Below are 72,089 nucleotides of genomic sequence, written 5' to 3'. Positions count from 1 at the left end.
TCTCATGTTTCTCCTTGATGGTGTACACGCGGATTGTGAGAAACCGACGAGTTTTTGGTTGATGTGAGCTCTGGGAGAGCTGGTTACTATTATTTGGATCGGGTTGCACGCTGCAACATGCCTTATTGGCTTATTGTTATTTGGATCGGGTTGCGCGCTACAACGAGATGGTATTTCATTATTGCATTTCATGTTTACTTGAAATTTTCTTGATTGTTTACCTGATTTACTTGTATATCTTCCTTATATGCTAGATTTTTGACTAAGCAGAACATTTTAAAATAAATAATTATGAGCACTAAGGTGGTATTACCTGCGATTTCCTGATTTGATCATATATTTGTTCTATACATGTTGAAATTATGAACTGTACAGGTGATAACGAGTATCATTTATGATTCTTGCTTCTATTACTTCGTAGAGGTTAGTTAGGATACTTATTGAGTACATGGGGTCGGTTGTACTCACACTACACTTCTGCACCTTGCGTGCAGATCTTGGAGTTGATGTTTCTATGAATGGGGGGAGCTGGCATTGAAGATGTGCCCGCGTTTCAGTTTTCGCTACCACTAGTTCTTGGTAGTTATAGATTTGAGATTCTGTTCATAAACATTTCAAACAGATGTTGTATCATTTTCATTTCGGTTTGTAAATCTAAGTCTTAGTAGCTCATGACTTGTACTAGCAGTCCTTGGGTTGTTGTATAAATGTTCAGTTATTTCATGATTTATTACTCATTAATTTCATTTGGATTGTGTTATTGTTAATTGACTTACCTAACAGGTTGGGTTAGGTGTCATCACGACTAGTTGGATTTTAGGTCACGACTGGCGACAAAGGGAAAGTTCCAAACCTACAAAGAGAAACAAAAAAGAGAAGAGGGCTCTAGAACATGCTGCCAAGCATCACAATGTACAAATTTCAGAGTTAATTTACAAAAGAATTTGTTTCGATCAATCCATGATGAATACAATGCCCATACTTGGTGTGAGTGTAGCACTTGAAGTTTGATTTCAGTAGAATCAAGATGTTTTATATTTTTTTCGCTCATACCTCGAGATATGATTTTTTTCATCAAGAGCGCGCAAACCTGGAAAGCAAGCTTTATGGATGTCTACAGTAAATTCAAAAAGATTTTGTGGTCCATATAGTGGTGTTGAGGAGAAAGGAGTGACTTGATTATGAGAGTAGTTTAGCCTATTTATGTATGGTTGATTAGTTAGGAAGTTAGTGAGGTTAATGAAGTACTTACTCGGTTAGTTTGTTACAGTAGTGGTTGCGTCACACGTGTATATATATGTGTAAATGTAAGAGATGTAAATGTGTGTGGTGAATACAAGTTTTTCACTGTTCCATTCATTCTCTTTCTAAGATAACTTCTTCTTCTTTCTTTCCTTCTCCTCTCCCTCTTAGCTAGGGTTTCTACTGGTGGTTAATCACGAAACTTCAGCATGGTATCAGAGCTTCGAGCTCATAATAGAAGCTCGGAAATCGATCCTCGCCTTCTTCTCATTCTAATTTCTGCTCCAAAATTATTACCTCATTTTTTCTAGTTTTCAAACTAGGATTTGCTCGACAATGGCGGTTGATGATTTGTCTAACGAAAATGCAACTATTACTGTTGAAAATGCTTCGTATGCATCATCAGATGATGAATTTAAGGAAGGAGTGACAGTAGCAGTCACTCATCCTTTGTACTTAGCTCCCAGCGATACAAGTGGAATCTCCTTGATCTCGTTTCAGTTAACTGGCACGGACAATTACTCCCTATGGCATTGATCTATGCGAATTGCCCTACTTGGACATAATAAGCTTGGGATTATGGATGGAAGGTGTCCTAAGGAGCATTTTCGTGAGAATTACTTGTATCAATGGGAGAAGTACAATGCAATTGTGTTGTCATGGTTGATAAATCCAGTGGCTCCAACCTTAATTAGTAGCATTGCATGTGCTACCAGTGCACAGGTAGTGTGGATGGATCTTCAGGAACGATTTGATAAGGTGAATGATACACGTTGCTGCAATTTTTACAAGGAAATTGCCACCTTAAACCAAGTGAATCAAGCTTATGCTATGCTCATGAGTGATGAGAGTCAAAGATCTGGAGCAGCTTCTGCTAGAGTGTTAGGATCTGCTCCTAATGTAAACACAAATGCATATGACTCCACTTCTTTGTACATTGCTAAAGTCTAACTTCAATCCAAAGTTTAGGAAGAATTACAATGTTCAGTGTGAGTTTTGCAAAATGAAAGGCCACAGTAAGGAAAACTGCTACAAAATAATAAGATATCCACAAGACTATAAGTTCAAAAAGAAAATGGGAGCTGGAGCATACAATGCTATGGTAGAACCTAGTCATGTTGTGCCTATGCGTACAAATCATGTCTCTCAGAACATGTCAATGACACCTATGCTAATGCAACCCTTGACTATGTATTATTGTTTTCAGTATAATGTGAGCCAAGCTGCTGAAGGATTGCAGGGTCAAGGAAACTCTGGCACTCAGACTCCAGTAGGTTCTTCATCCTCACAGCCTCAGGGATTAGCAAGTACTCCTTCACAAGGAGGTGGTTTTCTTTTCACCAAGGAACAATATGATCAAATAATGTAGATTTTGAACAATAGACCCACTTTCCCTACGCAAGAAAATACAGCAGGTATTGATACTACTCTTTTAGCATCCACTAACTCATAAGAATGGATCATGGATACAGGTGCCACCAACCATATGGTGTCAGATGTTAATTTACTGACCAAAACCTCCCTAATCACACCTTCTAAGTCTAAAAGAGTCCTACTACCTAATGGAGATGTTACTCAAGTTACTTATATTGGATATAGTCATATTTCAAAAATAAACACTATTAAAGAAGTGCTCTATGTACCTTAATTCAAATTCAACTTATTGTCAGTTCCCAAAGTGACAAGATATCTAAGATGCTTTGCTTCCTTTTATCCTGTTTTCTGTGTATTTCAGGATCTCTTCAGCGGCAAGACGAGAGAGATTGGTAGGGAAAGAGATGGTCTGTATTTCCTACAGAAACATGGTGCCAAGAAGCTTACTACAGTTGTTTTAATTGCAGCTGGAATAAAGTCAAGAAATACTGATATTACTCTGTGGCATAAACGATTAGGTCATATCTCTAGTATGGTACTCGGAAAACTGTTTCCTACTAAACTAGCAAGTATTACTGACATTATAAATAAATGCATTGTATGTTCATATGCTAAGCAAACCAGGTTGCCATTCCCTACTAGTTGTATTAAGACCACTGATGCATTTGATCTAATTCATGTGGATGTTTGGGGTCCTTATAAATATGCAACTTTTGATGGAAACAAGTATTTCTTGACTGTTGTTGATGATTTCACCAGAATGACTTGGTTATTTCTTCTAAAACTAAAATCTGATGTATGTGTTGTACTTGCACAGTTTATTATGTTTGTTCAAACTCAATTTAACAAAACCGTGAAGGCAGTCAGATCTGACAATGGCTATGAATTTGTCTATTATGTATGCAATACTTTGTTCCAGAAATATGGCATTGTCCATCAAAAGACATGTTCTTACATTCCTCAGCAAAATGGAGTTTCTGAGAGGAAACACAAGCATATCATGGAGGTAACTAGATCCTTAAGGTTTTAGGACAACATTCCTATTAAGTACTGAGGTCATTGTGTTCTTGCAGCAGTATATATTATCAATAGAATGCCATCTACTGTCCTCAATAACATGTCTCCTTTTGAACTGTTGTATGGTAGAGCACCCACCTTGGAGCATCTGAGAGTTATTGGCTGCTTGTGTTATGCCAAACATGTTCATGAAACAAACAAACTTCTTCCCAGAGCTAAGCCTACTGTCCTTATGGGTTTTTCTGATACCCAAAAGGGATATATCCTGTTGGATTTAGACACTCATTGCTTTCTCATTAATAGAGATGTTTCCTTTAGGGAAGAAGTCTTCCCTTTCAAGCACTCTCCAGCATGTGTACCACCTGTGTTCTTGCTCCTGAATCATCTACCTATGATGCGGAATGCACCTCACCTCATCCTTCTATCAATTCTGACCATGCAGCTAGCAAACCAAGACAAGACTCATCTCTTCAACACCACTCAATATCAGAAGTGGTGCCAGCTTCCTTGCCTCCTCAGGATCAGAGCTTCACTGGTCTGAGAAGATCCTTAAGAACCAAACAGGCTCCTATTTGGATGAAAGACCTTATGTCTTTGCCAAGACACAAGTATGTGCCATATTCTATTACCAACTATGTGTCATATGCTGGACTCTCCCCCAAGTATCAGGCCTATCTAGCTGCCTTCTCCACTATGGTGGAACCTACCTCCTTTGAGGAAGCTGTTAAAGATCCTAGGTGGGTGGATGCTATGCAGGCTGAGATTGCTGCCTTATAATCTAACCATACTTGGGATGTGGTCTCCTTGCCTGCTGGCAAAGTTCCTATTGGGTTCAAGTGGATCTACAAAGTAAAGTACAAGGCCTCAGGAGATGTAGAAAGGTTCAAGGCCAGGCTTGTGGCCAAGGGGTATAGTCAACAAGAGGGCATTGATTATCAGGAAACATTTAGTCCAGTGGTTAAAATAGTTACAGTCAGAACAGTCCTGACTGTTGCTGTATCTGAGCATTGGAACATTCATCAAATTGATGTATACAATGCTTTTCTCCAAGGAGACTTGCATGATGAGATATATATGACTCTGGCATAAGACTTTCAGATTCAGGGGAGAGTAGACCAACATGCAGACTCTTGAAAACCTTGTATGGACTTAAACATGCACCAAGACAGTGGAATGCTAAGCTATCTGAAGCACTGGTGCACCTAGGCTTCATGCAGAGTCAACATGATCACTCCTTGTTTGTAAGAGGGACAAGCAAGCACACTGTCATTATTTTGGTCTATGTAGATGACATGCTTCTCACTGGACCTAACTTGACGCTAATAGATGAAGTCAAAGCTAAGCTACAACTGATTTTTAAGATGAAGGACTTAGGAGAGTTGAAATATTTTCTTGGCATTGAATTTGCCATATCACAACAAGGCATGCATCAAAGGAAATACACACAGGAGCTCATCTCTAAACTTGGATTGGGAGCTGCAAAGCCTGCACTTACACCAATTGAAGCCAATGTCAAACTGACTACTAAGGAATATGATGAACACACTAGCTGTCACGCCCCGAACCTAGGAGCGAGACAAGCACCCCGTGCCTCACCTAACCTGGCGTACCAAATTGCGACTAAGGGACTCTGAACACATAATGTCATACTTTGGCCATGGGGCCACCTTGCAAGACAATTTGCGAAGCAAAATATAAAACTGAATGGAAACTAGCACTAACTAAATATCAATATAAAGCTAGGCCGACAAGGCCGTCATAGCTACTACAGCTGACAAACCACCAATTTATACAAACCCAACATACTGCACTAACCAACAGGATATGCCTACAAGCCTCTACTGATAGATGTACTATGATCGGAACAGGGCCCCGACCTACCCATAACATATATACAGATATACATAAGATGTACACAAAACTCTAGTCCTGGCAACTCCGAAAGACGTGGAGCTTACCGATCAGGCAGAACTCGAAAAACACCTACTGAGGAGATCTACTCGTCTGTCTGTCTGAACCTGCACGCATGAAATGCAGCGCCCCCAAAAAAGGGACGTCAGTACGAAATAATGTACCGAGTATGTAAGGCAATAAAATAACTGAAATCTGAAACTGAACTGATAATATGATAACTGAAATTAACTGGGAGTCAAAGATGATCTGGAGATATACTTACCTGCTGATACTGACTCAACTCCTTCAATATAGTAAGTAAAATAATTGTACGGCCTTATAAGGCTCGGTATATATATAACTGCTCTGCCATAGTAGGCTCGCTCATAGGCGCTCGGCCATACTAGGCTATGTATCTCGGCCATGCTAGGCTCGCTCATAGGCGCTCGGCCACAGTAGGCTCGGTATATAACTTTCCATCTGATCAGAGGTTGCCCAATAGGGGCCTGCCCATCGATTATAGCTCGATGGTAATGAAAATACTGTAATACTGTATATATAGGCTTGCTGCTCTCTTGACTGAAAGAAGACAATACTAAAATTGAATATAGAGTCTCGATAAGGAATAATATTGTAACTTATGAGACTAGAATAGTGTGAATAAATTCATGAATATGAACTTCTCTTTTTGTCTCATTACTAACACATGTAGCTACGAGATCATGCCAAAATGAAGGAAGGCTTAGCCTTAACATACCTTATCACAATCTTTTCAATCACCAAGTTGAACTCACCTCTTTGCACCTTAATCTACAAGAATGATAATAATACTATCGTTAAGTTACAAAAGGTACAACTATCGCACAACGAATGACAAACCTATTTTGTATTAAAACGGGCAGCATCTCCCCTATAATATGCCCTTCCTCCAACTTCAAGATAACACCAACAATACAAGAACAGAACAATAACAACATATATACATCATTTTCCAGCCCTATATACACCATCAAATACTACAAAACAGCCCAACACACCCCAATCTCTTCGTGCACAAAACGATCACCGTAGTAGTGTCAAATGACCCGAAAATGTTATGACGAACGACCAGCCAACCACCCTACATTTATATGGTGTTTATAAACCCCCTTCCTCCTCCAAAACTCCACAAAATAGTAATAAAACACGCAGCCCAACAGCAACACAAAACAGTCCACAAAACAGTCCGCTACAAGTGAATAACTCGAACTCACGGCTTCCGATCACCATCCCGTGAGTTCTTACAAGTATAGAACGACTTACCATGAATTTACAGAAGAAAAAATGGATGAAAGAGAGCAGTAAACTCACCTTATTTGTTGGATAACTCAGCTCCTATCTTGGTTCTTCAAACTCTAAGTTTTACCTCCAATTGGAACTTGAAAGGGAGAGAAAATCAATTAGGGTTTGTGGGAAATTTTTGGGAGGATTCTTTGCAGAGCTTATGTCTGGTTATTATGCTCTATTTTGAGTCTAATATATGAAGAAAATAGGCCCTTAAAAGGCCTCTTTGGACGACCCGAAATGGCCCATTTTTGGGCTTTCATTTAAGCAAGTAGGTGACACACCTACTTGTCACCTAGCAGCTTGCGCAGTATCGCAAAAATGCACATATCTCTCTACTCCGATGTCGTATTGACAAATGGTTTAATGCGTTGGAAAATAGACTCATAGATCTTTAATTTGATAGGTGGAACACACCATAACTCTAAGTATATTGGGAGAAAATTGCAGTTACATTTGACCCAAAGTTTCAGTAAAACTTATGAATGTAACTTGTGATGACTTTCATCGACTTTTGTTCCACAACTCGCTTGACTTAAAAACATAACACACGGATGTAATACGACTAATATAAATCATAACATAATCTCTTTATCATGTTAATCACCCTAGTCTCACCCCAAAGGTACATGTTATAACATTCCCAACTTGTCGACTTTCGATGAAACATTGTTTTATTTAATTGCTTTAGCTTCTGAACTGTCCAACCCTCTTTGTACTTGTTGTTCATGATCTTCAATATTTGTAACCTCAGAGGTAACATGATTAACTTACTTTATATACTTTTAAATATTATCTCTTTTTTGGTCCTACATTAGTCTGCTTACGACGCATTTTTACGTACGAAAATATAGGGTGTAACATCACTCCCCCTTGGGAACATTCGTCCTCGAATGTTTACTCTTAGAGACTTTGGAAAATTTTGCCAAAGTATCCTTCGTACACTAGGTTAAAACCAACCTGCACGTAGCCAGAAACATACTATGCATGCCACACATGGCCAATCTTTATAAATAGCAGCAATTTGCCTCTGACATAATCCTGTCTCGTAGCCCTGCTACATCTGGAACACACAAACGACCCTTGTATCTGAGAACCCCATCTCCCTTGAGCTCTAACAATGGCTTCTTCTGCTGCGGAACTCGCTCTCTCAACTCGACCAACTCTGGGTCCTCGTACTGCCTTTCCTTGACTTCAGCTATGAGGGATGATTTTGCAGTGTTTTGGATTACAACTCCACCATCCTCAGAATCTACTAACCGAACCCCCAACGAAGCCAATTGATGAATCTCTCTAGCTAATTGTCTTTTCTCGGGCTCTACATGTGCTAAGCTACCCATAGATCGGCGACTTAAGGCATCTGCTACAACATTAGCTTTCCCTGGATGGTAGAGAATGTTAACATCGTAATCTTTCAATAACTCAAGCCATCGCCTCTGTCGCAAATTCAACTCTTTCTGCTTGAAAATATATTGTAGGCTTTTATGATCAGTAAATATATCAACATGAACACCATATAAATAATGCCGCCATATCTTAAGTGCATGGACAACCACAGCTAACTCGAGGTCGTGGGTCGGATAATTCCTCTCGTGCTTCCTCAACTGCCTTGAAGCATATGCAATTACCTTCCCATGTTGCATCAGGACACATCCTAACCCGACACCTGATGCATCACAATACACGGCATAACCCTCTAGACCCTCTGGAAGTGTTAGAACTGGAGCTGAGGTCAACTTGTTCTTAAGCTCTTGGAAACTCCGCTCACAAGCCTCTGTCCATTGAAACTTAGTTTCTTTCTGTGTCAACTTCGTCAATGGTGCCGAAAGGGAAGAAAAACCCTCTACGAACCTCCGATAGTATCCTGCTAAGCCTAGAAAGCTACGAACCTCTGTCGGAGTGGTAGGTCTAGGCCAAGATTTCACGGCCTCAATCTTCTGAGTGTCCACCTTTATCCCTTCATCTGATACAATATGCCCCAAGAATGCTACAGACTTCAACCAGAACTCACATTTAGAAAACTTAGCATACAACTTACGATCACGGAGGGTTTGGAGTACCGCTCGCAGGTGGTCCGCATGCTCATCCTCTGAACGGGAATAAACCAGAATATCATCAATAAATACTATCACGAACAGATCTAAAAATGGCCGGAATAGGCTATTCATCAAGTCCATAAATACAGCGGGTGCATTAGTCAACCCGAAGGACATGACAAGGAACTCGAAGTGGCCATATCGAGTCCTGAAGGCTATCTTCGGAATATCTTTTTCCCGAACTCTGACCTGGTGGTACCCCGACCTCAAATCAATCTTGGAAAAGCATCTAGCTCCCTGCAACTGATCAAACAAGTCATCGATCCTTGGAAGTGGATACTTATTCTTAATAGTTACCTTGTTCAACTGCCTATAATCGATACACATCCTCAGCGAGCCGTCTTTCTTCCGCACAAATAGTACCGGTGCACCCCAAGGTGAGGTACTGGGCCTAATGTAACCTTTCTCCAGCAAATCTTTTAACTGCTCCTTCAACTCCTTCAATTCGGCAGGTGCCATTCTATACGGAGGGACGGATATTGGTTGAGTTCCTGGAAGCAAATCGATGCTAAAATCAATCTCTCGCTCTGGAGGAATACCTGGAAGCTCATCTGGAAACACATATGCATACTCTTTGACTATGGGAATAGACTGAAGTGTAGGTATCTCAGCATCTGCATCTCTAACTCGCACAATATGATAAATGCACCCTTTTGCGATCATTTTCCTCGCCTTCAGATAGGAAATAAACCTACCTCTGGGTGTTGGTGTATTACCTACCCATTCAAGGACTGGCTCACCCGAAAAATGAAATTTGGCTACCTTTGCTCGGCAATCAACTGTGGCATATCAAGCTGCCAACCAGTCCATGCCCATGATAGCATCAAAGTCCATCATCTCTAGCTCAACTAGGTCAGCTGAGGTCTGACGACTACAAATTATCACCGTACAACCTCGGTAAACCCGTCTAGCAATAATCGATTCTCCGACCGGTGTAGATACCGCAAAAGAATCACTTAGTATTTCAGGCACTATACCAAACTTCCTCGCGACAAATGGGGTAATATACGATAAAGTAGATCCTGGGTCTATCAAAGCATAAGCATCGTGAGAGCAAATGGTTAATATACCTGTCACAACGTCTGGTGAAGACTCCTGGTCCTGTCGACCCGCTAAAGCATAGATACGGTTCTGATTACCACTTGAACTGGAACCTCTACCTCTGCCTCGACCTCTACCAGCCGAAGACTGAGACTCACGCCTTGAAGGATGCACGGACATAGACGATCCTGTTGCTGAACTCGCTGGTTGTGCCATTCCCCCAGAATCTCTATTTGGGCAATCTCGCATCATATGCCCCGGACGCCCACATGTATAACAAGCATCAGAACCTGCTCGGCATTGACCCAAGTGTCCTCTACCACAGATGTCACACCGCGGAGGAAATGACCATGTCTGCGCAGAACCTCATTGTCGCTGCAAACCCGACGCCCGTGAGCTCTCACCTGGTCCTGACTGAGTATAGCGGTCATACCCGTAACCCTGTAACTGAGGTGGCGGAGGCCTAGGTGGCCGTCCGAAGTACTGGGTCCTATAACTACCCTGAGATTGCTCCTGAGACCTGGGAAATCTCATCCTCTTACGTTGCCCTTGCTCAGCCCTCTCTGTACCCTGCTGCCGACGCCTACCCCTTTCTATATTCTGGGCGAATGCCTGAATCCGGGAGATATCCATACTATCCTGCAATGCAGCGGTGGCACATGCCTCGGTTAACTCTGGGGCTAACCCTGCTATAAACCTGTGAATCCTGTCCCGCATAGTAGAAACTATGGATGGTGCATATCTGGCCAATGAGTCAAAATGGAGACTATACTCTCGAACACTCATATTACCCTGCTTGAGGGCTAGAAACTGATCGACTCGAGCCTGTCGGATCTCCCGCGGTAAGTACTGGTCAAGGAAAGCATCTGAAAAATTCTCCCAAATAGCTGGAGGTGTATCACGTCCCCTGGACCTCTCCCATCCCTCATACCAAAGGATGGCTATATCTCGGAGTCGAAAAGCTGCTAGCTCAACTGCCTCTTTCTCCGTGGCATGCATAACACGAAAGATCCTGTGAAGCTGATCTATGAAATCCTGCGGGTCCTCCCTCTGATCTGTCCCCGTGAACTCTGGGGGACTCAAAGCAATAAACTCTCGGACCCTTGAACTCCCAGACCCCTCAGAAGTTCCTGCACTAGCTGATGCCCTAGCATGTTGCTGGGTAGCTACCAACTGTGTCAACAAATGCACCGCACTCCTTAAGTCCTGATCTGATGGAAGTGGAGGGGGAACTGGATGTGCGGTTTCCCTAGGAATCTCCGTAGTTGGTGGAGGAGCCGGTAATGGCTGAGTAGGGGTCTCCCCTTGAGCCTCAGACTGGGCCCCATCTACTGGGGGTACCCTGTTGGTCCCCTCACCTACTACTGTATCTCTCCTCTGGCTAGCCGTAGTCTTCCTAGTCACCGTCATCTGTGCATGCAAACACCAACATATAAGTTTAATTCAAATTTCCTATAACTCAGTTCTATAGCACGATTTAGATTTCAAAGAAGTGTAACCAACTCCTAAATGCCCTGTAGTTCCTTGCTTATATAATGTGGTGCACAACACATCTATAAACAAGACCCTACTAGACACGGCTTGTAGACTCCCTAGGACAGAACTGCTCTGATACCAAGTTTGTCACGCCCCGAACCTAGGAGCGAGACAAGCACCCCGTGCCTCACCTAACCTGGCGTACCAAATTGCGACTAAGGGACTCTGAACACATAATGTCATACTTTGGCCATGGGGCCACCTTGCAAGACAATTTGCGAAGCAAAATATAAAACTGAATGGAAACTAGCACTAACTAAATATCAATATAAAGCTAGGCCGACAAGGCCGTCATAGCTACTACAGCTGACAAACCACCAATTTATACAAACCCAACATACTGCACTAACCAACAGGATATGCCTACAAGCCTCTACTGATAGATGTACTATGATCGGAACAGGGCCCCGACCTACCCATAACATATATACAGATATACATAAGATGTACACAAAACTCTAGTCCTGGCAACTCCGAAAGACGTGGAGCTTACCGATCAGGCAGAACTCGGAAAACACCTACTGAGGAGATCTACTCGTCCGTCTATCTGAACCTGCATGCATGAAATGCAGCGTCCCCGAAAAAGGGACGTCAGTACGAAATAATGTACCGAGTATGTAAGGCAATAAAATAACTGAAATCTGAAACTGAACTGATAATATGATAACTGAAATTAACTGGGAGTCAAAGATGATCTGGAGATATACTTACCTGCTGATACTGACTCAACTCCTTCAATATAGTAAGTAAAATAATTGTACGGCCTTATAAGGCTCGGTATATATATAACTGCTCTGCCATAGTAGGCTCGCTCATAGGCGCTCGGCCATACTAGGCTATGTATCTCGGCCATGCTAGGCTCGCTCATAGGCGCTCGGCCACAGTAGGCTCGGTATATAACTTTCCATCTGATCAGAGGTTGCCCAATAGGGGCCTGCCCATCGATTATAGCTCGATGGTAATGAAAATACTGTAATACTGTATATATAGGCTTGCTGCTCTCTTGACTGAAAGAAGACAATACTAAAATTGAATATAGAGTCTCGATAAGGAATAATATTGTAACTTATGAGACTAGAATAGTGTGAATAAATTCATGAATATGAACTTCTCTTTTTGTCTCATTACTAACACATGTAGCTACGAGATCATGCCAAAATGAAGGAAGGCTTAGCCTTAACATACCTTATCACAATCTTTTCAATCACCAAGTTGAACTCACCTCTTCGCACCTTAATCTACAAGAATGATAATAATACTATCGTTAAGTTACGAAAGGTACAACTATCGCACAACGAATGACAAACCTATTTTGTATTAAAACGGGCAGCATCTCCCCTATAATATGCCCTTCCTCCAACTTCAAGATAACACCAACAATACAAGAACAGAACAATAACAACATATATACATCATTTTCCAGCCCTATATACACCATCAAATACTACAAAACAGCCCAACACACCCCAATCTCTTCGTGCACAAAACGATCACCGTAGTAGTGTCAAATGACCCGAAAATGTTATGACGAACGACCAGCCAACCACCCTACATTTATATGGTGTTTATAAACCCCCTTCCTCCTCCAAAACTCCACAAAATAGTAATAAAACACGCAGCCCAACAGCAACACAAAACAGTCCACAAAACAGTCCGCTACAAGTGAATAACTCGAACTCACGGCTTCCGATCACCATCCCGTGAGTTCTTACAAGTATAGAACGACTTACCATGAATTTACAGAAGAAAAAATGGATGAAAGAGAGCAGTAAACTCACCTTATTTGTTGGATAACTCAGCTCCTATCTTGGTTCTTCAAACTCTAAGTTTTACCTCCAATTGGAACTTGAAAGGGAGAGAAAATCAATTAGGGTTTGTGGGAAATTTTTGGGAGGATTCTTTGCAGAGCTTATGTCTGGTTATTATGCTCTATTTTGAGTCTAATATATGAAGAAAATAGGCCCTTAAAAGGCCTCTTTGGACGACCCGAAATGGCCCATTTTTGGGCTTTCATTTAAGCAAGTAGGTGACACACCTACTTGTCACCTAGCAGCTTGCGCAGTATCGCAAAAATGCACATATCTCTCTACTCCGATGTCGTATTGACAAATGGTTTAATGCGTTGGAAAATAGACTCATAGATCTTTAATTTGATAGGTGGAACACACCATAACTCTAAGTATATTGGGAGAAAATTGCAGTTACATTTGACCCAAAGTTTCAGTAAAACTTATGAATGTAACTTGTGATGACTTTCATCGACTTTTGTTCCACAACTCGCTTGACTTAAAAACATAACACACGGATGTAATACGACTAATATAAATCATAACATAATCTCTTTATCATGTTAATCACCCTAGTCTCACCCCAAAGGTACATGTTATAACATTCCCAACTTGTCGACTTTCGATGAAACATTGTTTTATTTAATTGCTTTAGCTTCTGAACTGTCCAACCCTCTTTGTACTTGTTGTTCATGATCTTCAATATTTGTAACCTCAGAGGTAACATGATTAACTTACTTTATATACTTTTAAATATTATCTCTTTTTTGGTCCTACATTAGTCTGCTTACGACGCATTTTTACGTACGAAAATATACCCGAAAATGTTATGACGAACGACCAGCCAACCACCCTACATTTATATGGTGTTTATAAACCCCCTTCCTCCTCCAAAACTCCACAAAATAGTAATAAAACACGCAGCCCAACAGCAACACAAAACAGTCCACAAAACAGTCCGCTACAAGTGAATAACTCGAACTCACGGCTTCCGATCACCATCCCGTGAGTTCTTACAAGTATAGAACGACTTACCATGAATTTACAGAAGAAAAAATGGATGAAAGAGAGCAGTAAACTCACCTTATTTGTTGGATAACTCAGCTCCTATCTTGGTTCTTCAAACTCTAAGTTTTACCTCCAATTGGAACTTGAAAGGAAGAGAAAATCAATTAGGGTTTGTGGGAAATTTTTGGGAGGATTCTTTGCAGAGCTTATGTCTGGTTATTATGCTCTATTTTAAGTCTAATATATGAAGAAAATAGGCCCTTAAAAGTCCTCTTTGGACGACCCGAAATGGCCCATTTTTGGGCTTTCATTTAAGCAAGTAGGTGACACACCTACTTGTCACCTAGCAGCTTGCGCAGTATCGCAAAAATGCACATATCTCTCTACTCCGATGTCGTATTGACAAATGGTTTAATGCGTTGGAAAATAGACTCATAGATCTTTAATTTGATAGGTGGAACACACCATAACTCTAAGTATATTGGGAGAAAATTGCAGTTACATTTGACCCAAAGTTTCAGTAAAACTTATGAATGTAACTTGTGATGACTTTCATCGACTTTTGTTCCACAACTCGCTTGACTTAAAAACATAACACACGGATGTAATACGACTAATATAAATCATAACATAATCTCTTTATCATGTTAATCACCCTAGTCTCACCCCAAAGGTACATGTTATAACATTCCCAACTTGTCGACTTTCGATGAAACATTGTTTTATTTAATTGCTTTAGCTTCTGAACTGTCCAACCCTCTTTGTACTTGTTGTTCATGATCTTCAATATTTGTAACCTCAGAGGTAACATGATTAACTTACTTTATATACTTTTAAATATTATCTCTTTTTTGGTCCTACATTAGTCTGCTTACGACGCATTTTTACGTACGAAAATATAGGGTGTAACACTAGCATCCTCGACGGCACAACAAATGAAACCTTGACAGACCCCAGCAAGTACCAGAGGTTACTAAGAAAGTTGTTCTACTTGACAGTCACAAGACCAGATATAGCGTTCAGTGTTCAAACACTAAGTCCATTTATGCAGAAACCAAAGAGGTCTCATATGGAAGCTGCACAAAGAGTGGTCAGATATCTGAAGGGGCATCCTGTTCAAGGCATACTACTGTTTAGCATAAAGAAGAACATTATCACAACATACTGTGATGCTGACTGGGCAGCCTGCGCTCTCACTACGAAATCAGTAAATGGGTTCTTTATCAAGTATGGTGAGTCATTAGTGTCCTGGAAGTCAAAGAAGCAAAGTACTATCTCCAGGAGCTCTGTAGAATCAGAGTACAAGACCATTGCATCAACAGTGGCTGAGTTGATTTGGATACTTGGATTATTCAAGGATATTGGGGTAGCAGTTGATCTCCCTATGAACATACTCACAGACAGTAAAGCAACAATTCAAATAGCTGCCAACCCAGTGTTCCATGATTGCACCAAATACATTGAGATCGACTGTCATTTTATAAGAGAGAAGATACAGAATGGACTAGTGAAAATGGAATATGTAGCAATTAAGGAACAACTAGCAGACATTCTAACCAAAGGCTTGACCAGAGTTCAACATAATTATCTGCTGTCCAAGCTAGGGGTACTTAATGTCTTCATACCACCTAGCTTGAGGGGGAGTGTTGAGGAGAAAGGAGTGACTTAATTATGAGAGTAGTTTAGCCTATTTATGTATGGTTGATTAGTTAGGAAGTTAGTGAGGTTAATGAAGTACTTATTCGGTTAGTTTATTACAATAGTGTTTGAGTCACGCGTGTATATATATGTGTAAATGTAATAGATGTAAAGGTGTGTGGTGAATACAACTTTTTCACTGTTCCATTCATTCTCTTTCTCAGATAACTGCTTCTTCCTTTCCTTCTCTTCTCCCTCTTAGCTAGGATTTCTACTGGTGGTTAATGTCACGACCCAAAATCCCACCACAGGCGTCGTGATAGTACTTAGTCTCTAAGACTAGGTAAGCCGATTATAACAACAATACAAGCCATTGTTTTTAAACATATATTTTAATACAAGTGTCAAAACCAACAGCGGAAATATTCAAACAACATCCCAAGACTGGTAATACTGAGTCACGAACTCTAACTGAATACATGGAATGATCTCGAAGACCGAATAAACAATACTGTTCGAATAAGAAATTAACAGTATAATAAAAATAAAAAAACTCCAAGGGACTGCGAGGACCAAGTAGCTCTACCTTAAATCCTTGCGATCACACTCTAACTTTGTCCGAGTCCAATATCTTCAATACCTGGCTCTGCACAAAAATGTGCAGAAGTGTAGTATGAGTACACCACAGTCGGTACCTAGTAAGTATCAAGACTTACCTCGGTGGAGTAAGGACGAGGTACAGTCAACACACTCACTAGTCTAATAACCTGTGCAATATAGTATACAAAAGTAATAGAAAACAAATAGCAGTGATAGTAACAATAATCAACTAGTGATGTAAACGGCAAAGCAGCAAGAACTCCATAAATATTGCTCTAACAGATAATGAACACAAGTACAACCAATAATCAAGCCCTTCAAAATATACACCTTTCATCTATAAGTTTTTCAATAAAAATCTCTAGAATATAATCCTTTCCAATAAATATATTTCGAATATACTTCCTTCAAATAAATATCTTTCAAATATAATTGTTTCAAATGGATATTTTTAGAATATAATTCTTTCGAATAAATATCTTTCGAATATAATATTATTTCAAATAAAAGTCACCTTGTGACACCACATTTCATAATCATAAAATACGGGTTTCAGCCCACTTTCATATTTTTCGTAACACGGGTCTTATCGCGCTTTCATATTTCCATGGCACCTCGTGCCCATATTTAAATCATCATCTGCACGGACAGTTCACGTGTCAATAATAAAAATTATTATATTTTTCCCCGACACCTGGTGCCTACATTTTATATTTATTGCGGCGTGCAACCCGATCCCATGTAACATTAATCATATCTGTTGCGACGTGCAACCCGATCCCATATAACATTAATCATATCTGTTGTGGCGTGCAACCCGATCCCATATAATATTAATCATATACGGTGCGGCGTGCAACCCGATCCCATATAACATTATCTGCCTGGCAATAGCCACATGCTCACGATTTCAACATAGATCAGACTATTATCAAGTTTACCAAAACAACAAGACAAGTTGCACAAGATATAAGGATAAACACAAGGAAAATCACATCACATAAAAATTACCAACACAATAATCCCGCATCATCCCTGACAATAGCCACCCTTATCTCTCCTATAGCCACCCTTATCGCTCCTATAGCCGCCCTTATCGCTCCGTATAATAGCCACCCTTATCACTTCGCCCAGACAATATCCCAGCACACATAACCACAGTGAAATTCCACCCTTATACCCACATAATATCAACAGTAGAATGCCACCCTTATATCATCATAATAATAACTCAAATCACATAACATATACATGAACTATTATCATGACAACACAATACAATCAATTCATATCATAATTTGCTCAATGACCACAACTAATTCTAAAGATATAGCAAATCAATAAATTTCTAAACAAATAGCCCAAGGCTCCACACAATGTATACAAAATCTCAAAATAACAACAGAGATGAAAAAGTAACTTAGCATAGGACTATGCCTTCATTAATCCAAATTTTAATAAATATAAATTAATGCCTCATTTTAAACTTATTTAATAATTATTTGTAGATAATGATTCTATAATGAATTTAATTCCAAGAAAACTATCAAATCAACAACACACGGAATTCACATAAAAATACATGTGACAATAACACCAAATTATCATATAAAATACAAATTCGACAAACAAGGAATGTGGCATGACAATTCAAGGACTTACTAAGTTCCAACAATTTTTTAATTTAATACATAAGGGCATCTACAAATTTCAACCGATATAATTTGCACATATAAACCAAGTACGTACTCGCCACCTCACGTACACGGCTTCCAATCACACAATATCCACATAAGACTCAATGCCTAAGGAGTAATTCTCCTACTCGAGGTTAGGCAAGATACTAACTTTTTTGAAGTTAGGCTTATATTCCAAAATAGCCTCCTTGCTTGAATTAATCTCCGGACAGCTCGAATCTATCAAAATTAATGGTATAACTTCATTAAAATTCATCGGAAATAATTTCGGATACTAAAACATCGACTTAGAATTTCACATTTAAAAAGTCAACCAAAGTCAACACGGGACCCGCATCTCGGAACCCGGCAGAATTTTCACGAAATCCGAACACCCATTCCGCTACGAGTTCAACCATACCAATTTTATCAAATTCCGATAACAACTCAGCCTCCAAATCTAAATTTTCCATTTTTGAAAGATTTTGCAAAAATCCCAATTTCTTCCATTTAAATCCGAATTAAATAATGAATATAACCATGGATTTATGAAATATAATCACTTTTGGATATAGGACACTTACCCAAGTTGAAGTCTTGAAGAAATCCTCAAAATCGCCCAAGAACCGTGTTCCAAAAATCCAAAACGAAATGAAGGAAATGACCATTTTTGGTCCTTAAGTTTTTTCCCAATAAAAATACATTATTGTCGCTAAAAGTCCAATTCCTGTCGCTAAAAGTGCCAAATCTGGTCGCTAAAGGTGCGCACCAAAACTGTTTACACTAGCAATTTATGTTTCACTAAAAAGGCTCTAACTCCTTCATACGAACTTGGAATTCAACGATTCTTGTTCCTATAAGTCACAAATAATAATACTAACCTACTCATTCAATCGAAACTCAATTCGGAGCTCATTTTCTCAATGAGACACCAATTTTGCTCGTTAAATAATTAATTCATGTTTCGCGCTAAAAACCTAATCGCGACTTGATGAAATTAGACCAAACATTCCAGATCATTCCTATAATTTATTAGCAAACTCCCAGAAGTCTCGAAATAGATTTTCAATCTCTAGAACTAAAAATGGACCTTTAGATCATTACATGCTTATGCTCAAAACACCAAACTCTTCCAAAAACTCTTTTCAGACAGTCTGTAGTGTATCAACCATAAATATTTGTACCCAACTCCAACTGCCAAATGATTTAAATTTATGAATACTATATACAAAGGGCTACAACTTTTATTTTTGGATCATTACCAAATTCCTTATAGATTACGAGATATAAACTTCCAAAGTCAGCCATGTGCAGCAGAAATTTCCGCGATGCACACTGTCAGGCAAAACAACTTCAGTACCAGGCTTCGGTTAATCGATCATAACTTTCTGTACAAATATTTAAATAATAAATGGTTTACATTTCTAGAAATTAGACTTAAAGGGCTACAGCTTTCATTTTTAGATCATCTCCGAATTCCTTACAAATTACGAGATATAAGCTTTCAAAGTCAGCCCTTTGCAACAGAAATTTCTGCGATGCACACTGCTATAGCCAGAAACCAACAATTAAAAATGGCCTAAAAATGGTTCGAAACCACTTCGAAACTCACCCGAACCCCTCGGGACCCTGTCCAAACATATCAACAAGTCTCAAAATATATTACGCACTTAGTCGAGGCCTCAAATCATATCAAACAACGCTAAAAACATGAATCATATCCCAATTCAAGCCTAATGAAACTAAAAAATTCTAACTTCTACATTCGATGCCGAAACCTATCAAACCGAGTCCGATTGACCTCAAATTTTGCACACTAGTCATAAATGACATAACGGAACTATGAAAATTTTCAGAACTAGATTCCGACCCCGATAATGAAAAGTCAAATCCCCGGTCAAACTTTCTAAAAATCTTTCATTTTCCAACTTTCGCCAAAAATGCGTCAAATTGTCCTACGGACTTCCAAATCTAAATCCAGACATATGCCTAAGTCCTAAATCACCTTACGAAGCTATTGACATCATCAAATTTCCATTCCGGAGTCGTTTTGCTCAAAAGTCAAACTCCGGTCAACACTTTTCATTGAAGCTTCAAAAATAAGAATTGTTCTTTCAATTAAATTCTGAATCTCCCGAAAACCAAACTCGACCACATACGCAATTCATAATTCACATTACAAAGCTGCTCGGGACCTTAAGTCATTGAACGGAACGTAAATTCTCAAAATGATAAGTTGGGTCGTTACAGTTAATCACCAAACTTCAGCAGATTTCTGCCCTGAAATTTGAGCTTGACGAAGCTCTAGTTTTCCAAGTTCCAAGAGTGCAAACCGTTCATCATTTAGAGGCTTCTAACTCAAGTTATTAATTTTTTTTAAGGGCATGCACAACTAGAAAACAAGCTTGAGAGATAGCTGTACCAATTTCAAGAAATAATTGCAGCTTAACTAAAAAGCATTCAGTCATAAAATTCATATATGTGGAAAGCCTCTGAGTTTCTTTCTAATGGAGCAGACGGATTGTAATTCCGACATTTCTAGCGCAAGATATGATTATTTCCATAGAAAGCATGCAAACCTAAAAGGTTACTGCTGTTAGATTGTTTACCCGAAAAACAGATGGAGTTGAATTTGTACGTAGTTCTAAGGATATGTGATATAGATTAATAAAAATCGTAAGGATAAATAGAAGTATCAAATATGGATTGCAAAGAATGCAAAATAAACAAGGTTGTAAAGAAGATAATTTTTAGGACTAAGCAAGATAAATCAATTTATGAAGCTTAAAAGAGTAACTCTTGAATATAGAAGAATATGGTGCTTGAATTACAATGCAAGCCAAAAAACTACTCTCTAAAGAAGTGTAACCATCCTCTTTATAGTGGAGGATCCTACTTTAGATATAATTAAAAATATATAGTGGAGAACCCATGATAAATAAGCTTTTCCCTAATTTTCGTCGAGATTCTCTCCCTTAGTGTGTTTGCAACAGCTCTTGTCTGTGAGCTTGAGCTCGATCGACCTCGATGCTGGTCGGTTTTGCTTCTAGAACTCGATATAGACTCGGGATCAGGTTGATGATTCGGACTCGATCCAGGTTGGCCTCTACTCCTTAAGCTCGAAATCATCTCATCATAGTTCGATTCGGACCCGAGCTCGATAATGACTTCGAACTCGGTGTTTGATCTATACCCAAAATTTGAAGCTTGTTTGTACCACCTTCGGAACCCATCTCGATATTACGAAGTCTTTCTTTGATCCATTATGTTTCAACCTCGATCAATCGTATGAAGGCCGAAATCTATTTCCACAGTATACAGATAGTCCCCTCGTTTCTCGGAAAGGATGTAGTGAGAAACGATATGATTCTTCAATGGCTCGATTGGATTATAAGCTGACATTCACATTGGGCTCGATCATGACGCATGTGATAGCTGTCCCGTCGATTTAGTTTTTCAAGACATTTAATGTATGTCAGACGGTGGTCGGCCACCGCTGACACTGAACCGCCATTGCTTTAATCTATAAATAGCCCTTCCTTTCACTATTTACCACTTTTACATCTTCAATCTTCCAAATTTCCCAAGTTTTTTTTTGTATCCTCTGAGTTTATTCGCAAATCATTGATTCCTCTTTGCAAAGACTTTCTTCAAAATTACCATTCCTCAGAAAGAGAAAGCTTCATCTTCACAGTTTGCCACCGATGAAACACTGGTAGAGCCACGACCTGAGGAGTGCGTACTTGGGGCGTGTGTTCTTACCTCTGATTTTAAGGTCGATAAAGGCTCATCGGTTCCCGGCCGATGTGAGCCAGTATCGAGGTACATGTATTCGATAACTGAGAGGCACCTTAAACAGCTAAAGAAAGATTGCAATTGGGAGAATAAAGAAATAATAATCCATTCTTCTGACGAAGATATCACCACTTACGTGAAAGGGTTTTTAAGTGTGTATACTTACCTTTCACGTTAGGTCCCCTCGACTCTATTATTATTGACTTCTGCCGTCAATACCAAATAACCCTAGGCCAGATCCATCATTCTTTTTGGCGGATCGTTATTTTGATTCGATATTTTGTGAACAAAATCAAGGGGATGTCGTTCACCCTCGAACATCTCATCCGATTGTACCGTCCTCGCCTTTTTCGAGGAGGGTTAATAAAACTTCAGCGTCGGGCTACCAAGGCTCTATTCTCGAGCATTGACGAGGACATGGATCGAGGCTGGATGGGCATGTTCGTTCGAGTAAGGACTTTGGACCTGATTCTGACTAAAAAGATTCCTTTTCCCGGGGAGTGGAATATGAAATGTAAGTATAATTCTACTGTTACTTCCTTCTGTTTTGCCATTTCAGTTCTCTTGTCACCGATATTCCTCTTTTTGTGATGCATCGGTTCCCTGGATGCCTGGAGCAATTCCCGATCTCAAGAACTGGGTATGAGCTCTGGCTTCGATCTCCACATACGCCGAGCACTCATGGAGTGATTTGTCAAAGGGTCGATGGGAGGCCAAAAATCATGGTAAGCCCTTTTCTCGTACTTTTTGGTAGTTCGGACGAGATGCTTTTCATAAACTTTAATAAAATTACCCGTATATAGGTGTGGGCAAAGATGCAATTTTGAGGCCCTCGTCTGTCCAGGAAGAGGCTTCGTCCTCTGTCCCAAAGCCGGTGAAAGATAATAAGAGGAAAAGAGCCCCCGTCCTCGAAGATTAAAAACCGAAGAAGAGGACAGCTTGTAAGCCGAACAAGAATATCATTTCTTTGACCGTAGAATCAGTTCTGCGTCTGAGGGATGAAGAAGAAAAAGAAGAAGAAGAAGAAGAAGAAGAAGAAGAAGAAGAAGAAGAAGAAGAAGAAGAAGAAGAAAATGATGGGTCCGCACTGGCGGCCCGAACGAAGAAGACCACCGACGTTCCACAAGCAGCTGGATCGATGGTGGTTCATAAGGCTCCGCCTCGAACTGAGGATATAGCGGAGAAAGATTCGGGCAGAGTCCCCGAGTTGTTGGAGATCGAAGATGCTTCCCATCAAAGCCAACGGATGGGGGATATGTCTGAAGGGGCTCTCCCCGAATCTCTTCGAACCGAAGAGAATGCTCCAAGTGATTCACTTGGGGCAGTAGCAATCGAAGACTCGCCCACCTTCCCTGCTTTTTCCTCAGGGGAGATTTGGGAAGCCCAAGATTTGGGGGCCCTCGAATTAGACATGCCTCATGATGGAGAGGATCATTTTCGTGACCTGTTAACCGGTGTCGAGGACACTACCGGTACAAGTGACGCATCAGATCTCTTTCACGGAGTGAAGTAGGCTTTGAATTAGGTAAGCCTTAAATTATATGGCATTACCTTTATATTTGCTTCTCTTTTCTAACTTCGTTTCTTCTTTCTTTACAGGCCGCGGCAGTTCATCGAGAAGCATGTTCTCGGTCCCGAACCGAGCTGCGTCGATATGAGGCTGACCTTCAATGGGTTACGGAGGAGAGGAACTCCCTTAAGCTTCTCTTAGGGCAAAGGGGAGAGGAAATAAAAGACCTCTGAGCTGAGTTGGCCAAGGCTTACCAAGATCAGACCGATTTGTCCGAGCAGGTAATGATACTTTAAAAAGCCTATGGACTCGATACCGGAACGATGGCTAATTTTTCGGTCTCACAGATGCAGCAGAAAATTATGATGATCGGGAAACTCCGGGAGGAGGTCGATGAGATAAAAATGGAGTTTTTGAAGTGGAAAAAAGGTATGGATCGCTTTGCTGTAGAAAAAGAAGTTGCTCGAACCCAATTATCATCGACCGAAAACCAACTTCAAAGTATGAAGGAGAAAAACTCGGTTCAAGCAAGAAGAATAGAAGAGCTCGAGGCTTGGTAGGCCTCTGAACTTGCCAAGGCCGAATCTAACGCCGAAAAGGCAAAGGCTGATGCGAATGCACTCGTGGCCGCCTATCGCGCCAACGCTGAAGCTGCCCAGATCCAAGAAAGAGAGGAAACCGAGACCACCGATACTCGAGCACATTGGGTTGCTGAACTTGATAAGTGCCGATCTCGGAGGGAGACCCTCGAGGAGATCCATGCTCGAGGTTTCGTTCTCGTTGAAGAGATAAAAAGTGCTAAAGAACTCGAAGCCGATGCTAAAGCCTTAGTTTTCGATAATGATGATGATGACAATGATGACGATGATGGGAGTAAGAGCGGGGGGAGCCCGATGGAGAAGAAACTGCTCCCGGAGATAACCAATAACTTAGCCCTTAGTTTCTATGTTGTAATCAATCATGTAAACAATCTTGTATATATAAAAATATCTTTTTCTTTTGCCGACTTGCTTCTGTTTTGTTTCTTGCCTTGCGAAGATTTATTCATGCCTTATAAATCTGTTCACAAGGATTTAGGCAATTTGATCGAATTTGGACTTTGTAGCCTTTATAACCGAGTGAGCGCTTACTCAAACTTGAAATATAGCCCGTAGGCATAATGGTCGAGTGACTGTTTTGGACTTGAAGTAATATGGCCCGTAGGCATAATGGTCGAGTGAGTGCTTGCTCGAACTTGAAATAAAAGTAGCTCGTAGGCTTATTAGTCGAGTGAATGTTTCGAACTCGAAGTAATATAGCCCGTAGGCTTAGTGGTCGTGTGAATGATTCGAACTTGAAGTAATGTAGCCCGTAGGCGTAATGGTTGAGTGAATAATTCGAACTCCAAGTAATGTAGCCCGTAGGCTTAATGGTCAATTGAATGATTCGAATTCGAAGTAATGTAGCCTGTAGGCTTAATGGTCGAGTGAATGATTCGAACTTGAAGTAATGTAGCCCGTACGCTTAATGGTCGAGTGAATTTTTTCGAACTCGAAGAAATGTAGACCGTAGGCTTAATAGTCGAGTGAATGATTCGAACTCGAAGTAATGTAGCCCGTAGGCATAATGGTCGAGTGAATGATTCGAACTCGAAGTACTGTAGCCCATGGGCTTGATGGTCGAGTGAATGATTCGAACTCAAAGTAATGTAGCTCGTAGGCTTAATGGTCGAGTGAATTTTTTGGAACTCGAATAAATATAGCCCGTAGGCTTAATGGTCGAGTGAATGATTCGAACTCGAAGTAATGTAGCCCATAGGCATAATGGTCGAGTGAATTTTTTTGAACTCGAAGAAACATAGCCCGTAGGCTTAATGGTCGAGTGAATGATTCGAACTCGAAGTAATGTAGCCCGTAGGCATAATGGTCAAGTGAATTTTTTTGAACTCGAAGAAACATAGCCCGTAGGCTTAATGGTCGAGTGAATGATTTGAACTCAAAGTAATGTAGCCCGTAGGCATAATGGTCAAGTGAATTTTTTTGAACTCGAAGAAGCATAGCCCGTAGGCTTAATGGTCGAGTGAATGATTCGAACTCGAAGTAATGTAGCCCGTAGGCTTAATGGTCGAGTGAATGATTCAAACTCGAAGTAATGTAGCCCGTAGGCTTAATGGTCGAGTGAATGTTTTCGAACTCAAAGAAATATAGCCCGTAGGCTTTATGGTCGAGTGAATAATTCGAACTCGAAGTAATGTAGCCCGTAGGCTTAATGGTTGAGTGAATGCCTGCTCGGACTCAGAGATTTATCTCAATCCTGTTTGCATAATAAATCTCGAAATAGAGGAATGTTTCTTGGATATAAGATATCGGTAAAGAAGAGAACGTTCTTTGCAAGTCTTTATACATGTGTTCATGTTTTGCGTTAGGGCTCGGGCCAACTACATGAGCATGGTTTGTTTTGACCATTTGGCTCGTACAACTTTTCCTATTGGAACCCTGTTGTTACGAAATAACTTTCTTGCATCGGAACTTGATATATTTGAGGGCTAATGCCCCCCAGTATTCGAGGTCGATTGTAAAGAAGCCTCGAATACTGTCGAATTGTTTCTAAGTTTAGCACGATTATTGGTTGCCTCATTAAAAACCTTATCGAAAAACCCATTTGGGATAAAACCGGTCGAAGGGAAAAAGAGTGCAACGCGTGCTTCCAGACCTATGGCTTCGTATTGAAGGATCTATCCTAGCTCCTGATCGGACTCCTGCAGGGGTTAGTTTCAAAATGTAAACAAATATGGGAGGGTCGTACCTTAGCAGTAGTATCCTTTTAGGTGCGACACATTCCAATTGCTTGATAGTTATTTGCCATTTACAATACCGAGCTTGTATGATCCTTTTCCGACATTTTCGAGAACCTGATACGGTCCTTCCCAGTTCGGTCCTAGTTTTCCTTCGTTCGGATTTCGGGTACCGAGGGTGACTTTCCTTAGCACTAAGACCCCGAGTTTAAAATGGCGAAGCTTGGTTCTTCGATTATAGTATCTTTTGATTCGTTGCTTTTGGGCGGCCAATTGGACGAGAGCAGCTTCTTGTTTTTCATCTGATAATTCGAGGCTAGTGTTCATAGCCTCGTTATTTGACTTTTCTGTTGTATATCAAAACCTGGCACTGGGTTCCCCGACTTTGACAGGAATCAAGGCTTTGGAGCCATATACTAAGGAGAACGGGGTTGCCCCCATACTAGATTTTGATGTTGTTCGGTATGCCCAAAATACTTCGGGTAGGATTTCTCTCCATGTTCCTTTAGCGCCGTTCAACCTCTTCTTTAGGTTTTGAATGATAGTTTTTTCATTGATTCGGCCTGTCCGTTCCTACTGGGGTGATATGGTGTTGACAATATCCTTTTTATTTTGTAGTCTTAGAATAATTTCGTCACTTTGCTGCCGACAAATAGTTTCCTATTGTCACATACTATTTCGGTGGGTATCCCGAATCAACATACGATATGATCCCAGATAAAGTCTATAACCTCTTTCTCTCTTACTTTTATGAATGCTTGTGCTTCAACCCACTTAGAGAAATAGTCAGTCATAAATAAAATGAACTTAGCTTTACCCGGGGCTGATGGCAGAGGGCCGATGATATCCATTCCCCATTTCATGAATGGCCATGGGGATAGGACTGAATGAAGTTGCTCTGCGGGCTGATGGATCATTGGTGCAAACCTTTGACATTTGTCACATTTTCGAACAAACTCCTTTGCAACTTTGCCCATATCGATCCAATAATACTCTGCCCTAATTATTTTTCGGACTAATGAATCGGCACCGGAGTGATTTCCACAAGTGCCCTCATGCACCTCACGTAGGATGTAGTCAGTGTCTCCTGGACCTAAGCATACTACCAATGGTCCATCAAATGTCTTTTGGTATAGCGTTCTATCTGCAGTTAATGTGAATTGAGCAGCTTTGGTTCGTAGGGCCCTCGAATATTTAGGGTCCGATGGGAGCTTTCCATTTTTTAAGTATTCAATATACTTATTCCTCCAATCATAGGTTAGGCTCGTAGAATTTATCTCGGCATGACCTTCTTTGATCACGAATCTCGAGAGTTGAACGACAGTCCCTGAGCTTATTTTGTCTTCCTCGATCGATGATCCCAAATTTGCAAGTGCATCAGCCTCACTGTTATGCTCTCGTTGAACATGCTGTAAAGTCCATTCTTTAAAATGGTACAAAGTGAGCTGCAGTTTGTCCAAATACCTTTGCATTCTATCTTCTCGAACATCGAAGGTTTTGTTTACTTGGTTTACCACTAGCAAAGAGTCACACTTGGCCTCAATGACTTTTTCTCCCAAGCTTTTAGCTAGCTCGAGACCTACAATCATGGCCTCATACTCGGCCTCGTTGTTAGTCAACCTAGTAGTTTTGATAGATTGCCTAATAGTGTTAGCCGTGGGTGGCTTTAAAATGATGCCTAGCCCGGACCCCTTCACGTTCGAAGCCCTGTCCGTAAAAAGGGTCCATACCCCCGATGACGTACCCGACTTTAATAAGAGTTCTTTTTCGACTTCAGGTACGAGGATCGGCGTGAAATCGGCCACGAAGTCTGCTAAAATTTGAGACTTGATGGTCATATGGGGTTGATACTCGATATCGTACCCGCTGAGTTTGACGGCCCATTTGGCCAATCGGCCTGATAGTTCGGGCTTGTGCAAAATATTACGAAGTGGGTAAGTGGTTAATACGCATATGGGGTGACATTAAAAGTATGGTCTTAACTTTCTAGAGGCGCTTATCAGTGCAAGTGCCAATTTTTCTAGGTGCGAATATCTAGTTTCTGCTTCTCCTAAGGTTCGACTTATATAATAAACGAAAAATTACGTACCTTGCTCTTCTCAAACTAGGACACCGCTTACCGCGATTTCCGATACTGCCAAGTACAAGCAAAGTTTTTCGTTTGTTTTTGGAGTATGAAGCAATGGCGGGCTCGATAGATATCGTTTTAATTCCTCTAATGCATGTTGGCATTCCGGGGTCTAAGCGAAATCGTTCTTTTTTTTGAGTAGAGAAAAATATTGGTGACTTTGATCTGACGACCTTGAAATGAATCGGCCTAAGGCTGCAATACATCCCGTTAGCCTCTGTACGGCTTTTACGCTGTCCACAATAGTGATGTCTTTGATGGCCTTGATTTTATCGTGGTTAATTTCGATCCCTCGATTTGACACCATGAAGCCGAGGAACATGCCTGAACCGACCCCGAAAGCACACTTCTCTGGGTTGAGCTTCATGTTGTATTTTCTTAAAATCTCGAATGTTTCCTACAAATAGATCAACTGGTCCTCTGCGCGCAGGGACTTAACTAGCATGTCATCAATATAAACTTTCATTGATTTACCTATTTGTTCCTCAAACATTTTATTTACTAGGCGTTGGTAAGTAGCTCCTGCATTTTTTAGCCCGAAGGGCATCACATTATAACAATATGATCCATACTTGGTGACAAATGAAGTCTTTTCCTGGTCTTTCGGGTTCATTTGGATTTGATTATACCCGGAATAGGCATCGAGAAAAGTAAGGATCTCGTGGCCGGCTGTGGCATCGATCATGCGATTGATGTTGGGCAGCGGAAAGGAATCTTTGGGGAATGCTTTGTTCAAATCCTTATAATCTACACACATTTTAAGTTTGTTCCCCTTTTTTAGGCACTACAACTACATTGGCTAACCATTCAGGATATTTCACCTCCCGAATGGACCCTATTTTGAGAAGTTTGGTTACCTCATCCTTTATGAATGCGTGTTTTACCTCGGACTGGGGTCTTCTCTTTTGCTTCACCGGTTTGAACCTAGGGTCCAAGCTTAGCTGATGTGTCATTATATCTGGTGGGATTCCTATTATATCTAAATGGGACCAAGCAAAACAATCCATGTTATTGATAAGAAATTGAATAAGTTTGTTCCTGAGTTCAGGGATTAATCCTGTTCCCAGGTATACCTTTCGTTCGGGCAAACACTCGATTAATATTACTTGCTCCAATTCTTCGATCGTTGATTGGGTAGCATCGAAATCATCGGTAAGCACGAAGGATAGAGGATTCCTATGATCATCATCTTCATCGATCTTCTGATTTTCTGGTTGGGTTAAAGTTGGTGTCTGTGATTGCAATTTGGCATCTTATTCCCCTTTTGAGCTCGATCCCTTTATTGGCGAAGGCGGGGATATCAGATTCGCTTCCTTGACGGCAAACATTTCTCTTGCGGCCGATTGTTCTCCATACATTATTTTGACTCCCCTTGATGTTGGGAATTTAAGGACCTGGTGTAGGGTCGAAGGTACATCTCTCATGTTGTGGATCCATGGCCTTCCAAAAAGGGCGTTGTACCTCATGCCGCCTTCGATTACGTGAAATTTCATTTCTTGGATGGTCCCGGCCACATTTATCAGTAGAATTATCTCGCCTTTGGTGGTTTCATATGCCATATTGAATCCTTTTAGGACCAGGGTCGCGGGTGCGATCTGGTCCTGTAGACCGAGTTGTTGTACGACCTTCAATCTAATGATGTTGGCTGAGCTCCCCGGATCAATTAACACACGCTTAACTTTAGTTTTATTCATAAGTATGGATATTACCAGTGCATCGTTATGAGGTTGTATGACTCCTTCTGCATCTTCATTATTGAAGGACAAAGTTCCTATGGGTGCGTAATCCTGAGTTCGAAATCGTTTTTCTCTCACAATCGATGTCTTAGTGCGTTTAAGCACCGACCCTTGAGGGGTATCGACGCCGCCGATGATCATGTGAATGACGTGTTGTGGTTCTTCTTGTTCGTTCTGCTTGCCGAAATCCCTATTTTTGAAATGGTTCTTCTCCCTGTCGCTTAAAAATTCTCGAAGGTGCCCTTTATTGGATAACCGGGCTACCTTCTCTCTTAGTTGCCTGCAATCTTCCGTTCTGTGGCCATGGGTGCCATGATATTTGCACATTTGATTGGGATTTCTCTGGGCAGGATCGGTCTGCATGGGTCGAGGCCATTTAGTGTCTTTGATGCGTCCGATAACCGACATGATGGTAGATGCATCAATGCTAAAGTTATACTCAGATAATCGAGGCGCTTCCTTAGATCCGGTAGGCCTGTCGAACCCACTTCAGTTCATCAGTCCCCAAGACCCTTGGCCTCGATCACTTCTTTTGTTGATTTGTCCGGGGTTACGTCTCGATTCATTGATTCTGTGATTTTCGTTATACGGTTGATATCAATCCTTGATCGGACCTTGTTCTCGATTGATATCCCTTCGAGCAGCGGGTTCAGCCCTTAACTAATCATTTTCGACTCTAATTTTTGATTGTTACCGATTGTGCACATCGGCCCAAGTGATTGCTGGGTACTCGATCAGGTTATGCTTCAGTCGCCGTGATGTCGTCGAACTTCGTTCGTTCAAACCTTGAGTGAAAGCCTGAACAGCCCAATGGTCTGTGACGGGTGGAAGATCCATTCGTTCCATTTGAAAACGAGATACGAACTCCCTTAGCATCTCGTTATCCTTTTGTCTTACCTTGAAAAGATATGATTTCCTCGTTGCGACCTTTATGGCCCCGACCCATGACTTTACAAAAGAATCTGCTAACATGGAAAATGAGTCGATCGAATTCGGTAGTAGGTTGTGATACCAAATCATTGCTCCCTTCGAGAGGGTCTCTCCGAACTTTTTCAACAACACAGATCCGATTTCATCGTCCTCCAAGTCATTACCCTTGATGGTGCACATGTAAGAGGTGACGTGTTCGTTGGGATCGGTCGTTCCATTATATTTGGGAATTTCGGGCATACAAAATATTTTGGGGATTGGTTTTGGGGTTGTGCTCGAGGGGAAAGGCTTTTGCACAAATTTTTTGGAATCCAACACTTTTATCATTGGTGGAGCCCCCAGGATCTGATCGACCCTGGAATTATATGTTTCTACTTTTTTATCGTTGGGTTCCACTCGCTTTGTGAGCTCCTCAAGTATTTTAGCGATTTTGGGAGTAGTCCCCGATTCTTGCTCATTTGATCTCACTATGGCTGGCTCCGTTCTGTGGGCAATTTCTCGGGGTGGACTGGGATCCGGCCTGCTTGGTAGCTGGGTTTGGCTGTGCAAATGAGCTATCGCTACCTGTTGGGCTTGCAACATTTCAAAAATCATACGCAAGCTGACGCCGTTTTCCTCAATTTTATGGGTGTTTCGAGCTGCAGACCGAGTGCCACCATGAATGCTATTTTCAGGTTCAGAATGTATGTTCGCCTCAATGGCCAAATGCAAATTGATATTTATCGGCACTCTAATCCGAGATCTAATGGCGTTGACAAGTGGTCTTTCGGTACTGGGTGTCAAGTTATTGTTCTCATCTTTTAGACCAACTTCGTTATCGAGGTAGGACCATTCGATTGGTAGTTAGTCGCTGCTAATCTGAAATCTGAGATACTTTCGGAAACAAGCGCAAAATGGTGTGTCTTTGGAGATTCATATCAAATAACCACTGTTATCCATAGCCCCACGGTAGGCGCCAAACTGTTTACCCGAAAAACGGATGGAGTTGAATTTGTACGTAGTTCTAAGGATATGTGATATAGATTAATACAAATCGTAAGGATAAATAGAAGTATCACATACGGATTGCAAAGAATGCAAAATAAACAAGGTTGTAAAGAAGATGATATTTAGGACTAAGCAAGATAAATCAATTTATGAAGCTTAAAAGAGTAACTCTTGAATATAGGAGAATATGGTGCTTGAATTACAATGTAAGCCAAAACGTTACCCTCTACGGAAATGTAACCATCCTCTTTATAGTGGAGGATCCTACTTTAGATATAATTAAAAATACATAGTGGAGAACCCATGATAAATATGTTTTTCCCTAATTTCTACCGAGATTCTCTCCCTTAGTGTGTTTGCAACGGCTCTTGTCTGTGAGCTCGAGCTCGATCGGCCTCGGTATTGGTCGGTATTGCTTCTAGAACTCGATATGGACTCGGAATCAGGTGATGATTCGGACTCGATCCCGGTTGGCCTCTACCCCTTAAGCTCGAAATCATCTCATCATAGTTTTATTCAGACCCGAGCTCGATAATAGTTTTATTCGGATCCGAACTCGGTGTTTGATCTATACCCGAAATCTGAAGCTTGTTTGTACCACCTTCGGAACCCATCTCGATATTACGAAGTCTTTGTTTGATCCATTATGTTTCAACCCCGATCAATCGTACGAAGGCCGAAATCTATTTTGACCCGTATACACAGATCAATTTCAAGAATTTATTGCAGTCAACCTGAAAAGAGTTCTGCTATGAAATCCTTATATATTCAGATCTCTAAATTTGCTTTCTAACATCACAGACGGATCGTGATTTCGATACTCCTAGTTCGAGATATGGTATTTTTGGCGAGAGCGCATGAAGTATTAAAGCCAACACACAAAACTAACACCTCTAAGTTAAAAAATTAATTACAGCCAGCATAAAAGTCATTTTGCTCTAGTTTTCTGGTATGTTGCAGCACTTGGTTCCTAGTTCTATTGAACTAAGCAGCTCCTGATTTGAACACTTACGTGTAAAGCTGCAAAGTGAATAGACGAGGCTTAGATATCAATTTCGAAAATTAATTTTGATCAATGTGGAAGGAATTCCAAGCTGAAATCACCCCTTGAAGTCTAGTTTCTGCGGAATCATGCAGCTTGCAGTGAAAAAAATATTTTCGTGAAGGTGCGTAGAGTGTAAGGCCAATAAAGCTTGAAGTTTAGAACACTCCATGTGCTTCTCCGCCTAATCTTGAAAGATGAAACACTTCACATGCTTCTTTTCCCAAGTCGCAAGGATAAGATATGCCACGTGCATGGTTGCTCACCGAGGATGAAATACAGTCGCTTCAAACCTCTTTTTCATCAAGCCGCAAGGAGGAGACATGCTATGTACTTCTTCAAGGGTGGTGGAAATACCAACTAATCTCTCGCTAAATCTTGTGGCTATCTTTACATCCTCTTTGTCTTATATCAAAGTCGTTTGTGTGCCCTCAAAAACCTAATTCGGCATTGATGTAAATTTGTCCAAACTGATGGGTCCATCTCATTCAAAAGCCAAAGTAATAGGCATGTGCCTAAGGAAAATATTTGGCTGAGAATTGTTTTGGTTTGGTAGCCAACTTTGTTGAATTTCTTTGGTTTGGTAGCCAACTTTGTTGAATTGTCAACATTGAAGAAAAAGAAGGAAAAATGTGTGCAAATTATCAAATATATTAAGCTTTAGAGAGTGAGGCTTCGGCTATAAAAGGAGAGCTTCGGCTCTCATTTCTACACACCAACAAAGAGAGAAAGAAAGAGTAAGGTTTCACAAACAAGGTATAAGAAAGTAGTATTTGAGAAAAATAGAGAGTGAGCGATATTGTAGTGAGGTGGGAATATCAAAAGAGTGTTATTTCTTTTGAGTGTTGTAGTGGTATTTGGAGTATTTTACTCGGACCTACAAAGTGTAAAATTCCTTGCTATAGTAATATCAGTTGCTCGTCTCGGGGCCGTGGTTTTTCCCTTATTCAAAAGGGTTTTCCACGTAAATATCTTGGTGTCGTTGTCACTCTTTTATTCTTATTAATTACCGTATCTCGGCGCTACGTTATTATTCCGCTTTTATTACTATGAATATTATTTATGTAGGAGATTTATTTCCAACAACTAGTATCAGAGCACATATTCTGCTCGTTCACAGAAATACTATTCACTGTTGGTAGTACTATACTTGGTGAAAACCCAAAATGTCTGGAGTAAAGTACGAGGTAGCAAAATTCAACGGAGATAACAGTTTCTCAACATGGCAAAGAAGGATGAGGGATCTGCTCATTCAACAAGGATTACACAAGGTACTTGATGTTGATGCCAAAAAGCCTAATACTATGAAAGCTGAGGATTAGACTGACTTGGATGAAAGGGCTGCTAGTGCAATCAGGTTGCACTTATCAGATGATGTGGTAAATAACATCACTAATGAAGACACCACACATGGCATTTGGACAAGATTGGAAAGCCTATACACATCTAAAATGCTGACAAATAAATTATACCTGAAGAAGCACCTATAAGCCCTATATATGGGTGAAGGTACGAATTTTTTGTCATATTTAAATATGTTTAACGGACTAATCACACAACTAGCTAACCTCGGAGTGAAAATCGAGGAAAAGATAAAGCCATCTCTCTATTGAACTCGTTTCCATCTTCGTACGATAATTTGGCAACAACCATCCTGCACGATAAGACTACCATTGAGTTAAAAGACGTCACATCGACTCTTCTACTCAATGAGAAGATGAGAAAGAAGCATGAAAATTAAGGACATGCTTTCATCACAGAAGGTAGAGGCAGGAGTTATCAAAGGAGTTCGAGCAACTATGGTAGATCCGGAGCTCGTGGGAAGTCTAAGAACCAATCCAAATCAAGAGCTAGAAATTACTAGAATTGTGATCACCAGGTCACTTCAAAAGAGATTGCCCAAATCCAAAGAAGGGCAAAGGTGAAACTAGTGGCCACAAAATGATGACAACACAACCACCATGGTGCAAAACAATTATAATGTTTTCCTCTTTATAAATGAGGAAAAGGAATGCCCACACTTATCAGGTCCAGAGTCGGAATGGGTGGTTGATACAGCAGCATCTTACCATGCCACACCGGTAAGAGATCTTTTTTACAGATATGTAGCAGGTGATTTCGGCACTATGAGAATGGGTAACACAAGTTACTCAAAGATTACGGGGATTGGTGACATTTGTATCAAGACAAATGTCGGATGCACATTGGTTCTAAAGGACGTGCGACATGTACCTGATTTGCGGATGAACTTGATCTCGGAAATTGCTTTAGACCGAGATGGATACGAGAACTATTTTGCAAATCAAAAGCGGAGACTCACCAAGGGATCATTGGTGATTGCAAAGGGAGTTGCTCGTGGCACGTTGTACAGGACAAATGCAGAAATATGCCAAGGTAAATTGAACGCGGCACAAGATGAGATTTCTGCAGATTTGTGGCACAAAAGGATGAGTCATATGAGCGAGAAGGGATTGTATATTCTTGCCAGGAAATCACTCATTTTTTATGAAAAAGGTACAACGGTAAAACCTTGTGGCTACTGTTTATTTGGTAAGCAGCATAGAGATATCAGACATCGTCTGAAAGAAAATTGAATATACTTGATTTGGTATATTCTGATATTTGTGGTCCAATGAAAATTGAATTGATGGGAGGTAACAAATATTTTGTTACTTTTATTGATGATGCTTAACGAAAATTATGGGTTTATATTTTGAAAACCATAGATCATGTGTTTCAAGTTTTCCAGAAGTTTCATGCTATGGTGGAAAGATGCATATTTTTCATGTGGATGTCATATTCTTTTTCAAGAAGCTGGCCCAAACTCAAAATATTACTTTTTAATTTTGGCACATAATAAACATCTTGAATTAGCTTATGACTACCATCTTTACAGGAGATCAAAATCGTACCTATCCCTTCGATTTGAATCTTTGAGGCATCTCCAAAGGACACATTATCTCTCACCGTGTTATTGATCTCTACAAATTTCTCTTTGCATCCACACATATGATTGCTTGCTCCATTGTCCAAATATCACGAGCTGCAATCATCCATCTCTTCTTCCTTGAGTGCCATCAACAACGTTGACTCATATTTTTCTTTCTTGTCGTCAGCATGGTTAGATTTTTCTTCAAAATTGCTATGACATTCCCAAGAGTAATGGCCAAATTTATGACAATTATAACGCTCAATTTTTGATTTGTCATACCTTTGTCTATTATTTTTTTGGTAATAGCCACGTCCTCTTCCTCCTCTATGTCCACGACCACGACCTCTGAATGTTTGATGGATTTTAACTTCATTGTTGAAGTTGTTACCGTTACTTCTTCCTCTTCCATGACTGCCACAGCCTCATCTCCATCTATTCTCTCAATAGCTTTTTTCACCTCCATAATCCTTGAAAGATGCCTGAGTTTTAAGAAGTTTCTCCAATGATACTTCTTGTCTCCTTTTGATCTTTTCTTCGTGGGCCTGTAAAGAGCCCTCCAATTGCTCTACCATCATAGAGTCTAAATCTTTAGAATCCTATTGCACACACCACAAAATCAAAATTAGGTGTTAAAGTGTGAAGGATCTTTTCTACCATACGGACATCTTCTATGTACTCCCTGTATCTTTTTAGTTGATTTACAACAACCTTCACTTTTGAACAATAATCCGAAATGCATTCGGATTCTTTTACTTTTAAAACTTCAAAATCAGCCCTTAGAGTTTTAATTTTTACCTTCCTCACCTTGTCAACTCCTTGAAGAGAATTTTATAAAATTCCACAAGCTTCCTTTGAGGTGGTAGCAGCTGCCACCTTCTCAAACATGGCATCATCCAAACATTGGTGGATAAGCGTGAGGGCTTGTTGATCCTTCTTCCTCGTCTTTGCCACGACCTCTTTTTTATTTTGAGCCAGAGCTTCCTCATTATCGGGTTTTACATATCCTCTGTCTACGATTTTCCATACATCCTCAGAGCTTAGAATGGCTTTCATACGTAGAAATAATTTCTCATAATTATCTTTTATGACTGAAAAGATAGCTGACCATTATTCGCCAGGGCTCTGATACCATGTTATTGGGAAAAATAATAATCCCGCCCAGAAATAATATCCACATAAAATAATAATAACACAAGAGAGTAATAACGACACCAACTCTTTTAACGAGGTAAATACAATACCCGAACGAAGCAATATTACCACTATAATATTATAACTTAGTCAAGAGACTACTACAATTTGGAAAGAAATAACACTCTTTATTTAAAATATCTCACTATAATAATACTGCCACTCACTATTTATCTCACAGACAGCAATCTATGGATTACTCTCACTGCTTTGCTTTCTGCTTTGCTTCTCTTTGTTTTGGTGTATTAAACAGATAGGGAAGCATCTCTATTTATAGGCAAATTTGCCAACAAACCAACCAATCATATTGGCTCATTAAACAATTTGCAAAGGCCGCCCAACTTGGCTTTAGCCGCCCACCTGCTTTCGGCCACTTTTTTCATCCTTTTCTTTATTTCATTTATAGGTCCCGCAATTTATTCCTAGACAGCCGAAGTCAAAATGTCTTAATATCACGAGCCTCTTATCCGATCCATTCTCATTGAGTGACATACGGAGGAGCAAATTCAATTAAAAAAACTCACATTATGCTTAAGGATAATCAACGTCGAACTGATAACATTGAACTAAAAAAATACCTTTAGATTAGTTTAACATCGAACTAAAAAAATTGTTATAAGAATGGTCTTTAGAAGAACTAGAAATGATGCTGGATGGACATTTTTAAAATCACTGTTTATATTTTGATCTTGTTAAGGAAAGTTATGGAAAAATAGCTCCGCATCAAAATTTTAAAGCAAGCTCATCAGAATTTTGAAGTAATACAAATTCTGATGATCACCAGAATTTTTAAACACCAAAAGTTCTGATGATCTAGCCAGAATGTCAAAATTCTGGTGATTACCGAAATTTTGAAGCACTTTTGAACAACAATTTGTATTTGGCTAACCTTTTCAAAAAGTGCATTTTTGGTACATACAATATTTTACTAAGGGTCTTTTTGGTAGGAAGAAAATTCAAAACTACTACTACTTGTGGGGAGAAACTATTTTTTTCTACTTCTTAAAAATTGCTTCTGCTTCTAGCCAAAAGCAATTTTTTCCTCCAAAATTAAAAGTTTCGCCAAACACCTCCAGTTGTGAAAAAAAGTACTTTTTTAGGAAAAAAAAATACTTTTGAACTTGGGAGAAACTTGGCCAAACAGGCTATAAATCTGGCAAGAACGACCTTTTAAGTGAACTAGGTAAATATTTTTAAAAGATAAAAGAAAGTTATATGACTTTGATGGATAATACACAAAGTTAAGTAATTTTTGAAAGACAAAAAAAGTTATACGACTTTAATTTAATGACTAATTTTCCAAAGTTGAGTGACCATCCGAGCCATCAACTCTTTAAAGTTTACTAGCTTACCTAATCTAAAGTTAGGCCAGTAGAGTCGCTACAGATTAAAGCGTCCTTCCTAATAAAAAAAAAGGAAAACTACCAGCTATGTCCATTTATAGGTAGCTTATTATAAAATTTTACCAATTCATTAAATATTACTAATATTAGTCAAATGTTATCAATATTAGCTAATTATTTATATGTAGCCAAAAAAAAGGTCAAATGTTTGTTTTCTTTTGAGTGGGTGTTATTAGAATAGATTGGGTACATCTTAAGGAGTTTGAATCTCAGTTTTGGGATGATTTGACGGAGTTTTGAGGTGGTTTGAATTGAAAATTCGAAGTAGAAGATGAAACATAGAAAAAAATGATATGTGTATCACAGTGTGTATCATTTGTGTATCACAAATGTATCATATTTGTATCAAATGTGTATCACATGTATATCCATGTATACCTGTGTGTGTGATACATGCGTGATATATGTGTTGCAGAAGAATTTTTTGACTCGATTTTAACTTCGAAGTTTGATACCAAATCAGTCCAAATCACCTTCAATCTTTCTCAAAATTTGTATATTGACTCATCTATTTGTTTTCAATGAATTTCAACCATACCCATTGAAATTTCAACCATACTCACCTTCAATCTTCCTCAATATATATATATATATATATATTTCATCACCTTGTTTGCTACCTCATCCATGAAATTTTCTTAATTTTCGTCTTGCATCTAATGTTGCTGATCACGCTTAAAAATATGAAAGGAGATCTTTGTGTGTGATTCTTTGAGGGAAAGAACCTTATTTATTTGGGTTTTTAATTTTTATGTGTGCTAGGCTAGTTACGATTAATGACTTAAAAACAATTGGTAAGTTGAACTTATTATCTTTATTTTCAAGGCTCGGATAAGATGGAGAGATGTCAACTATCCCGCTCTACCCCTTCACTGGTGCAGTCAAATTCTATTATACCGAATATGCGATGATTTTGGTTGACCAAAATAAGAGTCGGCTTTCCACAGATTATCTGTTACATATGCACTTATATGCAGACTTTTTACAGTAACATATTCATCGTTGCATTCTGTCTTTTGTTTTGTTGAAATAGTAGTCAATTTGGTCGGCTACAACTTGGATGATACCAAAATTCGTTTTTCTTACTAACTGGATTGTGAAATGAAATCCTACCTCACCTCTTTCTAATACTAGAGTGGAAGAAAAAAGGCTTTGATAGCTGTATAATTGGTGAAATCTCTCAACTTAAGGGGGGCTATCTTGATATTTATGAAAACTTTGAGGAGGAAGGGATGTTGGGTGTAGAAAGGTATTTGGAGGAAGGGATGTTGGGTGTAGAAAGGTATTTATATTATCGGGATTACATACATTGACAGCATAAATAATTTTTATATTACTAGATTAAGTTAATTTACAACAACAGATAACTTGATATAATAACTTAAAAAATAGAATAGTAAGTAATATGGTAGGACCGATAAAATTTAGATGATGATGTATAAATTTTATCTACACTATTCGTGCATATATTTAAACTCATAGAAATTAAACCCAAAAATAGAGTCTCTACCCTATTAGCGTATATCCTTAACTCATGTAGTACACACTAACCAAAAAAAAAAAAAAACCTTTCAATTTTAGGCAGCTTGAATCATACATCAGCATACAGTAACTTTTTGATATCTACAACGGGAAGCCTTACATGAACCAAACCAAGGAACAACTTCCACTTTATGTTCCCAAATTCTAAAAGGCTGAAGTACTGAACAGTAGTACTATCAAAATTGTTTTCGCTTTCTACCCTTATGTAATAAGATCTCATGGGCTACTCATCTTCTGGCCTATAATACAAAGCAAAATTGGTTTACGAGGGACGTAAACATGAAGGTACTGATGAAAATCATTGCTTTGGGTCCATAATAGCAGAGGCATCAAACTGAGAAATTACTCCTTCACTCAACAGACGCATTGCTGCTCCTCTTGAGAATTTCCTTGCAAACAAAAAACAGGGAACCTGTGTGGAATTATTATGGCACCACTCCGTTCTGTACTCAGTTTCATAGTAAACATTGTCGATATCCTGTCAGAATTGGTTGGATACATAAAACAGTCAGTTATGAAGGCCAAATGATTTGATGCATAACTAACTAGAGGAATATAACCAACTAGAAATCCAAGAGAAACGACCAGAAAAGTCAACCAAGCGAATCAACATAGAGAGTTAAGAACTAAGACCACATAAGAACATTCCGATTTAACTTATCTGCACTCACAATCTAAAGAATTTTTAGACTGCCAGAGTACGTTAACTAGTTGTTAGTTAGTTATCTACCTTATTCTCTAGGTTATTAATCAATCCCACTTATTATGGACTGATTACCTGCAGATATCTTTAGGTGATGTAAACAATAACAACAACATACCCAGTATAATCCCACATAGTAGGGTCCGGAAAGGGTACCTACCTTGTAAAGATTGAAATGTTGTTTCCAATAGAGTCTCGGCTCAGGAAACCATAAGCACCGCATTAATGAAAAGAAAAACAAGACGAGACAATACCGAGAATCCATGTAAAAGCAGCATAAATAACAATAAGATAATAAGATGACCGAAATGTAAAGAAACGACAAAATCTATACCAACAAAATGCGAGATTACGAACTAGTACTACCGGTATGAATAATCTAAACTACCTAACCTACTATCCTAATCCTCGACCTTCGCACATTCCTATCAAGGGTCATGTCCTCGGCCAGCTGTAGTTGTGCCATGTCTTGCCTAATTACCTATCCCCAATTCTTTTTTGGCCTACCTCTACCTCTCCTCAGACCTTCTAATGTCAACCTCTCACACTTCCTTACCGGGGTGTCATGTCCAAACCATCTAAGACAAGGAAGATTGAATCTTCTAGGTGCAAGTTAAATATCAACTCAAGAAAGCGATAGGCGAATGGGGATAGGCTCGGAAAAGGCATTTCCCCTTAGACGACTAATATAACCTCTAGCCTTCAAGCCCATTCCCTGAGACAGGACTTCGACCGCTCTTAGTTCTTGGACCGAATGGAAAAGATGCAAAGCTAAGAGAGAGGTGGAAGGCTTACACAACTGAAAGAACAGAAGGTCGCTCTATGACAACAATTAAGGCAAAAGCAAATTTAACCTTAGCAGATTAGAAGGATAGCGTAATAACTAAATGAAAAGGCTATGGTGATAGACCCCAAAGAAGATACCCTTGCTCACACCTTAAGCCGGATTCAAAACCAAAAGTCATTGCGCGTTTAGCTGACTGGGAGGACTCCCTAGAAATTCCTTGTTTAGAGAAAGCTTAAGCCTAGCTTCCCGCATCTTGTCCTCGATAGGGGCCACACCTACCTTGTCCTCATAGAATAAAATTCTCTGACACTTTCAGTATATATAGAAGTTAAACTCCAAACATAAAATAGATAAATGCAGCCAAATGTCCAAGTGGAAGATGATAGAATATTACATATGCACTTGCTAAATTACCTTTATCCTCTTGATCTGTTCAGCCCCTGCATCTTCATAGCTAAATGTCACAGGATGCCAACTACTTTTGTCCATGTTTGTCGCAGATTGATTCCACTCTGTATAGGTTATCGTTCTACGTTCCAGTTCTCCTTCACCGTCATGCATCTATTCGCAAAAATGAAAAACCAGTACATGTAATACCGATTGAATACATGATGATTCTCATAAAACAACACAGAAGCAAATTGCTTAAGAACATCACAGTTTTGACTTCTTCCATGAAACAGAAAGAAAATACAAGAAGACTGAAAACAGAAAAGCACCATAGGTAAATAATTGGTTAGTTACTTACTGCCAATAATGTCTGCACGTAATGTTCATCTGGAATGCAGTTGTGACTTCGCTGCACGATATACTACAAGTTTAGACCAAATATGGCTTGGAAATGAAAGGTTAGAAGTTGATGAAATTGAGCAATGGAGTTTTTAAATCCAGAGTTGAAATTGAGGAAGGGAAAGAGCAGCATGATGCACACCTTGCAGAACATCTTGAAAACGGGAAAGACAACATCATCATCTGCAATGACTTCTGCATGCCTCCTGATTAAAGTGATCCACTGGACTAAAATGCCAAGTTACAACTTATGGAAGTAGGAACCCTATTCTATTGATTTAGTAGCAGAAAGAACGAGATATTAATATTTCATAAAACAATCTAACTGTGATATATGAATAACACTGAAGCCAACTTTCTAAAGAGTTAAAGTTAGAGAAAACCAAGCCCAGATTTAACCAGAAGGCCAATTTTTATTTTGTATACCAATTTATTTTCGCTGACTAAATCTGTTATCAACTCAGAAAAGCTCACAAAGGCAACCAGAACCAAGCTGGCTATATCTTGTCGCTTTTTGTATTACTTCTTCCTGTATGTTGGCCGCTGACGCTGAGTTGTGGCGGATATATTACACATTGAATCTACAATCAGTTTACTGAAACTGATATAACATCTAGACATATCACAGGGGAGCCTGGAGAAGTGTCTGCTGAATCACTTTCAGCAGATTGCTTTAATGTCCTTCAACATTAGTAGATCCATAATTTTAAGTCAGTAGAATCATGGCACTGTTTGTATCAACTATTTCTTGAAGACATTCGTGATGAGATTCAGTATTAATATATATCAGCTCCGAGCTGCTCAAGCTTTGCTCGGTTTGATCTGCTAAGCACGTTTTGGTCAGAGTTAAGCTTGGTCTTAGGCCAGCCTGAATAGATTTCAAGTCTGAGATTGAACCTTACAAAACCTGTCATGCTAAGCCTGAAATCCTAGCCAGCCAGTGTTCATATGCATCTGCTTTCTGTCCTTCACACGTATATAAATGCAAAAACCTCACAACTCATCCTAGCTCAAGGGCTACAATTCTCTATCTCCTTTCTTCTCTGTCTCCTCTCCTTACCAGTTGAAATTTGTGACCTAAAACAATTTCTTAGCCACCGTTGCTGCTCACTAGAAGCTTTCCTTATGTTAAAGAGATTCAAGAATTAATCCACATATATAAAAAAAAAATGTTTTACCCATTTGCATAGCATAATTTTCTAATGAAGGGGGTTCAATTGAACTCACTTAGCACTATGTAGTACCACTCTTACTCACCTCGATCTCTTTTTGGATTTAGTTGGAACTCAAAAGTTAGTCACAACAGAAGTGGTCCACATATCACGATGCTTAAGGAATACATTTCCGATGTAACCTTAGTTGTCTTTCATGTAAAGGTGCTTTTAAGTATAGCAAATGTTACAATGTCAGTATTGACACCTCTATGGGTTCTGTTCTATATTAGCTTGTACAAGAAAAGTCAAGATTCTAATTGCAGAGCCGATACCATTAGAATATTAATGGGTTGTAGAGTTGATTTTCTTTTTATGCTCTTTGATAATCAAATTTCGAGGTTCTGATTCCATCGCCTTGTGCTCTAGCTAAGTAAGAGGTAGGTGCAGCTAGGCTCATTTTAACCTCGATACTTGACACTCTACCTAGATTATTGCTCTGCATGCTTTACGAAAAAGACACCGAAAAGATCTACTCCATTAGGGCAGCAAAGTAGACAGGTGGCAAACAATTCTATGTCACAACACATTTAACCAAAGATCAAGCAACTACCTGTGATCCTTTTCTCCATTTGCTCATAGGTATATATGGTGACATGTTTGGGTTGTAGCGGCGCTCCTTTTTATCGAGAAAGCTGGAAGAGACATACCAAAATATATTATTCACTGAATGCATAAATATTGAAATATTTAATCAATCCTAAACAGATTCTCTAATCCAGAATCCACTTGAGGGTCTGTTGGTTAGAACATAAAGGAAACGGAAAGAAAGTAGAGGAAACACAAGATAGTATATTCTTCTCAAAGCTACAATGTAGTTTCTTTTAGCTATTCTTTCCTTCTAGTTCCTCCAAATCAATCAACAGCGGAGTTCATCATACAAGTAATATCCAGTTTACCTGTCTACAAAACTCCTAGGAGAAGCCCTCAAATAGTTGTATATATAGCTAAAGTTGTACAATGGAACGCAGCTGCAAATTGAGAAGTACTTAGTTACATAAATATCTAACACCAAGGTCAAAGAGATATAATGAAATAAACTGAAGAAAAATACATGGATAGAAAGAACTAAACAGGTCCAATCAAATAGATGGCCTCAAGACACCAAGTTACAAGTGGCACTTTACTTTGAGAATCTGCGAGCTTGTACGGGAATGCCATATGCATGAAAAAATAATGAATGCACAATTCCAAATATCATAAATCCAGTATGCCCTTTACCATTCTAGTATATATCAATCTTGACTAATTCTAAAAATTTGGTGGCCTCTTACACTTTCTCATTGTCATGTCCTTGTTGTCTCTCATCCTTGTTAATTTTTCCCAAGAATTACAGTGTTTCATCTACCTATCCTATCAATAATATATTTCCTTTTTATGTTTAGCAACAAAAAGAAACTATCATGTCTGTTCAGCGTACTCGATAGGTATTGACCATTCCTTACTTCATTTTTTCTAGCATTTTCAAGAAGCAGCATATACTACCACCTTACGGATCCATTCGGATTTATATGACCGTATTTAATCAAGGTGGAAACTAAGGAAATATTAAAACTTTCAATAGGTAATTAGTTTGAGATGAGCAATCAAAACTACTTGGTTAAAGATATACCTAAAGTATGTAATAGTCGAAAATGAATGAATGTTTGGTAGATTGTCCAAGAAATGTCTATCAACATAATGGGAAGAGTTTTTTTTTTTTTTTTTTTTTTTGGAGATGGCAGAAAACTTTTCCATTTAAGATAAGGGGCTAAGTACATTGGTAGATGGAAAAGGGAAAGTAGTTCAAAAATAATTAAGAGAGCAGGTAGTAATCAACGTTTCTGAGAGTTAGAAGTAGAACCTCTCTGACAATAGAACAAATCTTCTATTGGCTGGATCCTTAAGAGCTTGTTCAAGTAACAATCTCTCTGCTTCAATCATACTTGCTTCTCCCCAAGCCACCTACAAGTCACAATTAATATCAATCGGGCTAAGATATCAAAATGAAAGAAATTCAAAAGGAGAAAGGAAGTAAGCAACATACATCTCAAGTATCAGCAGAAAATCTAAAACCATTAAACATAAATAGTTCCTCATGAGTTGCGGAAAGAATACTACAACTTAAAGAACTTGACTAATGGATCTTAAATCAAAAAGCTATTGGAAAAGGAATTAAGTTATAAACATTGATAATGTAAAGGCTTTTCACATGATCAGTGTAGTTTAACCTATTATAGTAGGTTAGTTATCACATTTTCAGGTTACCCCTAAAAGCTTATCGTAAAAGTTTACCTTTAATTACCTTTTAATTGACATGATCTTGTAAAAATGTTGTTACACCGTAAGTGCAGGCACTTAAACTCATTAGGAAAACCAGTTGAGAATCACTACAAGTAGTCAAGGTAACCTAGCTAAACTATTCAGGTATATTTAGGTAGAGCTGTTGATAATCTTCGAGAGTCATAAGTAATTAATAGGGAGATCAAAAGGAAGTGAAAGAAGGGAACACAAATAGATTAAAAACTCATATTGTTTCATTCAAAAAAAATAAAGATAATTTGGGTTGCGAATTAGGAATATAAGAAAGGGATAAAATCTGCTTTCTCTTTCAAAAGTGACAGCAAGTAAGAACATTATTTACCTTGATGCTATTATTCAATTGACGATCATGAAAGAAAGATGACCTTGTGGTAGACTCGTTAAACACAAAACCAGGCTCCGAATGTATATATATTGAAATTTTGTCAGCGTCAGCATTCTGCAAACATCAAACAATGATTAAAACCTGATATTCTTCACATTTCCATTATTCCCGCAATGCAATTAAATAGAATTAGATACTAATCTGAAGCTGAAAAGCATCTATTTTTGTATTATCAATTTTCACTAATTCTTTAAAAGACCTTATCTGCAGTGAAAAAAAGGAACTTAAATGAAGAAATATATATATACTCCCCCTAAACCTCCGAAGTAAAATGATGATAACATTCATTTCTTCAACTTATTATGTAATGTAGGACACTTATAAACTTGATGAATTTTCACAAAGTTCTGAAAAAACAAAAATAAAAAATGACGTCACCTCGAAGAAAGATTTCCAAAGGAAATCAAGAGGCAAATTACGGCGGGCTAGAAAGAGAAAAGCAACTTTGGGATCGCCTCGAAAACTAATGGAATCCCAGTTGGGATGGAGAAATCTACGAGAAACTGAAGAAGGATTTTGGGAGTGTGAAGGAGGGAATCGCTGGAGGCTAAGAAAAGCCAACATGCAGAGAACAATGGTGAGAGTGAGGAAAACCACAATCAACAGCTTCCACGCGAACCACGATATTCCTCCTGCTCCCACAATCAACCCCTTCTTCTTCATGCCTTAATTACGTACACTCTTTAATTTCTTCTGATATTCAATTTCCTATATATCATTATTTGAGCATTTTGTATTTTCTTGTTTGTCTGTCTGTCTAGATGTGTGTACACAATTAATTAATGCCTACATATATAGAAGGGCAGATCGAGGAGTGTGTACATTGAGCCTTTGGTGGTTGAAAGGAGTGAATCAATGCATGCATTGAGACTTGAGAGAAAGAAAAGGGATGTAATGTAATGCAAGATTTACAGTTTGTTACTTCCTAAAAGGAGGGAGGGAGAATTAAACGGCGCGTTTTATCCCTTCTTTTTCAACTTCCAAGTTGCACTCATGTATGCATTTAAACTAGCACCAGTATAATTACATTCCAAAGCACTTTTGCCTAATTACCCTCTATTTACATTTAAGTATAACATAATAATCGTGATAAAAATCATCTCATACTATAGCAAAGGAAAAACTTACTCACCCTCGTATACGAAGAATTAATCCAAATAGTCGTTCATCTAATCGGTTAAATTAAAAATAGTCGGTGAATGAATAATATATGTAGTTAAGCCAATATTTTAAAAAATATTTTATAGGCGAGTGAGGCATACCAAAAATGCATTGAGTCGTACTGGTTGGGCGTAAGTACCGTGGGGCGTATGCCTCAACCTTTTGGGCATAAGCACCAATGTTCTAGGCGTTAATTAGAGCCAAAATTACTTAATAAATCCATTTTTAAAACTTAAATACCCCAAAAGTTAACTCATAGTAAATTCTCAAACTAAAAAACTCAAAAGTCTATATTTTTTTTAATTGTTTATCCTAATTTCACAACTTTTCTCTTTGTCATTTACAGAGTAACAAATACACTTTAGACCTTTGTCTATAAAAATACGAAGTACAAAAAAATGCTTCCACTTTTGCATTTTCCTTCTTTATGCTCAATTTCCTTCAAGGTTTTTTTATTCTTTTCAAGTCAGTTTTTGGTTTTGGAATTTCTTTTGGTATCGCTCTAGTTTAAATATTATTTTGAAGATTCTATTCTGGCTTTTGTAGTATAATAAATATTTATGACCTATTATGTAGTTTTAGGTTTTTAAACAATAACATTATATTATTTTTATTTTTATTCTTTGAATTATTTGTAACTAAAATATTATTTTTAGAAGTTTACTTATGTTCCATCAAAGTCATGTTATAGGTGTAATGCAACTTTATGTCATTTACTTTTTTAAGTTAAAAAAATATATTCCTTTGTATGGTTAGTGCACAAGTTAGCATTGTCGCACCCCTTTTTCTCGCGAAGGTGGGATTCGACACGTGATAACTCTTTTAAATGAGGTATTAAAAGAGGAGAGTCGCCACCTAACGAATTTTTAAGGTGCGTTAGGGCACCTATTATGCAAATAACTTTGTTTTAACTAGTCAGCGCCACCAAAGATCGGGTAAGGGCTCAAGTTACATCAAATAGAAGGTGTTAGGCACTCCTCGAGGTCCACAACTGTGGGTCCCGGCCGAACTTAAATTATATGGATTAGTCTATATGATCAAGTAAGCAAAAAAAGTACAAAATCTAAGAATTTTATTACAAAGAGATCTTGAATGGGGAGGTGCAACTATTTTCCGTTCTAATAGGGGGAGTCCTAAGTTTTGTAGCCTAAAGGATCAACCCGTGCAACATAAATAATACTTCGCAACTCCCTTAGAATAGGGAGTTACTCATATTATTCAGCAGGCACAGACTATCATCTCCTGCTACCCGATTACTATGTTAAAGTTACTACCTAAAAGCGTTCTAATTCAATTCTAATTCGTACCCTATGCGTGCATTACCTGTCTCATACCTATAGTCCAGGAGGCTTTGGACCTCTATTTGGATGGTTCTAGACCATTATTTAGGTAGCTCAAAATTGCAAAAAACTAGGCGACAAGCAAAACATATAAGGACTCCACATAAAACAAGTAAAGGCCCATATTGACCTCTACACCTAAGCAACAAACGCACACAAACACATATGTCAATTAGGAATTGGCAAACTCCAGAATCTTAAGCCTATAGACATGCTTTCTAGGCGATCAAAGTACGCAGGCAATTCCAGATGTAAGATATTGCTTATAGATAGAATTATGTAGGTATGACAAGTTGGTTATTGAAAGTTTTAAGTTACCAATCCTATATGTGTGATGCCTAAATTAAATATCAGAATATGATAACAAGTATAAGGGTCCCAAACAGTAATAATTTCTAACATATTGACTGGTCAGAACTTAATAGAACCAGGTTTAGGCATGCTTGAAGCTAAAGGCTAAGGAGACCTAAAGAGTTGAGGAAAGCAAACGGAATTACATACAAAAGCAATCCAGAAAACATACTAAACTAATCGATTTCAGGAATGAAAATGTATACAAACCATAGATGCATAGGAATAAAATTGCAAAGTATAGTGACTCACCAGTTAAGCGAAGAACAGTAAAGAATAGGTTTTCACAGAATACCTAGAATCCCTAATGCGTCAAAGTTCCCAAGAGCTTGGATGAACTCAGGGCAGTGCTCGCACTAAGAACGGGTTAAGTAACAAGATGCTAATGGCCTTGGCTTTCAGCCGGCCAATACAGAATACCAAGCAAGAGAGTAGCAAAAACCTCAAATTTTTAGTGAAGAAATCGATTTTCTCCAAGTCTGTCCCAGAAGGGAAAATGAGGGGGTTTATATAGTAGTCAAAAATCGATCAAACATATAAGGAAATAGAATAATTTAAACAACAAACAAGGAAAATAAACATGCAAATCAATTTGAAATCAATTTAAGAGAGAAAATCTGGTAAACCCTAATTTTTATGAAAAGTGTAAATCAGCAAAATACAAACAAAATCGGACTCACATAGTGTAGAATAGAATGCGTGCAGACGAAATATGGTCCAGATTCAAGAGATAGGAATCGATCGGATAGAATATGAGAAGTAGTACTTGGCATGTTTAGGCAAGTATTAGGTGATACCATAGTGAATCAACCAGTAGCGGAAACATACAAATATGGTAAGTAAATGAGGGGAGAATCCCATTAGAAGAGAGATTAAGAGAGGGGTTTAGAGAGGCGGCGATTAGGGTTCTTCAGAGAGGGGGGAGTTTTAGGGCGGCGGATTTAGAGGTAATAGGATTAGGGTTTGAGGTTGGGTGATTTAAAAGGGGGGATTAAATGTGGGCTAAGATCAACGACCAGGATTTTAAAGAGGGGTCGGATCGGGTTGGCTAGGTGGGTCACGACCAATTTGGGCTGGGGTTATTGGGTTAGTGTATTGGGCTGGTTTGTTCCGAATAGAAATTGGGCCAGCTTTAAAAAATAGAAATTAAAAGAAAAGTAATTTTAGTAAATAGCTAAATAAATATATAAAAATGTTACTTATCCAAATTAATACTTTAAAATAATAGGAGACTATAAAAAAAGTAAGATATTATTTTTACCCTAAATGAAATATCAATTGCAATAAGAATGCAAAATGTAGGCTATTATTGCAAATTTATGCAAATAGCCTAAAAATACCATTGTAATTATATTAAAAATGGGGTAAAAATATTTCAAAATTTTATTAGGGACGCAAATACTAACTTTATGTGATTAAGTCATCACAAATAATTTAAAAGTGTGATTACTGAAATTTTATATAAATTAATGCAAGAAATAATTAATTTAAAAACTCTGAAATTATGAAAAATTATAGGAAATGCTTGTGTAAATCCTGTAAATTAATAATAATATAAAAATAATATTTTTAAAGTATGCATATTATTTGAAAAATATATGAGGGAAAAATTGGGTATCAACATGTATGTTTATAATATAAAACATTTTTATACTATATTTATAATTTTCTTGAATTTTTGTAATTTTAATGCAGTTTGTTTTTTATATATTTATTTTATTAAATACCTATGGGGATTTCGAGATGCGCCTCAGGGCTTACGCCCCCCTCCCCCCCCCCTCCCAATTTATACTACTAAAAAAATCAGGTTTTAGCGACGGACAAATTCTGTAGCTAAACAAAAATATCCATTAGCGACGGATTAACAACCGATTATCAAAAACATTTTCTAGCTACGAGCGTTTTAGCGACAGATTAGCGACGACTTTTGTAGCTAATTCTATTTTTTTTTAATAGTGTTAGATAAAGGCTTCGCCTTACGCCCATGCCTTTTAAAATACTGATTTAAGATTTATATAATATGTGTATAACCATATATAATTAGTGTATAATTTACATATACATGCGAGGAAAAGTAAATAGTGAAACAACATGCTATTTGTATAAAGATCCCTCTATTTAAATCAAATTTTTATATATATATATATATATATATATATATATATATATATATATATATATATATATATATATATTTGAAGATATTAATCACCCCGTTAACAGTAAAATAACAATCTTAAAGTATAGAAAGATGCCAAATTTTGGAAATATCTAAAAAGAAAAAACAATCAATATAACGACCCGATCGGTCGTTTTGAGAATAAGTGTCCCGTTCGGCGGCTTAAGATCTCGAGCAGCTTCGTATTATGTATTATGACTAGCGTGTGTGGCCGAGTTCGGATTTTGGATGATTCAGGATCAATTTGGAAGAAGGATTCTTATTTTAGAAGCTTAAACGGTAAGAGTTGACCGAAGTTTGACTTATGTATAGACGACTCTGAAATGGCGTCTTCTTGATTCCAATAGATTTGTATGGTGAATTTGGATTTACACGTGCATTCGGATTTGGATTTGGAGGGCCGTAGGATAATTTGAAGTATTTTTGTGAAAATTGAAAAGTTGAAGTTTTGGAAGGTTAAGAGGTTTGACCAAGAGTTGACTTTGTTGATATGGAGCTCGGATTGCGATTTCGATTCCGAGAGTTGGATTAGCTCTGTTATGTCATTTGAGACTTGCATGCAAAATTTGACGTCATTCCGGGTTGATTTGATATGTTTCGGCGCGAGTTGTAGATGTTGAAAGTTCATAAGTTCATTAAGTTCGATTTGAGGTGCGATTCATAGTTTTAATATTGTTTGATGTGATTTGAGGCCTCGAGCAAGTCCGCGTTATGTCTTGGGACTTATTGGTATGTTCGGACGGGGTCCCGAAGGGCTCAGGTGAGTTTCAGATAGGTTTGGGTTGTGTTGCTCTCATTTTTTATGTTTCGACGTCGGTTATTCAAGCATAAATGGTACCACATTAAGAAAATAAGCTCCAATTTCTGTTTTGATTGAAGCATTAGAACCTTATCATAATTACGGAACCATAGCAAAAAGAATCGTCGAATTTGAACATTATATGAGGGAGTTGTGCTCATTTTAGTATTGGAGAAGAGAGCTGGTGCTTCGCAAATGCGTAGTTGGGTCTGCATCTGCGACCCCGCAGGTGCAAAAAATGGTCTGCAAATGCGCAAATTACAGCTGGCAGACCGTAGGTGCGGAGTTTTGTGCGCAGAAGCAAAATTCCCTGTGTATTAAAAAAAAAGTATATCTTGAGTTCTAGAGCTCCGATTAAGGTAATTTTTGCGGCGTTGTTCTTGTCTTTTCATGGGGGTCAGTATCCAAATATAATTTTTGTATTTTAATATGATTACAGAGAATAATGTTTGTATCAAAAATGTTTCTAAAGAGAATAATTGGGTTTTGAACATCGATTCGAAGTCGGAATTGGATGAAATTAGTATGGTTGGACTCGTAATTGAATGGGTGTTCGGATTTTATAAATTTTGTTAGATTCTGAGGTGCGGGCTCGGGGTTGACCTTTTGTTTTTGTTAAAGATTGAAGCTTTATTATCCGGGGTCGTTTCCTATGAGTTTTGTTTTTATGATTTGAAGTTATTTTGGCTAGATTTGAGTCGTCCATAGGTTGTTTCACTCAAGAGGGTCATTTTAGAGTAATGCTCTAGCTTCTTTGAGGTATGTATCTTGCCTAACTTTGTGGGGGGAAACTACCTCTTAGGATTTGAGTCATTTGTGCTAATTGTGTCATGTGAAGGCCGTGTACGCAAGGTGATGAGTACGTACTCGGGCTTATTTATGAAAATTTGATCGTTTAGGGCTCTTAGGTTCTTATGTTCATTAGATATGAAGTTGTTTTAGCATGTTAAATCCCCCATTTAATGAATTTATCTTTACGTGTATTATTTGAAATTAATTGATTCATGTTTTACCCTTGTTGCCAATAAAATTCTTATGTGCCTTAATTGAAGATGTTGCCTCTTTTATTTCCATGCTATCGTTTCCGTAACTGCTTATCCTTAATTGAAATTATTATTATCCTTTCCGTAATTGCTTATCCTTAATTGAAGTTATTATTATTTTTACTTTAATTGCTTATCCTTAATTAAAGTCATTATTATCTTTTCCGTAATTGCTTATCCCTAATTTAATTTATTAGTATCTTTTTCATAATTGCTCAACCTTAATTGAAGTTTTGTTATCCCTTTCATTGTTCACTTATCCTTATTTAAAATCATTGATTCATGCTGTCTCTATTACCATCGAGTTGTACTTATGTGGAAATTATTGTTGCACGCTATCTCTCCCCTTGTTGAGCTATTCTTGTTGAAACCATTATTCTCTGTTGTCTCTTTCATTGTGAGCTCCTCCGTCCGTTTCTTTGTGTTCTGAAGTTCTTGAGTTTATTTACTTGCCGTATTCTCGTGTTAGTGTTGTTGTTGTTGTTGTTGTTGTTATTGTTGTTGTTGTACCCAGTATTGTTGAGCCGAGGGCTATGTGTGGTTGTGGTATTGAAATGGTTTTGAGGAAATATTGTGGCATATGGGCACATGTTGTGAAAGTCATTTTATTGTGTTGTTATGTTTCGGCACACGTGGCATTGTTGAGAGGACTGTCGGGGTGTTCTCACGTGAGTTATCCATGCTATTGTTACTATTGATATCTGCACATGCGGCGTGACAAGACGGGCTATATATGTGGGTTTGCGCATGTGGCGAGACAAGGTGGGAATATTATTATGCGCGTACGGCGAGACAAGGAGGGCATTTACTTTATTATTGCACACATGGCGAGACAAGGTGGGCTATATCGGGGACTGATTTGTGATGACTTGTGATGGCGTGGGGGCATTATTATTGTTGTTATTTGTATAGTGGTGTGCCTACCCTGTGTGAGTTATACCGTGTACATTTCGTGGTGATCGTTTCTTATGTGCCATTCATTGTCTCTACTCTTACTCATTGACCTGAATTGTGGTAGAACACTTGCACAAACATACACGTAAATAAATCATCCATATCGGTTAAGAAGATGAATCCTGATGTTATTGACCATTGACATGTACTCCCGTGTACTTGGCTTATGTGTGAGAGTTATCCTGTTGGCACGTGAATGGGCCGTGCAGATATTAGCTAGATATTGTCACTCTCTTGGCACGTGAGTCGTCCGTGCGGTTATGAATTTATAATGTGGGCACAAGAGGTAAAATGATTAGGGTTCAAGAATTAAGACCCGTGATTTGTGATTATGAGATTTGGTACCTCGTGGAAATTCCTGAATAGATCTGGTATAAAAATGGTTGTTCTTGTTGAGTTGTTACTTGTTTTCCTTTATTTGGTTTCATCGGGCTTCAAATGTGTCCAGCTTACTCTACAACGTTACTATCTATTTGCTTCTTGTTGCTTCTAGTGTTTCATTGCGAGTATTGTTTTGTCGTCCTTACCATGCGTAGATTTATATTAACATTGTTTCCCCGTTAATTCACCTTCATACTTGTTTAGGTTGTTTAGTCCAGTAGGTGTCTTGGCTGTCCCTCGTCACTACTCCACCGAGGTTAGCCTTGATACTTACTGGGTACCGCTGTGCTGTGCTCATGCTACGCTTTCTGCACATTTTTGTGCATATCCAGGTATTTCAAAGTTGGTTGATCAATAGCTAGTTGTTCGGATTTTGCTGTGAAGACTCCTGCCGTCGCGTTCGCAGGCCTTAGAGTCACCTTCTGCTATTGTACCTGTACTACTTATTTTTATTCTAAAACAGTTGTATTTAGGAATTTTTCTAGCAAACTCAGTAGAGCTTATGACTTGTACTACCGGTTTTGGGATTGTTGGCTTGTATGGAAATTTACATATCGAAATTCATAGTTGTTGGTTAAATTTTGCTATTAATTTAATAAGTGCTAGACTTACATAATTTTAGAAATTAGGTGCCGTCACGACATCTTACGGAGGGAAATTGGGGTCGTGACAATCAATTAAATTGGAACAGAGAGAATATTAGTTTGCTATGATAAGTGATAAATTGGCGTGAAAGTACATATTAATTAACCGTTTTTAACTATAAAACTTATTTGATTTGGTGCGAATATCACATATAAGTAAATATTTTCCATTTAGCAATATATGACTGAAATAAAGTTTAAATTAATTACGCTTTTAAGAATAACATTTGAATATCTAACCACTATACGGACTTTCACATAAAAATAATAAAAGAATATTAGTGCCTTGATTTTTGAAATAAAACTATAATTTAAAAAACGTTTCTCTAAATCAATTATTTTGAACTAAAATTCTTAAACTAATATAAAGTTTCACAATATAAAAGTAATTTCACTCCTTAACTAATAATTGTATCATTCTAATTTAAATATTTATATTAATCATATATTGTTTAGAACACGGTAGCTTTTTACTTGTAGCCAAATTAAGTTTATCATTAATGTTACTGGCAGTTTGGTACATATTGTTAAATGTTGATCCAATTTTCCCGTGTGCCTTCTTTCTAAGGTTCAGATAGTAGGGGCTGTCAGAATTGCAAAGGAAATCAGCATTTTTTTTTACTTATAAAAAGCTATAAGGGCAAACCCCACGCACCCTTAAGCTGACTAACCAGACGAGGAAATGATGGGTTGGAGGGGGGTGGGGCAAAGCAAGTTGTTAGCATAGGAAGAGTAACAAAAAATCTTGCAAAATAAAACTAGATTAATCAAAAATCTGTAGTGTTTGTATGATGAAATGTTCTTATATCAACACAAAATTAGGATACATGAGTATAATGGTGCAACAAAGAAATGAAGTTACCCACAAACTAACATATTAAATCAAGTTGTACCAAAAAACAATCCACTGTTTTCAGCAATATTTTATAGACTATTCCACTCTACGAATGGACTATGGTACAGGTGCATCGTACGTGGTGACTGCCTCACGTATTATCTCGCGTGCAAGGGGCTTATCAACCAATTTTGCCTTCCGATTTTTTTTTTTTGTTTTATGTGCGTTAGTCACTCCCTTTTACTAGCTCGTTATTAGCCCAATAAAGAACAACTCTATATAAAGTGGAAAATAGAGTTCTTCCTAATCCATATTGGACTGTTGTGTTGCCCCCTCAAAACTTCCAAGTTATCACCATATACAGCCAGCCCCCACATCACTTTCACATCAAATTTGGACAAAACTATGGATAATCTTGACAATTTTATAAAGAGATATTTACACAAATAACCGTTGAATTCACTATCTAATTTTTCTAACGGATAAATATTAATTATACATTATTTATATTTATTTATGCACATCTTATGGCTTTTTTTTAATTTATGCAATTTTGTGAGCGGTTAGTTAGATTAATTCTTCTTATATTTATTAAATCATGGGATAAACATGATCCTACTAGGCCATTCCCCTTGGCAAATAATAAGAATAATTGGTACCGCTTTCCTCGAATGCTGGTAGTTCTAGTAGGTCCAAATAAATTCATGTGTAGTAGCTGTAGGGGCTTAGTAGTGGATACAATATCTTTAGGCTTGAAAGAATTTCTGGTTTGTTTCCCAAGCTGGCATGCATCGCATACATAATTTCTAAAAACGTTTAGCTTAGGGAGACCAATAACCAGATCATGTCTAGAAAATTTTTCAATTTGAAGCATGCTTGCATGACCAAGTTTCTTATGCCAGATCAAGAGATCATCAGATATAAATGCCAGACATATGTGACCTTCTAAATTTTCAATGCAATCTAGAATATAAACATTCTTATACCTTTTTTCTAGCAAAATAATTTTGCTTGATTCATCCTTAATAGCACAACCTGTTTTCTTGAATTTTTCTTCATACCCTGAATCACACAGTTGACTTATGCTGAGGAGGTTGTAGTTAAGATTATCCACAAGATAAACTTTTGTGATATCACAATTGTTGTTGAATGGAACGATCCCGGTACCAACTATTTTACCTTTCGAATCATCACCAAATTTAACATTTCCACCATCTATTTTTGTAACTTCTTTGAATAGATTCTTGTCATCTGTTAGTGACTGTAACACGCACTGTCCAAATACAATTTTGCTTTTCGACTTTTCCTTTGGTGTTCCTGCAAAAAATAATGATTACCCTCTTTTAGGTACCCAAGTTTGCTTCGGTTCTTTTTGGTTAGTTCTAGTATTATCAGGACTGCTTTTAGGCATCCAAATCCATCCTGAGACATTTGAGTTACGAAATCTACAAAAGAAATATTTATGACCAGTTTTATTCCAATAGTGGAAGATAGGAGTGTATTTAACACTTGGTCAACTGACAGTGTCGGTGCTAGTAGATCTAGTTCCAATAGGTCTCTTTCCAGTTGACTTGTAAGTCGCTTGGTTTGACCTGACAGAACTGTGACTGGTGGATTTGTGCATGCCATTGAGCTACAATTGCAATTCTTGCACTTCTTCTTGAAGTACATCTCTTTCGATTTCACAAACTTCAATTTTAAGTTCCAAGTCCTTCTTTTCCCTAGTTAGTCTCTTTAATTCATTTAGAATCTTTTGAGACTCTTTTAGGTGAGATCAAGAATATCTTATAATTCATTACATCCATCATATTCATATTGTCTTACCTCGCTAGTTTCACCTCATGCCATGAAGAAGTTTTCAGTTGTTTCTTTGTTGTCATCATCTGATACGTCTTTATTTGTCCAGCAACCCGTGAATTTGTTCATATCATTTTCTAATATAGTCATAAAGCACAGATTTATAATTTCTTCCTGCTTTGAGCTATCTTCATCACTCCAACTCCCAAAGGATTTATTTTTGCTAAATCCTCTCAAGGATTTTCTTTTAAGATCTCGACATTCAGCTTGTATATGACCATATTTTTCGCATTCATAGCATTTTCCTTCGTTCTTTTCTTGTTCGTTGCACTGCCTTGATGTTCTTCTTGAAGACATTCTTCCCTTCTTGGTATTCATGTATCTTCTCATTAGCCCATTCATTGTATTAAAAACCATAGCTATTTCTTGTTCCAGTTCTACGGCTTCAATTTCATTTTCATCTTCTGATTCTCCAATCGAGGTTTTGAAAGCAACAATTTTCTTTTTTTCTTCATGTCCTCGTTTGAGATGTGTTTTATCAAAAGCTATAAGGCCACCTCGTAGTTCATCATATGAATGTTTGTCCAGATCATGAGATTTAAGGGGTACTACTTTTGTTTGCCAAGTAGTAGGTAGACTCCTTAGAATTTTTTGAATTTGCTCACCACTTGAGTATGGTTTTCCAAAAAGCCTTTAGATCTCCTATAATTTTGCTGAATCTGGCAAACATTTCTTCAATGGATTCACCTTCTTTCATTTGAAAAAGTTCATAGTCGTGGATCAACATGTTTATCCTTGTCTCTTTAACTTTGTTTGTTCCTTCATATGTCACTTCCAACTTGTCCCACATCTCCTTAGCATTATCACAACTTGATATCTTCTTATATTCTTCTCCACTGATTGTGTTTTATAGAAGATTTTGAACCTTAGTATTAACTTGTATTACTGCCTTTTGTTCATCGATGTAGTCATCCAGATCAATAGGTTCAGTAGATGTTTGACTATCTGCTTTTTTGTTAGACTTTGCTGCTGGGATTGGATAGTCTCCTTTTTTGATTACACGCCAGATTTTGACATCATAGGATTTTTTTTATAGATTTCCATGCGAACCTTCTAATGTGAAAACTGTTGTCTATTGAAGTTTGAGGGGCTTACTTGTGGCGTTCCTTCCTGAAATAGGGCTCCGACAATTAATTGATTTGCCATGATCTTTTATCACTAGTTGTTAAGTAAAACACAATATGAGACCTGCTCTGATACCAATTGAAAGTACAAGAGAGAGGATGAATTGTCGATTTTTTTTTATATCTAAGTAGTCGGCTAGTTTGCTAATTATTCGACTTCCTAAATAAACGAGATGAAAGGTAAAGACTGAAAGTAAAATGCAGAAATTAAATGACAAAAAATTATTTTATACTGGTTCGGATTCAATATAAATCCTACTCCAGCCCCCTTGAATTGCAATGGTGTTCTCTCTTGAAAGCTCCTGATAAACCTTCGCGCATATATGTTGATATTGTTGTGAGCACCAAATCACTCTAGATACTAAGTACACTCGTCGTATTGTTGATACAATGCTTCCAATATTTTTCTCTCTTTCTTCCCTCTACTGGTTACACAGTAAACTAAATTCAGATCATAATACTTGTCCAGAGTAGAACAAAGAGCGTGAAGTTGGTTTGATCAAAATATATTCTTCTTCTAGAACAATATATATATATATATATATATATATATATATATATATATATATATATATATATATATATATATATATATATATATATATATATGCTTCATGGGTTCTTTGATTCTTGATTATTGTTAATCTTGAGAGATTACAGATCCAAGGGAATTGATCCTTGAAACGAATTGTAGAGTGATTCTTTTCAAGAATAAGTGTGGAGCTTCCGTTGATTTGCCTTGACTTGTGGTCTTGATAGAGCTTTTCTACGCTGAGCAGATCTTCCTTTTATTCGGGAAACAAGAAATAGATCCCTTGATTTCGGGAGTTAACTATCTTCATTTGGTAGATAAATCTTCAGTGCAGATTTAAAGCAATCTTGACTCCCTCTGATTTTGGTCCTTCCTCCAATATCTTCCATCAATCTGCTGTCAGATCCTTAAAAGATCTTTCACTTATTTTCCGTTACTCATTCCTCTCTTGTCTTCTATCGCTCATACTTGGAAATTTTCGATACTTCTTCCTTTCGTGTCTTCTATCGCTAGTATTTGGAAATCTTCCTTTCCTTTGCTTCTAGAGTGTTTCTGCAAATAAAAGATATGTTATTTTATCATTAAAACGTGGATCTAACACATAGATCGTAGGCTACATCCGTCTCTAGTTTCTCTGAATGATATGCCATGTAGTTTATATAGTGGTTATGAGCTATAAGTGGGCTTTTCCGAAGATAATGTAGTATAGTCCAATCATGACAAGCTATGTGGAAATGATACCAGGTAGCCTCTTTTAAGCGTGTTGTTTAAAATATATTCACAGTTTACAATATATTAAAGATTAACCAATTTCTCTCAAGGGATAAGTTATTCCAAGATTAAAAATAGCACCGGGATAACTTATACATTCAGAGGATGGAATAGTAATCACAAGATAAGTTGTCCCAGGATAAAATAGTAAAATTTAACAATATCAGGATTAGTACAACATACCAAATAATCAATAAGAAATAATATCAGAATAACTAATCACGGCATAACTAATTCCAGTATAAGTAATCTCAGCATAACGAATCTAGTATAACTTGTCTTCAAACCAAACGACCCCAAAGTTTTTAAAATTTAATTCATTGTACTTTTGAAATTATGAGTTTAAAATTTAATATTTGTTAAAAATGTACTAATTTTTCACATATATTTATATCACCATCGAAATTACTAATTCATCTAAACACCTTAAATAAGGCTACATCTGCCTCTATCTACCGATAGATAACTCTGGGACATTTCATATATACCCACTTTTGGGGTCACCGTTAAAGTTATACCCGTATTGTATAAAATTTTACAATGTATACCCGTTCGTATATGAAGTAGTTCAATCTCTTCAATGCAACTTCAAAAATCAAATCTAAAGTTCTTTTATCTTTCAAATGCAACTTCAGAAATACGAATCTTAAGTAGTTCAATTTCTTCAATGTTACTTCAGAAATGAAGTTCTTCTATCTTTCAAATGCAACTTTAGAAATTCGAATCTTAAGTAGTTCTATCTCTTTAATGCAACTTCAGATTTCAAATCTTAAGTTTCTGAAACATAAACTTGTTCTTCTAATTTCAACAATCCAACACACGATTCAATGCCCAAATCTACTCCAAATGAGCTCAAATTTGAAATATAACTTTCGAATATCATAAAGAACAAACCCAATCATCAAATTGTCAAAACAATAATAAATTTAACAAATCCATTTTGCAACTAAGAAGAAGAAGAAGAAACCTTAAGCACAAAGAAAAAAAACATCGAAGAAGAAAAAAAAGTGTATGTATCTGAAGTTACCCAAAAATTGGGTATCGGTTAGTAGGATTAGGATTAACTAGAAACCTAATGCTTTACTCTTCCTTGGTGGAAGAGTTCTAGTTAACTTCAATCTCTAACTCTTTCCTTATCTAGGATAGATTTTTCTTCAAGTAATGAGTCCTACTCCTTATCAATTATGAAACCTTTTCGTTTAGGGAATATCAGATATAACCGTTTACACTTTCGGATATCGCGATTCTGCTTCTACTTCTGATCATTTAGTTGTTGTACTTGGTGTGCCTTCTCTACAACATTACACCAAAGAAGGCATCGAGTTTGAGTCCGGTGTTAGTTTCTTGATGCCTAGAGCAACAATTATGAGTCTGTTTTCCCTCATAAAGAATGGCATCCCACCGCCTCAACAGTCTCATCACTCGCAGATTTCCACATTCATGAAACTCTTTCTATAAGGATTTTTTCTCTTTTCATGACCGCTACAGGAACAAGGTTCTTCAAAAAGCTATCATCTTTATGGATCTGCTAGGTTTTAATAATTACAAGCAATCTCTTTTGCACGTAAAATCTAGTTTTGAATCGTTCAAACTTGTACGGATGTTGTGAAGACAATAAAGAGTTCTATCAAACAACTGATCAATGATGCAGAGGCCAAACACTTTGCGGTTTCTAGAATTATTCCCATGGGTTGCCTTCCCGGTTTTCAAACAATATTTCCTATAAATGATAAAGTAGGAAAATTAAATGTCACAAAGGACTAAATTTGTTTGCAATATTACACAATGATCATCTATGGCAACTGTTGGAGGAGCTGTGATTGAAATACCCTGAAGTTGAGATCATATATGCAGATTATTATAAGGCATTTATGGCGATTCTTCGCAATCATACATTCTTGGGATTCAAGACTAAGACGTTGATGAAGGTTTGTTGCAATAGTACTGGAAGTGGTCTCTTTAACTTTGATCCTCTGAAGCAGTGTGGAGAGAAAAGAGTTGTAGCGTGTTTAGATAGGGCTTCACATATACATTGAGATGGATTTTGACTGACACTCGAGGTTTCAAAGAATATGATTGATACTCTCTTCAACAAAAAAGGGTTTTATATTTCCAGAGTTGATATTGGAGTTGCATGCTAATAAGGTAGTGGACTACTAAATAAGGTAGTGGACTACTAAATTACTTTTGTTTTGCTCTGATATTTGTAAGATGAGGTTTGAAGAAGTAGAGAGTTTTTAGCTTTGATGGGGTAGGCCCTCAAATATTGTTTTGTATGTACAATGGCTAATACCCTCTTCTTTTTGTATACCTTTCTTTTTAATGCTAATAAATGTAATAAGCAATTCTTTGATTCGTCTTTAATTATGCAGTGCCTCTTGTTTTTGTTTTTCAATTTTATTCTTATAATGTTGAAACTTTTAAAATTGAGGACATTAAGGGAAAAAGAAGAAATTTATTTATGCAATTTTTGGTGGTAGGAAACAGTCTGAAGTATCTCGTTAATGGCATAGTTGCCTTGATTGCCCGTTACCAAATTTACTTGTAATGGTTATGATAATAATAGAGGACCGCACGTAATCAAAGCTAATGTTGATTCTCCTTCCATATTTACAACCGATTCATGAATCTTTTCCTTTTATGATTTTCATGCATCTCGTGCCTATTTCCTCTTTTCCAGCTATCAGATCTGGTACCTTTGTATTTTATCCGTGCCTTTCTATCTTTCTTTATTGACCCAATTATAAGTGCCATTTGTCAACTTGCTGTTAGTCCATGTGTCATGCCTTTTTTCCACCAATATAAATAGTTCCCCCTACTTTATGAATATTCTCAACCGAATATTCAGGAAGTGGTAAATTCATTTATGGCGGGAATGTCTTGTCACCTCTTTCTAACTATCATAATTCTTTCTTCAGAAGCGATGAGACGTACGTCTTGTCTATTTAATGCCCAGGACACATGTCTCGTTGTAATTGGTTATACAATTTTCAGTGCCTTTTTAGGTTTTTCTGCGGCTGCATCAGTTGCGAAGTGATAGTTCCATGATGATAGTTCATAATGACGGTTTCTGATGATGGTTTTTATTTTTACTATAAATACCATATCATACACAACTTCAAAAACCTCTTCTACTCTCATGCATTCATATTCTAACTTCTTCTTATAGTTCTTCTTCTTTCTCTGTGTTTTCACCATTAAAGATGTCTTCTCGTTCTTCAAACCCTTCTTCATCACCGGACCCCGATAAGGTAGTGATTGTTGATGAACTTACCCACTTTTCTGCCCTAACTAGAAGTAGAAGAGGTGGCAGACTTCGTAGCTTAGGATTTTTATCTACCCGTAGCTCTACCCCTTATTAGAGGGATACTGCCAAACCTTCCTCCTCTAGAGCTAGAACTTCCATAACCCCTAAATCTTCTTCTAGAGGGAAATATCAAAGTGAACCTATGCGAGAACCCACTGTATCTGAGATTGTTCCTCAGGAATTTTCTTTCATATCAGTTTGTGAAGCTATGAGAAAACAGGTTTCTTCCAGAGCATTACTTAACCCTGCTGATCATCACCTTAGTTTGATCACTCTTGGTCTCCTTTCTTTGGTCCGTCATGAATGCAACTGGAAACCAGATTTACCAGTGATGACCCCTAGTGCTGATGATAGAATTACCTCTTATCATGAAGGTTATTCTTTTGTTTATACCTACCCTTTTACTTTAGGGTTTAACCCTCCTATTGACCCGTAATTATTGAATTTTGCTGTTACTTCAATATCTGCCTTGGCCAAATAGGTCCGATCATGTGGAGGGCAGTAACTTGCCTTCATTATTTGTCAAATTTGATTTTCGCTCCTTTTACTTTTCGTCACTTACTCCATCTATACTCCCCAAAGCTCTTTTGCGGGGGTGTTTCCTCTCTTGTGGCAAGAAGTAAGAGAGTTTTAGTAAGTCAAGGATGACCGTGATCGTGGCTGGTATGCCCGATTTGTAGTTGTTCCCACTCATGACTTAGTGGATGATGAGAATATGACCTTCCCCGAGAAGTGGAACTTTGCACGTGAGTATTTTTCTCTCATTCTTTATTTCTCTCAATGTTTCAATTTTCTCACATACATTTATGTTTATTTTTCAGCAACCATCGAAGTTTTCAGAGAAATCCCTAACTTTCATGATTGGGTAGAAAAAATATTGACTGTTGGTCCCATGGACCAGAGATCATGGAAATTTCTATCTCAAAAATTTGGATGGAAAGTGAAGACCCACGGTATATTTTTATTTCCACGGTTTTCTTTCCCTTTGTTTTTTTTTCTTTGATACCTTTTGTTTTTGTTGTTTCTAGGGTTTGCCATTCATGGCATCAGCTCTGCTTCCGTTCCTTCTGTTAGGCTTTCTGTTAGCTCTGCACAAGAGCAAATTCTGAGTGTATCTTCTTCTATGAGGAAGAATGCTGAAGCCCGTGGCTACAAAGAATAAGATAATGAAGACGGTTCCTTAGTGAGGAAGCCACGAGTCAGAAGACGCCTGGTTTTAGATGATGAAGCCACTATTTCTCGAGACCCACCTTCAGGCTCCGCGTCTTTTAGTATTGTTGATGAGTCAGAGAGTGTCCATTTGGGCATCTTTGACAAAGATATTGACCATTATGGTAATCCTTCCTCAAGTCCCATTGATAGACTTTCTGCCCAAGGATTTGAGGGTGAAGAAGATTTTGGCCTCATTTCTGAAGAGCCACAACTTGCCACTCTTCCAATGACCCCAGTTACTACTACTGTTAATCCTCCTGTTTGTTCTGCTCCCTTACCTACAAGCACCCTTGTTGCCTTTCCTGCCACTACTTCTTGTAAAGAAGTCAGACCTTCTAGCGGTGGACAAGGCATGAAGAAAGTTTTGATTGAAGTCCCCGATGGTGGGAATCTGTTAAAGAAATCAGGCCGAGCTGTTGTATGGTTGAAACCATTGATTGTCCCCATGGAAAGGAAGAAACTTGAATCCCACAACTCTTTGACCTTAATGAATGACGTTATTCATTCTTCCCTCAAGGTATATCCCCATTGTCTTTATATTTTTTTCCTTTCTTTCATGTTTATAACTCATCTCCTTTGTATTTCTATAGATCAATTTAATAGGTACAAAGCTCATGAGGAGGATATCTTGGACTAATCAACAAGTGATTGAGCTGTGCACCGAAGCTGATAATTGAAAGGTGTAATTTTGAAAGTCTTCAACTTGAAAAGGATGTTCTTGCTGAGGAAAAAGGAACTTTGGAGCAACAACTGAAGATAACCGCTGAATTAGCAGTTTTGAAGGCTTCTTCCAATCAAGTTAAAAAGGATAAGGATAGATTAGAATCTTCCTTTGCTGAGCAGCACACAAAGGCAATTGAAGAAATTAGAAGCTCGAAAGAGCTTCTAAATCAGAAGGAGGTGTATGCGGGGTGATTTGGCAGATTCTCACCTAAGATCAAGAGGATATCCGTGCCTCTTCTAATAAGATTCAGTTCCTTGAGAGTTCTCTTGAACCTTTAAAGGCATCCTATGAAGCTTCGAAAGCTGAGAAAGAAGACTTGAGGGTTGATATAGAACAGTTAGAGAAAGATTATGAAGCTCTTGGAGATAAGTTAACACTTGATGTTTGCGGGGCTTTTTTGAATACTCGTCTCGAGACTTTAACCGAGGCTAACCAGGAGGGTTTTGACCTTAATGCTGAAATTGAAAAAGCTAAGGAAGCGATTGAGAAAACTCAGCAATGTTAAAGCTTCTCAACACCCGAGGATGAAAGTTCCAAAGGTGATGGAATTGGACTTACTGCTGGTCAAGCAGATGCCCAACCTTCGTCTTCTCAAGTTGATCCCTCTACCCCCGTTGATGATTCGCCATAGTTTTACCCTTTGAAGTGACTTTTATTGGTGTTTGTTGAAACGTTTTTGTTTTTGTTTCTAAGTGGTTTCTGGGAAGTTTTCCCTTCCATGTTTTCAGGATATTGATATAAATATCATTTCGTTGCATATTATGCCTTTTTGTTCTTTAAGTTTTCGAGCTTGTACTTGCATTAAAAAATACTTTAATAGACCGCGTCTTTAGTATATACGGGGTTTTTTGTTTTTGGTAAAAGATGGACCTTTTATATTAACAGCACTAATGAAGATGAGGTCTCATCTTCATATTGGTGCAAATATATGAAATATGAAGTAATTTAAAGAAGTTTTTATTTTTGAACTTTCAAATAAATATTCATGTACAACATTTTCATAACTGCTTTCTTCATAGCAGGTTTACAAGTGTGGGTACATTTTCCCTTGATTAAATATATGGTCTTAACCTAAAAGCTCGTGGGAGTTTTCTGTAGGTTCTTCAACTGTTTACTGCCCATTCTTTCTGCGAGCTTGAACACGTTGAAAATTTGACATTTGCTTCATGGTTTTTCCTTTGTCTAAGCTATGATTTTGAGGTATACATCTTATTTACTTATGTACTTCTCCATATGAATAATCCCCCATTGTTTGAGTATTGAAGCATGAGGTCTTGAACACTAGATCAACTCCTTACTTTGGTCCTTTCCCTAAAAAAGGAAATACACATGTGACTCAGAGGTAACTTTTTAGATGATGATTGCTTAACCCTTGCCATCAGAATTGTTGTAACCTAGATTGGAAATAATTAAGTATTCCGCGTGTCTTTCGGGTCATGTCATCATCTGGTACGGGCTAGCTTTTTGCCGATCATATAAAATGGTTAGTAAAACTTAAATGTACAAAGTAAGAAAAATGAACTTCTATTATACCTGATATCGAGTATTAACTTCTTCAAACGGACTACATTCCAATGGGATGGTAACACTTTGCCGTCCATTGTTTCTAACTCGTACGCTCTTTTTCCAGCATTGCCTTTAACTCTATATGGGCATTCCCAATTTGGATTTAGCTTTCCTGCATTTTTCGCTTGTGTTGATCAAAAAATATTTTCGAGGACAAAGTCCCCAATTTTGAAATATCTCAGGTTCGCCTTCCCATTGTAGTATCGTTCAATCATATGTTTTTGTGCAGCCATCCGAATTAATGCTGCCTTCTCTTCTGTCAAATATAAGTTTATACGATGTACTTCTTCGTTTGACACTTCATTTGTATGCGTGTACCTTGTCCTCAGTTTTCCAATCTCTACTGGAATTAAAGCTTCAGTCCCATATACGAGCGAGAATGGGGTTTCTCCCGTGCTTATCTTTGTTATCATTTGGTAAGCCCAAAATACCCCGGTAGTACTTCTAGCCACTTGCCTATTGATTCCTCCAATCGCTTCTTTAGGTTCTTGATGATGACCTTATTTGTCGACTCAGCTTGACCGTTAGCTACGGGGTGATAAGGTGCCGAAGTAATTCATTTAATCTTCTAACTTTTGAAAAAATTAGTTACTTTCGCACCTACGAATTGCGGCACATTATCGCAAACGATTTCCTTTGGGACTTCAAATCGACATATTATATTTCTCCAAATGAAGTCCATAACTTCCTTTTCTCGTACCTGTTTAAAGGAACATACTTCTACCCATTTTGAGAAATAATCCGTTAGAATTAACAAAAACCGTACCTATCCCTTAGCTTGAGGCAATGGACCTACAATGTCCATCCCCCATTTTATGAATGGCCACAATGATATGACAGAATGTAGCAATTATGCTGGTCTATGCATATTATTTGCGTATCGTTGGCACTTATCACATCTTGCTACGAAAGTTTCTACTTTATCTTCCATTTTTCGCCAATAGTATCCTGCTCTTATTTGCATTTTTACCAACGATATTCCCCCGGTATGATTACCACGGTGCCCCTTGTGTACTTCTCTCATTACATATTCTGTTTGTAAAAGGTCCAAAGCACCGTGCTAAAGGTCCTCCAAATATTTTGCGATATAAATTCCCCCTTATTAGGCAATATTGAGCAACTTTCAATCGTAGCAATCAGAATTTCTTCTTATCCTCGCGCAAAATTCCATGTTGCAAAAAGTTCACAAACTCATTTCTCCAATCCCAAATTAAATTATTAAAATTTACATCATTCTTGGTTTGGTCAAAGGACGAATGAAACAAGTGTACCACAACTGTATTTGATGCATCAACCACGGATTCCAGATTTGCCAATGCATCTGCTTCTGTGTTTTCCTCCCTTGGTATTTGTACAGTTTTCCAAGTCTGGAACTGCCTCAGTAATTCCCGTATATTTTCTAGGTATTGCTGCATTCGTGTTTCTCTCGCCACGTAGTTTCCTTGCATTTTGTTTACTACCAGCTGTGAGTCGCTTTGGATTATGATTTGTTCAATACCAAGCTCTCTCGCGAGCTCCAAACATGCAATCATAGCTTCATACTCTGCCTCATTGTTAGTAATTGGATAACACTTTATTGCCCGCTTTATGACTTCTCTTGAAGGTGGAATTAAAACAATTCCTAAACCTTCTCCTTTAATATTTGAAGAACCATCAGTAAACAAGGTCCAAGTCCCCGGATTAGCTCCGATGAAAACTCGTAGCTCTTTTTCTGCTTCAGGAATCAGGTTCGAGCTAAAAGTTTCTACGAAATCCGCTAGTACCTGAGACTTTATGACAGTTCTAGGCTGATATATAATATCATATTCACTAAGCTCTATATCTCATTTAGCTAATCTTCCTGAAAATTATTTCTTGTGTAATATATTCCTTAGTGGAAAAACAGTTATAACAGAAATGAGATGACATTGAAAATAAGGTCGTAACTTCCTTCATGCCATAATTAAAGCTAATGCAAGTTTCTCTAAATGTGGATACCGTGTTCTAGTATCTAATAAGGATTTACTAACATTATAGAGCGAAGACTGCTACCTTTGTCTTCACATACCGGTATCCCTCTTACCGCCAGTTCTGACACAGCAAGATAAATGAGCAATCTTTCCCCGTCCCTTGGCTTCACTAACAGGGGAGGTTTTGATAAGTATGACTTTAAATCTTTCAGAACTTGTTGGCATTTGTTATTCTATTTAAATGATTTTTCTTTTTCAATATTGGAAAGAATTTAAAATATTTTTTTGATGATTTGGATATAAACCTTCCCAGAGTTGCTACTCTACCTGTTAATCTTTGTACCTCTTTCTTGCTCATGAGTACATCAGGTATTTCCTCAATTGCTTTGATCTGCACGGGATTTACTTCAATAACCCTGTTAGAAATAAGAAAACCCAAGAATTTACCTTAAGCAACGCCAAAGGCGCATTGTTTTGGGTTTAACTTCATGTTATACCTGCAGAGAATTTCGAAGGTTTCAGTCAAGTGTTGGAAATGATCCCCTTCCTGTGTTGACTTGACCAACATATATTCTTTGCAGACCTCCATGGTTTTTCCCAAGTGTTCTTGAAATATTTTGGTCACCAATCTTTGGTACGTTGCTCCAGCATTTTTCAAACCAAATGGCATGACTTTGTAGCAATAAGTCTCCTTGTCTGTAATAAACGAGGTATTTTCCTCATCTAGAGGATTCATCTTTATCTGATTATAACCAGAATAGGCATCTAAAAAACTTAAAGGTTCATGACATGCGGTAGAATCAATTAACTGATCTTTATGCGGTAAAGGAAATGAATCTTTATGGCAAGCTTTATTTAAATCAGTATAATCTACACAAACTCACCACTTTCCATTTTTCTTTGGAACCACGACAGTATTAGCTAACCAGTTAGGGTACTTTACATCTTGTATTGGACCAATTTTCAGACGTTTTTGTACCTCATCCTGGATTGCTTGATTTTAAATGCTCCTTGCTTCATTTTCATCTGTTTGACAGGTGGGTGCAATGGGTCCTTATTCAGTTTGTGATTCATTACCTACGGTGGTATATCTGTCATATCTGAATGCGACCAAGCAAAACAATCTGCATTAGAACGTAAAAATTCAATTAACTTACCTTTCATTTCCGAGCTCAAGTTTGCTCTGATGTAAACTTTTCTGTCAGGCCAGTGGACAAATAATATAATAGCCTCAAGCTCCTCCGTGGTTATTTTGATATTCTACGTTTCCTCTAGTTATTGAATCATATCAGGTCTTGAATCCATATCTGCTTGACCTCTCAGACTTTCAGTTGAGGTGTGCGCTAAATTATCCTTAACTGAGTTCTTTAATTTCTATTTCGCACCTCCGTCGTCGGATGTTGTATTTGCGATCACCACTGAATTGATATTTCGTGATGCTTGTTGATCTCCCTGGATTTTTCAGATTCCTCACTGTGACAGAAACTTAATGACTTGATGCAATATTGATATCATGAATCCATGGCCTTTCCAAGATTATATTTTAGGCCATGTTCACATTTATTACTTGGAACTTAGTGTCTTTGATGACACCCTCTGCAAATGTAGCTAATGCGACTTCTCCTTTCATAACGATGCTTGAATTATCGAACCCAGATAATGACTGCGCTTTTGATATGATTCGATCATTCACTTGCATCTCATTTACCACTCTTTGTATAATGATATTTACTGAGCTACATGGGTGAATCAAAACTCGTTTAACATTAATATCATGTACAAGTAAAGATATTACCAGTGCATCATTGTGAGGAATTATCATGCCGCTCATGTCTTCGTCATCGAACACTATGTTGTCTCCTTCCAAAACTTGTCGAACCCATTTCCCGTGGGTAAGGGTAATCTTTGATGTCTTTTTCACAACTGTGTACGTTACCCCATTAACTTTTTCACCCCCGGTTATGACATTTACCATTCTTTTTGGAGATGAGGGATTTGGTGGTTCTTGCCTGTTTTTCATGTAAGATTATTTTTCTTTTTCACTAAACAGATAAGTGAGATAGCCTTGCTTCAGAATATATTCAACTTACCCATGTAAGAGCATGTAATATGTTGTTCTATGGCCATGATCGTTGTGAAACTTGCACCAAAATTCCTGATTCCTTTTGCTAGGATCTGACCTCATTTCTTTCGGCAATCATATCGTGTCGCCCATTCCTCTCAGAACAGCCACCAATTCGGATGTACTGGCGTTAAAACTGTATTCTCCTATTTTTTCTAGAGAGTTTGAATCATTACCTCTTGTGTCCCGTTCCCTTTTGAATCGAGCAGAGGAACTCATCTCCTTTTGTCTTGATCTTGAATCAAATCCTGTATTTTCTTGTTTAGATCGGGAATCTCGTCCCGCGGGTCCCATGTAGGGCTCGTACATGTTCTTACCATACCTTTTTTTCCGTTTCTGAATGTCTAGATCCTGGCCTTTCTTCTACCCTTGGTTGAGTAACCGTGTCTTCTTCTATTCACAGGAAACTCCCACAAACTCTCTTTCGACCTCCTCGTGGCTTCTGAACTTTTGTCATTCAACTTACTTGTGAACGCCTTAGCCGCCCAGTTATCAGGTACTCGTGGTAGCATCATCCTCTCATATTGAAATCTATCTACGAATTCCCTGAGCAACTCCGTACTTCCGTGTTTAACTTTGAAGATATCTTCCATTATTTTTTCTACTTTTTGGGCCCCCGAATGTGCTTTTATAATTGAATATGCAAGCTTAGCAAAATAGTCAATAGATTTTTCAGGTAAAAGTGAGTACCATGTTAACGCCCCTTTCGTGAGAGTTTCGCCAAACTTTTTGACCATGACTGATTCAATTTCCTGATTGGTTAAATTATTGCCTTTGACCCCTGTGCTGAATGTAGTAATATGATCTCGTGGGTCGGATGCTCAATCATATTTAGGGATATCAGGCATTTTAAACTTTTTGA

The 72,089-nt window shown here is 38.1% G+C and overlaps 2 protein-coding genes across 2 annotated transcripts; both read right to left on the bottom strand.

Moving 5' to 3' along the window:
• Positions 1 to 40,233: 40,233 nt before the first annotated feature.
• On the bottom strand, positions 40,234 to 47,249 carry LOC104116005 (glycosyltransferase BC10-like). Its single transcript, XM_009626776.4, has 9 exons — positions 46,755 to 47,249; positions 46,314 to 46,430; positions 45,534 to 45,634; positions 44,590 to 44,661; positions 44,244 to 44,325; positions 42,622 to 42,702; positions 42,439 to 42,489; positions 42,105 to 42,251; positions 40,234 to 40,678 (listed from the first exon to the last, which is right to left on the bottom strand). Exons 1-9 carry the CDS (start codon positions 47,037 to 47,039, stop codon positions 40,499 to 40,501), a joined length of 1,116 nt encoding a protein of 371 aa, XP_009625071.1. The 5' UTR covers positions 47,040 to 47,249; the 3' UTR covers positions 40,234 to 40,498.
• Positions 47,250 to 57,902: 10,653 nt separating this feature from the next.
• On the bottom strand, positions 57,903 to 63,581 carry LOC138905807 (uncharacterized). Its single transcript, XM_070194324.1, has 3 exons — positions 63,460 to 63,581; positions 58,589 to 58,756; positions 57,903 to 58,500 (listed from the first exon to the last, which is right to left on the bottom strand). Exons 1-3 carry the CDS (start codon positions 63,579 to 63,581, stop codon positions 57,903 to 57,905), a joined length of 888 nt encoding a protein of 295 aa, XP_070050425.1.
• Positions 63,582 to 72,089: the final 8,508 nt, after the last annotated feature.

This window comes from Nicotiana tomentosiformis, chromosome 2 (genome assembly GCF_000390325.3).
Source record: "Nicotiana tomentosiformis chromosome 2, ASM39032v3, whole genome shotgun sequence".
Taxonomy (NCBI): domain Eukaryota; kingdom Viridiplantae; phylum Streptophyta; class Magnoliopsida; order Solanales; family Solanaceae; genus Nicotiana; species Nicotiana tomentosiformis.
This window is presented reverse-complemented; position numbering and strand designations above follow the sequence as displayed.

What these genes read in the sequence shown, in the direction of transcription:
- LOC104116005 (XM_009626776.4), bottom strand. Translation starts at nt 47,039, where the DNA reads ATGAAGAAGAAGGGGTTGATTGTGGGAGCAGGAGGAATATCGTGGTTC. An exon ending in TTTGTTCTATTGTCAGAGAG is followed by an intron (nt 44,662 to 45,533) that starts GTTCTACTTCTA and finishes CTCAATTTGCAG; the next exon opens with CTGCGTTCCATTGTACAACT. An exon ending in CCTAGGAGTTTTGTAGACAG is followed by an intron (nt 44,326 to 44,589) that starts GTAAACTGGATA and finishes TGTCTCTTCCAG; the next exon opens with CTTTCTCGATAAAAAGGAGC.
- LOC138905807 (XM_070194324.1), bottom strand. Translation starts at nt 63,581, where the DNA reads ATGAAGAAGGGTTTGAAGAACGAGAAGACATCTTTAATGGTGAAAACA. An exon ending in GAAGAGGTTTTTGAAGTTGT is followed by an intron (nt 58,757 to 63,459) that starts GTATGATATGGT and finishes AAACACAATCAG; the next exon opens with TGGAGAAGAATATAAGAAGA. An exon ending in GGTGAATCCATTGAAGAAAT is followed by an intron (nt 58,501 to 58,588) that starts GTTTGCCAGATT and finishes AAAAATTCTAAG; the next exon opens with GAGTCTACCTACTACTTGGC.